The 68,156-nt window shown below is 38.3% G+C and overlaps 4 protein-coding genes across 5 annotated transcripts; 3 read left to right on the forward strand and 1 right to left on the reverse strand.

Moving 5' to 3' along the window:
- Positions 1 to 18,291: 18,291 nt before the first annotated feature.
- calr3a (calreticulin 3a) lies at positions 18,292 to 23,725 on the forward strand. The gene is made up of 9 exons (XM_079808222.1): positions 18,292 to 18,504; positions 19,230 to 19,331; positions 19,459 to 19,662; positions 19,790 to 19,884; positions 20,891 to 21,100; positions 21,231 to 21,344; positions 21,691 to 21,834; positions 23,004 to 23,096; positions 23,228 to 23,725. Exons 1-9 carry the CDS (start codon positions 18,414 to 18,416, stop codon positions 23,429 to 23,431), a joined length of 1,257 nt encoding a protein of 418 aa, XP_079664348.1. The 5' UTR covers positions 18,292 to 18,413; the 3' UTR covers positions 23,432 to 23,725.
- Positions 23,726 to 24,585: 860 nt separating this feature from the next.
- On the forward strand, positions 24,586 to 37,629 carry rad23ab (RAD23 homolog A, nucleotide excision repair protein b). The gene is made up of 10 exons (XM_079808223.1): positions 24,586 to 24,915; positions 26,326 to 26,407; positions 26,560 to 26,639; positions 28,012 to 28,301; positions 28,382 to 28,428; positions 28,498 to 28,625; positions 29,915 to 30,032; positions 33,638 to 33,795; positions 35,809 to 35,958; positions 36,046 to 37,629. The coding sequence occupies exons 1-10, from the start codon at positions 24,847 to 24,849 to the stop codon at positions 36,157 to 36,159; spliced, it is 1,236 nt and encodes a 411-aa protein (XP_079664349.1). The 5' UTR covers positions 24,586 to 24,846; the 3' UTR covers positions 36,160 to 37,629.
- Positions 37,630 to 38,508: 879 nt separating this feature from the next.
- Positions 38,509 to 43,109, forward strand: LOC307120759 (kelch-like protein 23). The gene is made up of 3 exons (XM_079807931.1): positions 38,509 to 39,486; positions 41,468 to 41,876; positions 42,159 to 43,109. Exons 1-3 carry the CDS (start codon positions 38,535 to 38,537, stop codon positions 42,463 to 42,465), a joined length of 1,668 nt encoding a protein of 555 aa, XP_079664057.1. The 5' UTR covers positions 38,509 to 38,534; the 3' UTR covers positions 42,466 to 43,109.
- Positions 42,559 to 58,349, reverse strand: cers4a (ceramide synthase 4a). 2 transcript variants are annotated; one of them, XM_079807933.1, is made up of 11 exons: positions 57,888 to 58,349; positions 57,101 to 57,280; positions 54,413 to 54,530; positions 48,777 to 48,895; positions 48,622 to 48,679; positions 46,967 to 47,017; positions 46,157 to 46,249; positions 45,942 to 46,070; positions 45,064 to 45,170; positions 44,798 to 44,954; positions 42,559 to 44,731 (listed from the first exon to the last, which is right to left on the reverse strand). In XM_079807933.1, exons 1-11 carry the CDS (start codon positions 57,893 to 57,895, stop codon positions 44,537 to 44,539), a joined length of 1,215 nt encoding a protein of 404 aa, XP_079664059.1. In that variant the 5' UTR covers positions 57,896 to 58,349; the 3' UTR covers positions 42,559 to 44,536. The 2 variants fall into 2 exon arrangements, with proteins under 2 accessions (XP_079664059.1, XP_079664058.1); XM_079807932.1 differs by having other exon boundaries at positions 42,578 to 44,954; positions 57,888 to 58,303.
- Between the last annotated feature and the right edge of the window lie 9,807 nt (positions 58,350 to 68,156).

Here is a 68,156-nt window from a genome sequence, read left to right on the forward strand (position 1 = left end):
GATCCTTGTTATGTCTACGTCTCCCGTTCCCCCCCGTGATTTCTCTTGGTATGTTTTTGTGTTATTTTATGTTTTATTATGTGTTTTGCCCCCTCCTGGGTTTTTGTTTTGTATTTATGTTTGTTATTGTTAATAAATCCTCTTTTCACTGCACTTGAGTCCTCGCACCAGTTTTCCTTTATGTTTGACGTGACACTTCCTCGTCTGCTTGAATATCTTCATTCATCCTCATTTCTCTTTATTCTCTGATGTTTTCCAGCTCGTCTGCCTGTTCCTGTCATCAGCAGGAACTCTTCTCAATGTTCTTCATCATCATCATCATCATCATCCTCATATTGTTCATTGGTGTGTTCAGTGGTGAATGTGAGTCATGTGACTCTCTCCTGGTACAAAGGAAACAGTTCATTGTCCAACATCAGTGTGTCTGATCTCAGCATCAGTCTCTCTCTACCTCTGGAGGTGGAATATCAGGATAAAAACACCTACAGCTGTGTGCTGAACAATCCCATCAGCCACCAGACTCAACATCTGGACATCACTCAACTCTGCCACACATGTTCAGGTACGGCAGCACGGCTGATATTAGTTGATGTCAGCGCTGATATTAGCGTTTATTGACTGAGCTGATCTCAGTTTGATGTTTTTATTCCTCAGGCCCTGTCCACTGTTGTGGTCCCACTGAAGCTGTGATCCGATTGGTCCTCGCTGCTCTGGTGGGCGTGGCTACTGTCATGATTGTGGTTTATGACATCAGATCCAGAAGAGCTGAACGAGATCAAGCTCATATTCACACATCAGGTACATGATTGATGATGTCATTTCTCACAGACTGATTTGCATATATTAATATCTGTGAGATTTATTAATTTATGGCTTCATATGTTCATCTTTTTCAGGAAGTGCTTGAATCTAAAGCAGAACGCTGAACTTTAAAGATTCTTCAAGTGTATTTTTGTCATAATAAATACAGATGATTATTTGAGCTTCTGCTCTCTTGTCAAATTTTTGAATCTTATTTGTAAGTTTATATTTCTCTGATACAACAATGATATAAAATAATAAAGAGTCCCACAGATCTGACTTTAATACTGCTGACGGATCTAAAGGTTTTCAACAACAACAACCTGTGTTTTATTTGAAGAAAGCAACCATACATTGGTGTTGTTTTATTTTCTGTGTTTTATATGAATTTCATTAGTCATTCATATTCAAATGATTATGATTCTATTTCCTCCACTTATCATTTAATAATGTGATTATTATTGTTAGTTTGATGTGTTATATGACTTATTTCCCTCATTTGCTTGCTCTTGTTGTTGAATCTTATGATTGTGTGTTTGAAGGGATGTTTGTCTTCACGAGTAGGAGATCACAGAATGTCTCAAGGTTTTTATCGTCACAGGACGATGTTGTGAAGCAGTAATTCTCCATTGTTTTTCTCTTGGTATAATAACACTTGTTGGAAATGTACTGGTCAGATGAAGCCAGAGCATTGAGTGGTGTAACATCTGGACGGACTCTGAGCATTGAAACATATGCAACTAAGATTATTCAACAAACTCTGCTCTTTTATGATCATCACTTCGTCTCCTGCTTTCTCAGTCCAACTCTCCGGCTGATAGACTTATATCTTCTGGCAAGGATATTTGATATTTCTGATATTTCTGACGTGGAGATCCATCAGAACTAACATTTTGGCTCGATCTAACATGCTGTTCATTTGCCAAATGTATTTTCTTGCCTTTATCAATAAAGTTTTCTCGCTCTGAGGTTCAAGAGTCTCTCCATGTTTTATTATTTATGTCGAGCGCCTCCTGGAGGAACAATTCATATATATTTAAACAATTTCAGCAGTGGCCACATATAAAGTGGCATAATCCACAATAATAAACAAACAACATCTTTAACCTGAGAAAATACTGATTTGGGACTAATTATAATATACTTTGAGATCACAGTGAAATACATAAACTCAACATATCGCTGCTCCATTTCCTCCATCAGGCGATGATAAAGTCTTTAAAGGTCCCATGGCCTGGCATTTTTCTATTATTTTATAGTGTTTTCTGAGGTGTACTTATATCATTAGTATGATTTTTACATCATAAAATGTCATAATTTAGAAATAAAAGGCATTTTTTCTATACTGCTGTTTGCCCTGTGGCTGAATGTCCTGCTTCAAGAGGCGTGTCTGCTGTGAGACTTCAGTAAAAACGCCCACTGTTGTGATTGGCTGACATCTTTGCATTTTAAATGAGCGGAGGGGGCGTGGTTTAACGAGGCACGAGCAGGCACGAGTCTGCCAGAGAGACGGATGGACCTGTGTTCACTTCTCATCAGTTCTCTCAGCATGTCTCAGTTCAGGGTGAACTGTTGTAGTTACTAGCATATACTTCAGGTTATTAGTTTATTTCTAGTCGGAGGGGCTGTCACTCATGTCAGAAAGTTAGTAACTTTAGTAAATTATGGATCAGCGCTGACTCGAGACGCGAACCGTTTAGAACGATTCAGTCCGATTTGGTGAACTGGTTCGGTTCACTAAAAAGAACCGATTCAAAAGAATGATTCGTTCGCGAACCGGACATCACGGAGACGAAGCGATTGCTAACAAAGTTATTTATAGAGTTAAGAGAGCGCTGTCTGTCAGCGCGAGTTTATTGTGTTTGTATCTGAGAGTTCTGAATAAACACGAGTCCCAGTCACACCGAGTCCTCTTCATCATTATTCTACCAATTTTGTAACACATGCAATGTACCATTACAGCGAGATGAACGAGTTAGTAAGTGTTGAGTATTGCATTATTTCTAGATATCTTCCAATCATATGAATAGCGTCATTGACGCGCATTGAGTAACGTTACACAGCGCAAACAAAGACACAACAGCTGTAATCGTATGTAATCCAGTTTATTGTGGGGTTAGCTGGCTAGCCTAGCCGGATACCCTCATGCTTACCCCCCTTCTGCTTAATCTCACGCCGCGTTTGGTGCCTCCGCTGTGCGCCAGATGCAGTACTGGGGGTCGGGGATGTTGGAGGCCGAGCTTCGGCGTGTGTGAAGTTTATCTCTAAAGATGTGACTGCTGATGTTAAACCGAAAAGACTGTATGCACATTTTAGAACAGATAGACGCGACAAGGACGTACAAAAACACTGACTCACAAGATAGAAAACACGAAAACACCGTTCTGTCGGGAGAGAGAGAAGCCGCTGCGTGTCCACAAATAATAAATAATAAGCTACACATAAGAAATCAATGATCACAGATCAGAAGGAACTGAAAAAAGACTTCTGTTTTCATTTGTACATCCAAACACTGAGAAACTGCCAGTGTTCACTCGTTCACAAGTAACGTTAATGATCTCGAGTGTTTGCATGGGCGTGCCAGATTCTCTGGGCGGGGGAAAGGGAGGTAACCGTTCCTGCTTGGACGTCAAACCAGGAGGCTTCAGGATTGGCTAGTCGGGCCTGTCATTTTCTCAAAGGCAGAGAAAGACAGCCAGAACTCGGTTTTACACCGATCAACATTTCTATCCACTTGGGGACAATATTCAGGCTAGGGGAACTCATATTAATGTTGAAATACCTCATAAAATGAAAATTTCATGCCATGGGACCTTTAAATCTCTAGTGTGATTTGTCTCTGTGGTCTCATCTGTGGAGCAACAGCTCCTCCTACTGGCTCAGCCTGAATTGACATGTTATCAGGAGTTATTTGCTCAGGATCTTCTGTCTCTGACTCCACTAGTTCTGTCTGATCTGTTCAGCTGGAGTGTCATTTGCTTTCTCACTAAAGAATTTCTTCACAAACCTGGTATTCCTTTTATATTGTGAACACAGAATTTCTCTTTGGACACAGTAGTTTATGGATCTTGGCTGAATGGAGTTGTTGGTGTTTTCTTGTCCTGCCAGATCTTGGTCCTCCACCTCAAGTTGTGAATCTCTGACCCTTCGGTGGTGATCGGTGTAAAGTTTTCATCAGCATCATGATCTCTTGTCTCCTGGTCATTGTGCGGTGTGGTAAAGTATGGCAGCTTCCCAATGATTTTCCTGATGGAAAGCAACTCCTCAGGTCTTTTTCCAGTAGTATTGTGGTCAGTAAATCTGTACATGGACTCTTTCCAGTCTAGCCCCTCCCCCTGAGATATTCATATGCCTTTTAATACGCATCACCTCATCGTTTGTCTGCGCCCATGTTGGTGTTGTCTTCACATGTAGAAAGGTATCTTACCTTCTTATTTTGCTGTGGAAGTTATTGAGCTTGTAAAAGTTTAGCTCTTGTGTTCTTCTGAATATCTCGCGCTGCCATTGCCCGATGTCATTTCTGATATCACTTCATAATCTGTCTCTCTTTTAAATGCCTATTCCCAGAGTGGTAGGCTACAATGACTGGCTGTTTTAAAATATAACTAATATTGAAACAAAATAACCCAGGCAGTCTCATCTGTGAGACGTTTAGGCCTCTATACTGACCGCTGGCTCATAGCTTGCAGATTTGCTCAGTGGCCTACCAGATGCTGCAACGAGACGCGACATGATGAGAGATGATCATCGTCAACTTGCACTGTATTCTGCTTTATTATTGCACTCTGGAGAGGAAACAATGCTGGTAGGCTACTATAGGCTACTTAATTTAAACTTTAGTGTGTGTGTGTGTGTGTGTGTCTGCGTGTACGTGTGTGTATGCGTGTGTGCATGTGTGTGTGTGTTTCGCGACACAGATGAACCTTTATTGTTATCTCTATCAGACTATCATGTCTATTTTATGTGCCAAAAGAAACATCAGGCAGGAAAAAAATTATTTAAATAAATAAATATCCTAATGTAATAGGCGTAGGCCTATAGCAGCCTATGTTTTGGCAAAAAAAAAAAAAACATATTTTATTTTAAAAAAATAACAAAATAAAACCGGCATAGGCTACATGTGCATCGTAAGGCTATCAATCATCCCCAAAACTGAAATTAGACAATGAAATATGCCATCCCTCTCTTTGTACAAACATAGGCTACGCGACTAGGCCAAATTACTGCCTGATGAAAATGCTCGTTCTTTTTCAGATGTAGTTAACAATATTTAACAATGTATATATTTTTTTTAATTTGATAGGTTCTACCGCTACCCGCCCAAATTTGATTAAAATATTGTTTTTTGTCACACCATCCGCCCGAGGAGTCCACGGCTGTAACCGCCAACCGCCATCTCTAGGCCATAGCAGTGCTCGAGTTGAAACAAGTCTTATGGGGGATCCCCATCCTGAAAATAGTTGTTCTGAGGGGTAAATCCTGCAACAGGGCCGTACACAGGATTTAAATACCAAGGTCCCAAAACCTAGGGCGGTTCGGGCATGTCAGTGAGCATCAAAGGTCAGTTTCTGCATCTTGTTTCTTTCCTGAATTAATCAATGTTTTTGGACTAATCAGTTCAATTAATGGTTCAATTCTCACTCATAAAACACTTTTCACCACCTACTGGCTTAACCCTTAATAGGGCACTCATTGAAATACTTGGAAATTCAAAATTTCAACCCTGGAGTGTTATTGTAGGTTATTACAAGACTTTTGAACTTTTGTGACTTAAAAAAAAAAAAAATGTTATGTTGAAAATCATGGTCAATGAAGTTACCATATATCGTTCCTCGCCGGTCTATGGTCATAAAAGTGTATTCATATAAAATATAAATAAATACATAAAACATGTATAAACTTCATAAAATATTTATTTAGGAAAAAAATTTATTTTATTTAGGAACATTTCTTCTTTTTCATGTCAAAGTCAACTACTTCTTCAATGAACTAAGGTCATTTTTTTTTCTCCAAAAAGTGGATATATACATGATATAAGACAATATATACATATATATATATATATATATAATCATAATTAACTTGATAAAGCAGTTGCGATCAGCATAGAGGCACAGGTGGACCTTACAGACTCTGCAGACCACGTTTGAACTCAATATGTTCCCCTTCCTGCTGCAGTACTTGCAGGTCTGGTGGTTGATGTAGAGTAACAGTGCACAGTAACAGTGAGGTGCAGATCTACTGAAAACAAAGAATATTGACATATAAATTGTAAATATATAATAATGAGTGAAAAATAGCACTAAGTACAGGTGGTACCACTTATTTTAGCAGTAATAAGACTCACAGTAAAAATAAACCAATATATGCCATAATAATATAAACTGGGTTAGAAGTAATACTTGTAATAATAATAAATAAAAATATAGCTGCAAGCAGCCATTATCGGGGTCAAGCTCAAAGAAGAGACAAGACATGTCTTGGCTGGGAGTGTCAGACCAACTGCAAAAATGAGCCATTAAAGACATATTAAAGTGATTTTAGGCAAAATAGCTGTAAAATGATAAATACAGTCAATAATAATGATTTAATGATTTATCACTTTCAACCAATAGCTGGCACAGTTACAAAATTGATGTGGGGTGGTCAGAATAAGGGAACAATGACACATGTTCCGCAAGACCCATTCAGCTCAGTGAAAAACCGTGTGCATTCGCTCTCGCTTCCTGTTTATACCCGCGCCGCGAGATGCAAATCTCGCACGCCAATGTTCATTGGCCAGTTCTATATAGCTCGAAGCTGATAGGGGCTCCCAGAAGTGATCCCAATTCGTCGGTACGTCCGACGTATGTCTCCGGTTCAGAAAATAGCCAAACCAGTTCAAAAAATAGTCATTTTTCGTATCTCCGGACCAGTAGGTGGTGCTGCACCAAAACATTCCATGTTGCCTCAGGTCATGCTTGTGATGACATGTACCAAGTTTTGTTTGAATATGATAAAGCGTTGCGGAGATGTAGCCTTAAGTGTATTTTTGCAAACCGCTACATAAAATTTGTTCGCAAGTTTATCGAAAACGATTTAACAAATCAACTTGAATTGAATGATCTGGTTCAATTTTCTAGCAAATCGGACAAACCGTCTAGGACGAGTTCGCAAAAGTAGGTTTTTCGGAAAATTCTAAATGGCTGGAAAATTTTCATGATGGAAAATTACATCGAATCGTCTTGAGCCGAGGAATCAGAGGAAAATAGAATTTTGTTTCTAACCCTTAGGGTTCAAAAGTTATTAGCCCAAACATGAGTGCAACTTTGGACAGGTGGTGGCGCTAGAAGGATTGAGTTAGAGACTCCAAATTCGCTATAGTAACAGTTGGGACTATCCTCTATCGTTCTGCCAAATTTTATAACTTTCCCGTAAGCGGTTCTATGGGCTGCCATAGACTCAAGAGCCGAAGAAGAAGAAGAAGATTCGCACTTTCGGTGCTTGGCCCCTAATGACCAAAATTACACATATTTCACTATTTATGGCTTGATCATTTCGATAAATGGCTTAAGTTTCCCACTGGATCGCTGTATAATGTTATGCAAACCTGTGGCAACTTTAAATGCACTATTGAGTACTAGTGTCCTATATGTTATAATGCATTAAGTGAAAAATAGCGCTATAAATACTGGTGGTACCCCTTATTTTAGCAGCAATGAAGCTCACAGTAAAAACAAACACCCATATATGCCATTTAAGTCAATTAAAAACTGTTATAAGGTCATAAAACTGACCAAAATTACACATTTCATTATGTATGGCTTGGTTATTTCAATAAATGGTTTACGTTTCCCACTGGATCACTGTATAATGTTATGCAACCATGTTGCAACATTCAATGCACTATAAAAATACTATTGTCCTACGTTATAGAGCATTATTTGTAAAAAAACAAAAAAAACTAAAACCTAAGTATGGCTTACTAGACGTATTGAGTGTATGTCTAAAAATGGACATTCTGTCACTTGCGCTAGTCTTACCTGAACAAATACCTAATACAAATATGATCACACCATTTTTCATGCCACAAAGTTCACTAATTTCTAGAAATCCTACGCAAACAACATCTATCTCAACATTTAACACAACTATTCAACCATATAATGTGTGAGTTTCATTAACATACCATTGTTCGTTTCGATGCTATTTCCGTATTTATGGGAGTAGGTAGGAGCGTAAATCCGTCATTCACAAATTCTGAAATGACGCTGAGGTTTGAACTGCCCCGGGCAACTCCTGATTGGTCAGATGCAATGGTGTCACTATCTGTGATGTAGACTGATATCCGTTGATTGGCTGGGAGAAATCCATGTGCTTATACGAGCTCACGGAGAGGCATGTAAACGCTATTGTGAATCAGTGTTGCCAACTTAGCGACTTTGTCGCTATATTTAGCGATTTTTCAGACCCCTTTGGCGACTTATTTTCAAAAAAGCGACTAGCGACAAATCTAGCGACTTTTTGGACAAACGTCAGCTACTTTATTTTGCAAAAGTCGCCAGTGCTGTTCTGCGAGCGCGAGGTCTTGCTTTCTCCCTGCCGTCACACCTCTGTGGCTGAGAGGAACAGCGCGTGCCGTTGAACACACACAGCAGCTGACAGACGGGAATGAGCTACACATGAGCACACAGGGGTGCCACGGACCAATCACTTATCTGCTTCCTTTGTTTTATATTTAAAGAATTTAGTTTGACCCGTTATGATTTCCATTCTTCTCTTGTGCTTATCACTTATATTACTCACTCTCACAGAGCTTTAGTTCATCCAGTTTCAGACATCTCTCAGATTGTTAAAAAAAAATTTTTTAATTCACTATATCATAGCCTACTCGTTCTACTGTATGAAAAAAAGATATAGGAAATGAGAACATATTTATTAGACAGTTGGCTGTATTGTATTCATTTAAAATACAGTATGTGAGCACGGATTAAGAGAAAACACATTAGACAGGCAGAACGCAAGGACGACGCGGTGACGTCACGGATATGCTAATTGACGCATGACGTCATCTAGCGACATTTAGCGACTTTTTGGTCTGGCTTTAGCTACTTTCCTTGGAAAATAGTTGGCAACACTGTTGTGAATATGCGATTAAGTTACCAAATATGGTTCTTCGCCCGATAAAGGGTTTTAAAGGGGTGGTAAACCACGATTTCACTATTCTAACTTTAACTAGCGTGTAATGTTGCTGCTTTAGCATAAACAACATCTGCAAAGTTACAACGTTCAAAGTTTAAAGCAAAGGGAGATATTTGCTTTTAAAGAAATCCATTTCTAAGAACTACAGCAAACGGCCAGTAGGCGACTACACACATTCCTCCAGGGTTGGTGACATCACCAGCCCCAATATTTACATAAACCCCTCCTCCGAGAATATTAAATAGGGGGGGCGAGGGCGCCATTTTGTATCGCGGCGCTGTTGTGGTATAGTTAGGCTGGAGTGTTGTTGCCGCGATGCCGAGGAAACGCTGTTATTTTCATCCGGATTGCAGGTCTGGGGTACTTGCTTTGTTCAGCCTTCATAGGGACAGGGGTGCGTTGCAGAGCGTTTAACATACAGCATGTTATATGCACGTGTGTATGAGACAGAAGGGAACAGGCGCGTGCGGGGCTCCCGCAGCACATCTCACGGAGGAAAACTTTCACAATGTTCGCGAGTTCAATCCAGGATATGCACAACGGCTTGACCTGAAAGCTGGATTTACAAACAGAAGCTGTTTACGGGCCACAACCTGTAAGTCTGATTTATTTTTCATCGATGTGTTTTCCTATAATAGGTTGTAGCAAGGAAGTAAACAGATGACAACGCTGTTCTGCAAACCAGTCTGTTAAATGCTCATTCATACTTAACGTTATCCGACGAACACCTATCGTTACAAACACTAACGTTAAAATCTCAACAGCGAACTTGGCATTAGTGTAAATGATTCTTTGATTAGAGCTTTTGTATTGTTTATCTACAGGCATGCTAAACATGGTTCTGTGTGTGATTTGGGTACTATAGTAAAGCCAGTGTTTAGTGTTTTGGGTTAATAGTTCTTGCGACAGATATTTGGCTATAATCGTTCTAAAAATACAAAAGTTAAAGTGCCATTCATTAGCGATCACTATAGATCCGCAGTCTTTACTCATTAGGACCGAACAGGTTCTGCTCGATCATCTTCACTAAAATGTTCTGGGTCTGATTCGGGCTCAGATTGGTATGGTTTTATTGACGCCATCGTTTCTAATACTGACCAAAGCACAGTCTACCGGTGAAGGTAAGGGGCGTGAAGTTTCCGACAAACGTGCACTAGGCGGTTAGCGAATCACAACACACTGGGCCAGCTAACCAATCTGAGCCCATTGCGTATTTTTGAGGGACTGGCTTCATACAACCCGGAAAGCATCAGACCGTTTTACAAGGAGGGACAGAGCAGTGTAGAATAAATGTCAAATATATGAAAAATAATGATTTTTTTTTAAAAACGAAGCATGAACACATGTTACAGTGCACCCCACAAACACAGTCAAGCCTTCAAAAGAATGTGTTTTACCACCCCTTTAATGATGCAAGTTGCACAAACACAGACAAGCAGAGTGACACAAACGGTGAAAAGTACAAGTTTGGGTGCTCGAGCCCCTGCCCTTTTTCAAAATGAATCAAAAGTGCCCCTCTCAGACAAATATCAATGATAATATCGTGGTCAATAAAACTAAATAAATGTGATTATTATAACATGACAATGCATACAATAGTAACGAACGGCTCAAAAGTCGGACAATTTCTGTTGAGGCGTTGCCATAACGCGTTGCTATCCGGTTGCTATGGGTCGCGTGCGTTTTGATTGACAGCTGATTTTCCTCTGTTCGGAAATGGCTCTCGAGCCAAATATGGTCCTTTCAGAGAGTGTGTGGCCTTACGGGAAAAAAGTAAACCAATATTTTTTTTTTTCATCCATAATCAGAGCTAATGTGTTGATTTAATTACAAAGCTATATATTAGCTATATATTTTAAAGTATTACACAATTCACCAATGCCCGTTTGTCATGTATATACAACAACCAATCGTGATCTGGCAAAGCAAGTTCAAATTTCAGTGGGCGATGTGAAGCGGTAATTTTCTTTTCTTATTCATAAATCGGTTGAAAATTACATGGACAGACGAACTAACGTTTGTGGAACGATTTCCTGCGGTTTGTCTCATTTTATAAATTGCATCACTGACAAAATGGATTTTAACAGACAACAAACAAATCTGCACAAAACCACAGCAGCAAAAGTCGCATTGATGGTAAGTAGTGTTGAATTCACTTGTATTTATGTAGCCTATATTGATACATCGTTTACTATTTCATGAAACTATCAAAGTTAACAAAACCCAAGTGCCACCGGATATATATATATATTATATATATATATGTGTGTGTGTGTGTGTGTGTATGTATATGTATATATATATGTATATGTATATATATGTATATATATATATATATATATATATATATGTATATATATATGTATGTATGTATGTATGTGTATATATATATATATATATATATATATATATATATATATATATATATATATATATATATATATATATATGTGTGTGTGTATATATATATACAGCCCCTGACGAACTCTCTGCACGGCCCTGCTGGTTCTGATAGAAAGGTGTCAGAATACACAGAGCATCTCAGTTTGTTGTGTATGGGGCGGCACAGCCGCTGACCAGTCAGGGTGCCCATGCTGACCCCTGACCCCTGACCCCGCCCAAAGCACCAACAGTGGCACATGAGCATCAGAACTGGACCACGGAGCAATGGAAGAAGGTGGCCTGGTCTGATGAATCATGTGGATGGCCGGGTGTGTGTGCGTGGCTTACCTGATGAACACATGGCACCAGGTGCACTATGGGAAGAAGGCGTGGCGGCAGAGGCAGTGATGCTTTGGGCAATGTTCTGCTGGGAAACCTTGGGTCCTCCATCCATGTGGATGTTCCTTTGACACGTCCCACCTACCGAAGCATTGTTGAGACCATGTCCAGCCTTTCATAGAAACGGTATTTCCCTGTGGCTGTGGCTCTTTCAGCAGATAATGCGCCGCCACAAAGCACAAATGCTTCAGGAGTGGTTTGAGGTGTTGACTTGTCCAAATTCCCCAGATCTCAATCCAATCGAGCATCTGTGGGATGTGCTGAACAAACAAGTCTGATCCATGGAGGACCCACCTCACAACTTACAGGACTTTAAGGATCTGCTGCTAACATCTTGGTGCCAGATACCACAGCACACCTTCAGGGGTCTAGTGGAGTCCATGCCTCGATGGGTCAGGGGTTAAATTGAGCTTATCGTTTCTGTAATTAGCAAATTATAATTTTTTTTTGTCGGTTGAAGCGCACCTGTCCAAAAAAGAGGGGACGGCCGGTTGCTTTCTGTAAACATTGATTTGAGTTCTCTATTTAGTTCTGTTTGGCTGTTTTTTTACCCATTTATTTATGTTTATTTATTTACATAATACTTTTATGCAACAGTTCGCTGGAATATTTATAAAATGTTAGAATATTAACAATGAAAGATGAGTAGGCCTAAATATGTGCAATTTCAAAAAGGTTTTGAAGATGACCCCATCAAAGTCAGTAAGAAGCTTTCTCTTCCGACTCGAGTGAGGGGTTATCAGAGCTATTCATTCAGCAAACGCTGTCGTGCACTCTTTAGTGCTCTTTAGATGCAGGGGCGTTTACATTAAAGAGAAATGACAAGCAGCCTAAAAATACAGAGTCACATGAATAATTGTCAGTAATTAATGCGCAACATTTAAGGACCCCCCCCCCCCTAAGTGAATGTGACCAGTCCTACTTCGAGCCAGGGGAGTGAGGTTTACACACACAGCTCTTACTGGCCCATGTCCGTCACATGAATAACTGCTTTATGAAATGAACTAATAATAATAATCTATGATCTTTATATCAGAAGAGTCTGCGCTTCACAGGCTTTTTCTTCTCTTGTTAAAGACGTTGAATGTTTTTCAAAGTCTTGTTATGGTTATATAGCAAACACAGTATAGAGTTAAACTATGAGGATTGTTGTGTAAGCTCATCATGCTTGAACATTCAGGAAACATTGATCCAGGCCTCGACACTTCTCAGTTTCTTCAGAAGAAATGACCAACTCACGTTTAACTTTCAAAAAGAGCCATTTTACTCAGATTTGACAAAATACCAAAGTCTGCGATCAAAAAAATGAGATCTTGTTATAAACTTGAGTATTTCACTCAAAATACTTTATCTCTCTGGTAACCAAATGCAGATTTCTCTCATTTTGTTGTAATGCAGGCAAACATTATAAATGTTCTTCACTGGTTTGGGGGTCAAACTGGTCAAAAACAAATTTTGTTTTGCTTCCGGCGCCCATGCTATAGATGATATGAACTAAAGGAATAACTGATGATTTCTACAACATAACTCAATCAACACTGAACGACGACACTACACTCTTCTAGAGCTGCTCTACAGCCCAAACTAACTTCATAATCAAATATCATTTTAATAAATGTAATATAATACATCATTTTCTGTTATCACTGTTTTCCTGTTAGCTGCTTTGAAACTCTGACTCGACAATTGTGCAGAATTTTCTTTAAGGGTAAAGCGTCTCTTATAAGTTGTTTCTCTATATACTGCAGCATTTATTGCATGTCGAGTGAGTTCATTTAATATATATCAAAGCCTGTTTAATGGCTGATTTCAAATGTGCCTGTTTGTTTTGTCAATCTTTCCGAAGCTTTGTAATGATGCTGTATGCTTTCTGAAACATGTTTGTACGTTTGAGGGTGTCACTTTCCTCTTAAAATGGCATCACATGGTAAAACTGGAAAAATGTTTATGTTAATATTTTAAGTCATAATTAAAGCACTTCTAAAACACTTTGGTCCCTGTAATGTTTTACGCTTTTTTGTGTAATGTATTGGAGATCCGGTCCTCTTAAATCTCCTTAGTCTTGGTAATGAACCATATCGTCAGGTGTGTGTGGGCATGTCCCATTTAACACACACGTCCTTATAATGTTGGATTGTGCAGTTGTGTATTGTGTCTAAAGATCAGTCCTCTTAAAAGATTAGTTCACTTTTAAATAAACTTTTGCTGTTAATTTACTCACCCCCATGTCATCCAATATGTTCATGTCTTTCTTTCTTCAGTCGAAAAGAAATGAAGGTTTTTGATGAAAACATTCCAGGATATTTCTCCATATAATGGACTTAAATGGGCTCCAAACGGTTCAAGGTCCAAATGACAGTTTCAGTGCAGCTTCAAAGGGCTTTAAACGATACCAGACGATGAATAAGGGTCTTATCTAGCAAAACGATCAGTTTCTGTGAGCAACCCGAGCAGTATTTATGCTATTATTTTGCCTCTTATCAGACGAACGTGATCGTCTCTGAGCTCCGCCATAACTTCCACTAAGTGAGGTCAAATACGAGCGTGGTCATAGATATATCGATCGTAGATGCCTCATTCTACTGATCAGTGCAAGCGCTAATGAGGCATCTACGTATACATCTATGACCACGATCGTATTTGACCTCACTTAGCGGAAGTTATGGCGGAGCTCAGAGATGATCACGTTCGTCTGATAAGAGGTAAAATATCCTGGAATGTTTTCATCAAAAACCTTCATTTCTTTTCAACTGAAGAAAGAAAGACATGGACATCTTGGATGACATGGGGGTGAGTAAATTATCAGCAAAAGTTTATTTAAAAGTGAACTAACATTAACTAACATTAAAAAGACTTCAGTAAGTTGAAGTATCTACTCAAGCTTTTTACTCAAGTAAAAGTGTAAAAGTACTGGTTTCAAAACTACTTAAAGTATAAAAGTAAAAGTAATGTAAGGGGAAAAAATGCCATTAAAGGGACAGTTCACCTAAAAATGAAAATTCTGTCATCATTTACTCACCCTCAAGTTATTCCAAACCTGTATGAGTTCTTTGTTCAGAAGATATATTGAAGAATGTCTCCCCCTGGAGCAACCTGGGTAAAGTGCCTTGCTCAAGGTGGTGATCGCTGGGATCGAACCAGCAACCGTTTGTGTGTCAGTTCCATGATTTAACCCACTGGACCACCATCTCACCACAACTCATAAAATTAAACATATCTGTTACGCTTTCTAGTTTACATTTACATTTATGCATTTGGCAGACGCTTTTATCCAAAGCGACTTACAGTGCCCTTATTACATGGACAATCCCCCTGGAGCAACATGGAGTAAAGTGCCTTGCTCAAGGACACACTGGTGGTGACCTGGGATCGAACCAGCAACCTTCTGCGTCTCAATTCCATGGTTTAACCCACTGGACCACCATCTCACATACTACACATACTACACATACTCACATACTACTCACATTCTAGTTGCAGATATACTGCAAGAAAAATATGCAGTACCTTGTTAAGTTCTTGACAGATTATATGCAGCATTCATGTTTATTTTCATGACAAGAATCTCACGATACTTAATTTTTTTATTGATGCTCAAAACAATACACAAGTTATAACAAATAACCAGTGTTAGGGGTAACGTATTACAAGTAACTTGAGTTACGTAATCAGATTACATTTTTAACGCATTACTTTTCAAATTTACAACAAAATATCTGAGTTACTTTTCATATTTATTTGACTGACAGCTCTTCTGTCCCATGCTGAGAAAATCATCGAGAGTAAGAAAAAAGATTCAGTATTCCTCAAAATGAATCAAATCAGTCAAATGCAAAATCAGAGTACTATGCAAACCTCCAATAATTAAGTGTTTATGCATTTAATCTACCTTTATTGATTTTAGTTTTTTATTGTTAAAACTTTTCTCCTGCGTCCTATTCTTCCATTATCCAGAACGGCAGCACAGCGCCTTCTACTGTTCATGCGTGAATTAGCATTTTTACCTCAACCTGAGGCTTATTTCCATTTGTTATGAAGACAACAACATTTGCACACAAATAGATTTTTTGTAATAACCCCTACCCCCCAAAAAAACAAGCCTAGCTCAGGTGAGAAAAAGTATCGCAAAAGTAGCATAACGCATTACTTTTCTTAAAAAGTAACTAAGTAACTCAATTTGTTACTTTTTAAGGGAGTAACAGAATATTGTAATGCATTACTTTTCAAAGTAACTTTCCCCAACACTGCAAATAACAACAGAATACAAACAACAACAAAAAACCAAAACAACTGGGAGGAATAATATAAATTAAACATACTGATAAATTATGAGAATGACATGACATTGAAAAAGAATTGCTAACAGATGATGTTTTTATGGCTTTTTTGTTCTCAGATCATTTAATTGAAAAGATGTGTTTTTCAAGTTATTTCACCAAAATCAGAAAGAGAGGTTTAGCATTTAGATATTTAGATTTATGAATGTGGAATTTAGTAACAAGATCAGATTAATTACAAAAAATATTGACCTTTTTTAGATTTTTAGATCATAATCAACAAAGCACATACCTCATCCTTCACACACATTCTTTACACATTTCATTCCTAATACATCTTGCCAAAACATTTCAGTTAAGGGACAATGCCAAAATAGATGAACTATAGTTTCCTGTCACAGAGAGAGCAACTGGAGGGAATATGCTTTTTGAACTTTTTTAGGTAGTGACTTTCAGGGTAACACTTATGAATACTTTTAAAATAAATCTCTTTTACTTTATTGGTTAAAAAAATTGCATTCACACTTTTTTCCAACAGATATTACAAACTGTATTATTCCAGTAAGTTGTCACCAGTGGCAATGTAACAACGTCCTGCTGAAATAGTGAACGGACTGATCTATTATTATTTTTATAGTTCACAATTTGCCAACCGGAGTATTGACCAAACTCAGAGAGACTGGAAGTAGAGATTGAGTACCTCTCAATTAAGAAAGAGCACCTGATGGGATTGAACCCATAACTATTGAAAATTCCTTGGGAGAAACAGGAAACAGAAATTGATCTATAGATTCCTTATATGAAACGATACTAATCATGTACAAACAGCATGGCAATAACAGAACATTTTTTGTATTACAAAATACAGACCAGGCGCTTGAAAAGAAAAATATATCAGAAAAATCATAACTAATGAAAAAGAAAAAAAAAACCATTAACCCTTGTGCGTCAATTTAAAAAGTTACACATAGGCCCATATAGAGGACAAAAATGTCCATGTCGAAAAATTGAATATTGGGAGCACAGACTTAAGTTTGGTCTCATTTTAAAGAAGATTATTGTTGAAGTAAAAAAAAATTGTATTGTCTTCCGTGTGTGCCTCCATGCGCGAGAATATGACGTTTTATTTTTGGGGTATTAATTAATTAATTTACCTCTAAAAGTACCATATTTATTTATGTAAAATATGCTTATTTTTATGTTATATTTAATGTTTCTTTAACTTCAGTAAACAAAACAAAAAAACATATCAGCAAGTCCAGAGAGCCAAAAATGTAAAATGTGGTGACTTTGGTGACATCTGGTGACCAATGATGTAATTCATTCTTTTTTAAAGCTACAATATCTAAAAATTAAATTGCCTAGTTATTGGCTCATTTAATTCCTTTGTTTGTGTATGTGTGAGTGACATAAAATAAAAAAATAAAACTCACTCTGTTATAGGCTCATTCAATGGCTTTCAATGTAATGCTTTTGTGGATGTGTGTGTGTGTGTGTGTGTTTGCCACATTGTGAATGTTGTATAGGCTCACTCCTTCATTTGTGTGTATGATCTGCATTGTGTTGGATTTATTGATTTTTATTGGACAAATAAAAAAAAAATATGCTCGGAATTAGTTTTTTCCATTCATTCCTATGGGTGCCCATTTTTGTCCACAAAGCACTTAACATTGTAGAAACGAGTCCATTTTTTTGTGTGTTCAGTTGGCAAACTTAGGAAAAGTATAGCCAAGTCTTGTACTGCTCAGATAAAGTATTTTAAAAAAATGCCCTCATTTGTCCAAAATATGGCTTGGGTTTCAATGGGGACATTTTTGTCCAAAAGGTATTTTATGTACCTAGTGCAAAATATATTTTTAAAGGAACTGGGGGTGAAATATTAACTAGTGCAAATTGTATGCAGTTAGCATTACCACAGGCAAAGTTATCAAAAAATCTGAACTGAAAAAGCCCAAAATGTCCATAAGGAAGCACAAGGGTTAAAGGGGATGGGTTTGTTTGTAGATCATATTCTTCTATAATGGAAAAAAGACTGATTGCATTTTTCTTTTTCATAACTTTTAGGGCTTTTGTATAAGAGTTCAACTCATTATGAAATGAATACAATCTTGGTTTCGCCTTCAAGAACTTGCATTTGTGTTTTATTTCTACACACTTCCTCCGCGTTCGCCTCACGTACTTCTCAGAAGCCCCGCCCACATCGCTGACTCTTCACTCGTGGTCTCCTCTGATTGGCCGCGCTCCGGCCAATGAGCCTCAGCCATCTGTGCAGGAACCACCGAGCCATATTTCCCTGAGCATTAGCTCGAGCAGCATCCACTATTATATCAGGATCTTCTTCATCTAATATATAGATCCTCTATCGGCGCGGAGATGCGGGTCGCGGCTGCAGTGTGCGTTATATCTGCTCTGGCGTTCACTCTACACGCAGATGTCTATTTTAAAGAACAATTTCTGGATGGAGGTAACGTTACAGTTCTCTTCTTTGATCGCGCATGACACCCGACACAGTCGCTATTTCACTGAGGCGAAAGTGCTAGAAATAATGTCTTTTTTTTAATGATGTTTACTTTCACGGAAAGCCAGGTGTCTCATTTCATTTACTGTGTTTGCATACTAAACTGTGTTATACAACTTACCTGTCGTGAGGAGAATGCATGATTTGTCAAAATGATTGGCCACGAATCAACCCTCATGAAAAAATACTATATAGTAAAATTACTCTAGTAAATACTATAGTGTTTTTGAACCGTACTATAGTAAATATACTACAGTGAATCAACAAAGTGTAGTAAATACTATAATATACCACAATTTATCGGTAGTATCTTTACTATAGTATGGTTTAAAAACCCTAGTATTTACTAGAGTCATTTTATTTTACTATAATATACTATAGTATTTTTTTCATGTGGGAAAGTGGTAAAGTTTTGGTTTCAGTTGACTTTTTAGACTTACTTACATGTTGTTGTCATCTTAAAAGCACATTTAAGACACTAGAGTTACTTCTCTAATCTTTTTACTTACAATTATTTGCATAATTTAAATGCACCCATATTATTTCCAGCCTGGAAATATTGTTGTCATGGCTGATTATAAACAAAACGTGTGTGTGTGTGTGTGTGTGTGTGTGTGTGTGTGTGTGTGTTGCAATTTAAGCAAACGGCTGATTAAACTTTGTCTCTCCAGATGGTTGGAAAAGCCGATGGGTTGAATCCAAACACAAATCCGACTATGGCCAGTGGAAACTGACCTCAGGGAAATTCTACGGTGATGCTGAGCTTGATAAAGGTTAGAGGTCACGTCTTCTTGCACCGGAGCTTGATTGCTCATGCAAATGTCGTCATCTGAAAAGAAAATGCAAATGGTTAATGTGAGATGACTTGTAACGCAATGTTGTTATTTTTCCCCCTTCAAGGTTTGCAGACGAGTCAAGATGCCCGGTTTTACGCTCTATCCAGTCGCTTTGACTCGTTTAGTAATGAGGGTAAACCGGTAGTGATCCAGTTCACGGTGAAACACGAGCAGAAGATCGACTGCGGCGGGGGGTACGTGAAAATCTTCCCCGCCGACCTGGACCAGACCGATATGAACGGCGACTCGCAGTACTACATCATGTTCGGTAAGTCATGGTTGGTGTAGATGACGTTTCGTTGGTTTTCTAGGTGTATTTTTCAACAAAACAATGATGCCGTGTACTTTCACTTTCGCTATTTTTGTGCCGTTTACACTCTCGATCTTCCTCGTAGGACCCGACATCTGTGGCTATAGCACCAAGAAAGTTCACGTCATTTTCAACTACAAAGGCCAAAACCACCTCGTCAAGAAGGACATCAAATGCAAAGTATGTTTTATTGAGACAACATAGACGTGAAAATTTACTATCCAAGCTTACAATATGGACCTAATGTTGGTTTCATTTTAAAGGGTTAGTGCACCTAAAAATGAAAACCATCCCATAATTTACTCGCGCGTATACGACTTTCTCCTTTCAGCCAAACACAGGGTTATAAAAAAATAGCTTCCATGGCTTTATAATGGGTGTGAATGGTACCCCATAAAAGTGCGTCCATCCATCATAAAAGTAATCCATACGGCTAATAAAGACCTTCTGAAGTGAAGCCATGCATTTTTTTTAAAGAAATATATCCATATTTATAACTTCATAAACCATAATCACTGGCTTCTGGTAACGTCCGTACACGAGTCTAGTTCGGGCGGAAGTGTGACCTCTGACCCGACGCATCGGTGAACTGGGGATGGAGGGTAAACTAACCCTTTAAAGATATTTTGCTGAAAATATTAAAGCGTAAAAGTGATCAGAGTTTACGTTTACTGTAGAGAAAATGTACTAAACAAGTTTTATTTCATACAAAATGTATATTTTACAAAATAATTTCAACTCTGAAAGTCAAAGCCATAAGTCTAACCAAGATGTGTTCCAAATTTGAAGTTGATATCACAAAAATTGAGGTTTCGTTTAGGCACTGTACCAAAAATAGCCATTGGGTTAAAAAAAATCAACGTACATTTCTGTCACAATATCACAAAACCGTTGCCAAATATGGAACCTGGAGTCTCAGACCTTTCCAAAAAAACTTTCTGAAAGATTTTGATTATAAAATAGCGCAGTATAATATGAAACATGACTCTGCCCACCAGTAGGAGGAGCCTGTCAAGCAGTTTTAAAGTACCGTTTTTATGGTAGCACAATGTCAGGTTTTCACATGATGACTATTTAAGCTTTCGAATGATACCTAATTGATATGTGGTAGGGAAAAAGACAGTTAACAGGTTAAAAAGTTTCAAAATGACCGTTATAATTTAGTTCTTCTGTTTGCGCCCACTAGGACGATGAACTCACACACCTCTACACGCTGATCCTGAGGCCGGACCAGACGTACGAAGTGAAAATCGACAACGAGAAGGTGGAGTCGGGCTCCCTGGAGGAAGACTGGGACTTCCTTCCTCCCAAAAAGATCAAGGATCCAGAGGCCAAGAAGCCTGAGGATTGGGACGACCGGGCGAAAATCGACGATCCTGAAGACACAAAACCCGAGGCACGTTTCCAATCGATGGTGCACGTTAACCACCACAGCCCGACCTGCAGAAATCAGTGTAATATTTCAAATGGTTGTTCTTAGACATGAATCCAATGGTACATTTAAACTTTAAATCCCTTCGGTTCAGGACTGGGACAAACCTGAGAACATTCCCGACCCTGATGCCAAGAAACCAGACGATTGGGATGAAGACATGGACGGAGAATGGGAACCTGCGATGATCCCGAACCCGGAGTACAAGGTACAAAACCACAGTCCTCGCGTAGAAGATCCGTAAGCTCAACCGAACGAGCCACAAAATGGTTGAATGGTCTAGTTTAATGATTTTAGACACTTGGGAGACTAGTTAAAACCACTTTAACTAGGCGGCCAGGAGAAGTTTCAGGGTTCAATCCCAAGTAGGTTTGACATATTTAGGAGTTTTTGAGAGCGGTTTATGCTCTTGATCAGCATCACATGGACTGTTTCTGCAATTACTATATTTTGTTACGGGTAACTAGCGAACTTGAACATCTCTTGATCTTCTCGATTGTTCATAATGCAGGACCCAGTTTTTCCAACCGTCTAACTAAGATCTGTTTATGTAGGGCGAGTGGAAACCCAAACAGATCGACAACCCCAACTACAAAGGCACCTGGATTCACCCCGAAATCGACAACCCTGAGTACACGGCAGACGGCGCCATTTACAAATTCGACAACATCGGCATTCTGGGACTGGATCTTTGGCAGGTACGGTTTATATTGGTGTGCTGTTGAATTAGGGCTGGGCGATATGGCTGAAAACTGTATCACGATATAAGTTATATATCGGTCGATATCGATATTTTTATGACCTATTTATAATGAGGACCAGGAGAAAAATATTACATTGAAACATTTTTATTTTAAACTTAACCTTCCTCTGATTATAATCCCCTCCGTTATAAACAAGGCTTAAGGTGGTAAAATCTTAAACTGCCATACTGGCGAACTGACTTGTTTTCCTGTTTTATCAACAATTTCTTCACTCGCTGCAGCACTCGTTTTCCACTTGTCACTCCAACACGAGACAATGATATGGCGCAACCAAACTTGATACTGTTACATGATTGGCTGTTAGTGTGTCACTCCCTACGCTGTTTGGTTACCAGAGTGTGTGCCTTTTGTTCATGCAACCAAACTTGCTTCGCAACCTCTGGTTTCTTCCGACAAAGAAAAAAAAATGATCGAACGTTTTATCGAACGCATTTTTTATTGATGTGTATCACGATACTTATCGTTATATCGCCCAGCCCCATGTTGAATCAACATTGTAATTGAAGTTAAGTTGTCGGTTTTAAACCGATTAGATTTGGTTCGTTGGTGACATTTGACAACTATTTCTTTTAGGTGACTTTTGCGATCAAAATGGCTGATTTTGTGGTATTCTCTCAATTTTGTGGAAAAGTGTTTTTTTTTTTTTTTTTTTTTAATTCGGATACCACATTTACCATATAAGGTCTGACGTTAGAGGTACAATATCATACCAGTGTTGTTTTAGTATCATACTATTATAGTTTTATTAATAATGAGTTTTTTTTTCTGCAAATATGCAGAAAGCTTGTTTGTATCTTGCCGAGGAAAACAAAGCATTTTACAACCAATCACGCGAGTATAGCATTGAGTTCTTCTTTGTGGCTTTGTGTTCTTTACTCATGCATGTTTTGTCACACTAACATGTCAATAACTTTATATAGTGCTACTTTTTTTTTGCGATAATTATGCAGGATCCCAAGTACCACATGAGTTCTTTTTCGTCAATAAATGTATATAGTACTGGGATTTTTGCAATGATTTTGTGGTTAAATGCTGAATAATGGTGCTAATTTTGCGTTGTATTTAGCAAAAATCACTGTTTAATTAGTTGACCTTTCTTACAGGTCAAATCTGGAACCATCTTTGATAACTTTCTGATCACCGATGATGTTGAGGAGGCTGAGAAATTTGGTACAGAAACATGGGGCGCAACTAAGGTAATAAAGTATTATTAAAATGCATTTATAAATATCTGTGATCCATTATTCTATATATTTCCACAGCAATGTGTTATTTAGCCATAAATTCTGATGATGTGCATCTTACCGCTGTTGTTTTTACATATCAGGGGCCAGAAAAGAAAATGAAGGACCAGCAGGAAGAGGAAGAACGGAATAAGCGTGAAGATGAGGAAAAGAGCAAGAAGGGTGATAATGAGGAAGATGATGAGGACGAAGATGAGGATGAGCCAGAGGAGGAAGAGCACACAGAAGAACCTCCTGAGGAGGAAGAGGAGGGTGAGGACGATACACCCACTAAAGACGAGTTGTGAAGAAAGCTCTCTTCCTGAATGAGCAGATCTGATGCGTTTCTGTTGTCTTTTTCTTTGTATGTGGTGTGAATTCTTGCCCCGCCCCCTTCTAGTCACATGTCGCATCCCTAAACTCAGATTTCTTTTGGTTTTGCTGCTAGAAGCCCCACCCCAACATGTTCACAGTACGACCTGTTAAACTTTAGATTAATTGATGTTTGGGTTTTCTGTTCCGTCTCGAGTCGTGCAAGGGGGAAATTCTGATGTATCATTTGTTGGATTTGCACTTTTTTAAATAAATGATTTATTTTTAAATGCTTGTCTGGATCATTTGTCATTTCCCAGGACTTGGATATTAAATTGTCCTCATATTTGGTTGAAAATGTTTATTTATTAAATGCAAGTAATTACATTTTATTTCTCAAAAGAAACAAAACTACACTTGTATATTAGAAATTGGGAGTTTTTTCAAAATTGACATGACTTTTTTTATTGTTGAGGATTTAAGTAAATGGTTAACTTTCCTGACGACATAATGACAATGTCCCATTAAAATTTCGAATTTTTGATCGTCATGATTTTGTCTTTTATCCCATAATTAGGGCTGTCATGATTATGACTTGTCATTGTGCCATAATGTTTATAATCTTGTAATTATCACTTGTTATAATTTAGACTTTCTAATCTTAGTGTCATCATAATTTTGACTTTGTCATTGTTAACATGTTCTTTTAAATGTGTCGGAAATGGGTTCATATTGAAAAAGCAAACAAAACACTATCTTGAATTACATTAAACGATGTGTACACATGAGAAAATACAAATACTATAGTGTTTCTGAACCATACTATAGTAAATTGACGTAATGTAGTAAATATTATAATTCGCTGTAGTATATTTACAAAAACACTAGTATATTATAGCAAAATTGTTTTTGAACCATATAGTAAATATACAACAGTAAATTATAGTATTTACAACGTTTTACGTCAAATTACCATAGTATGGTTCAAAAACACTATAGTAGAGTAATTTAAATAGTGTTTTTCAATATTATAAACTAGAATATTTTTCATGTGGGCTGACTATACTTGAGTGAATACAGATTTTCTGTAAAATGACGTTTTTAAAAACAGAAAAATATAATTTGTGTTTTCCTCGTCGTCTCCAACGTCCCTGTTTGTCACTGACCTCGTGGTGAAGATAGTTCTAAGGAAAGCTCTAGAAACCCAATTGTTGGGGGGTTTATCGGGTACTTTTCTAAATGACTAAAGACTCTTTGGGGTCACTGTACGTCCACGTGTCTTGTCCTATTCAGCAAGTAGATGGCGTCTTCCCGTAACACAGCCGCTCATCCCTGCCGAAGATATAGCTGAGTCACATCTCCACACGCGCTCATTCAGGACACTTCCGACGGGGTCTCGCGCTCGAACACAATGCTGACGATCACTCTGAAGACGCTCCAGCAGCAGACGTTTAAAGTGCAGATAGACGAGGAGCTGACGGTGAGTGTGCGTGCCTGTGCCCGTGTAAACATGCCAGTGCGCGGGCATGAGTCGCTGGGAAACGCCGCGGCCTCCGGCGGCTGATACATGTGGAACGCGCGCGCGGACAGTCCCTGTCATTGTAGAATAATACACTATAATAGGTGACGTCACTGAGCCGCACAATCTAACGGCTGTTAATTTGAAAAATAACGGTCGCGTTGTTCACTTCAACGGTCTGTTTACACACTCGTCTATGGCAAGCAGTTTTAACACCTATTCGTTTTACTACCATTTTATGTTGCTTGTTTTAATTACTAGTCTAATAGTGCCTAGTGTCTTTTTGTATTTCATTGGTAACTAGTAATTAGATACTAAAACTCTAGTAGTTATATCCTAATGCTTATATTAGGCTACTTGTACTTGTTCCTTTGCGACTTACTCCCACTATAGTGACAAGTAACTGTTAAATTGTCACACGAATTGTTATTTTTTCCCCATTGGGCTCACTATTAATACCTCTTCTACATTTACTATTAAATAAAATACTTATGTGTATGTATTATGCCAGTAGTGACTAGTATATATTCCAGCTTTACTAGTCCTTATTTATCAGATACTAGTATTTATTTAGTAAACACTATATGTATCGTAACTATGACTAGTTTTTTGTTTGTTTGTTTTTTTTTGCCATAAGTGATAACTAGTAAGAATGGCTATTTATACTTTATATTCAATACGTTTACTAGAAATAACACAAGTGTCTAATGAATAATAGCCATATGGATGCTAGTTTGATTTGAGGTATAATTGTTAAAACAGCTTGCCATGCTTCTTGTTTTCCTAGAATGACTAGGTGTATTGATTAGGTAGATGAACTGCATTATGATATCAAATAATATTTAAAACATATTTTATGCAGTCAGATGAATGTGTCTCGGTCATTTAAATGTCTAATGTTTATAATTGTTCTACTTTGCAATGAGTGTTTGAATGAATTTGTGGTGAAAATAATCAGCTCTTGAACACATCATTCTGACTGTGAGCAAAGCAGATAACGTGAAATGATTCATAATTCAGCATGACCCCATATAGCCTGTCTTATGATCGTATGAATCCATTACTTTGGTTCTCTTTAAGATAGTTTGGGAAGCACATGATCATTCATTGCCTGCTTTCACAATCATACAGTTCATGAGTCATATATTGTCCTTTAAAGCACAATATTAAATTGTATTTAAAGAGATTATATCATCCCCATATACGAAATATATTGCAAGCATGATACTGCAATATTTTCATATCGCAGTAAAAGTAACAACTTTGAAATACCTGAATAATATCTAAAACAAATCCAAATATGTCCTAGAGTATTTCGATTATATTATTAACATGCATGTATCTGATGAAATGATGTCCTTGTAAATACAGGTAAAGGCTCTTAAAGAAAAGATAGAGGAAGAAAAGGGGCAAGATGCTTTTCCAGCTGTGGGTCAAAAACTAATCTATGCAGGTCTGTTTCTTAAATTCCTCTGTCTTTGGAAAATTTTAATTCTGCCATTGCTATTAAATATACCATATTTGGTTTCCCCATGAATATTCTTGTTTGTTTGGATCCCTTTTATAAGACGCTCTTTAATTTATGGTTTTCTCCATAAAACGCAGGGAAAATTCTGAATGACGATATACCTCTAAAAGAATACAAAATAGATGAGAAGAACTTTGTCGTGGTGATGGTTACAAAGGTAAGGCTGTTTTATTTCTCTCAACATCAGGTCGTTTTCAACATGTATAAATGCTTCACTTCCATTAAAAACCTGATCAGAATTCTTCCTTTAACCACATATTTTTCCTTTTGAAGTTTGGGATATTGAATATAAAACGCTAGATGGAAAAGGGCTCTCAAGTTTTGAACTGAGTTCAGAGTGAGATTTTGGCGACGGCAACAGGGGTTTGGGTGGGGACGAGGTTCTGATCTGAAAAATGACACTAATTTGTATAAATAAATAATAATATACATTTTTTTTATTTAATTCAACATTTCTGTGTGTGTGTGTGTGTGTGTGTATGCATAGTATTAATTCTTGCATTTCTCTATTTCAAAGATGTAAGGGAAGAGGTAAATTAATAATCCATAATAATTTGAAATATGTTTTTTTTTTCAGAATTTACTGTGTTGTAAATATAATTTATTCTGAAGCAATAGTCTCACCAGTGTTCAATCAGCTTTGAGATATTTAAATCTGCATAGCTTTGATATTTTTACCTTTTATGAAGGGCATTTCCCCATAATCTTATTAAATATAGGCTATGCTTCAGCTTTCATTTTATATTCTTAAATTTGATCTATAAATTAAATTAGAATAAGACACTGTAGGGCTGTTGCCAATCAAATTAAATCATTTACACTGAAAAATGTTATGAGATTGTTTTAAATATTTTTGACTATACAATTAAGAAATGTTGGAAAGAAAACATTAAACTAAACCACCAGTAGGTGGCAGAATGTAAACGTTGTTGTTGCAGGAATATCTAAATCTTACCCGGATACAGCAATGCTAATTTCTGATTGGCTGTTCGGTAGCTTTATTTTTTATTTGATTGGCTGGTGCGTGGCAGGGCCTTCTGAACTCTATGTGGAACTCACTTGATTCCAGCGCAACTTTGTGGGCATTATCCTGGAAATTTCTCTGCGTGAGAAATACAAGGTGTGGCGTGTGAGCGTGTGAACGGGTTGAAATGCGTGTGTCTCACGCCCAATGCGTGAGACTTGAGAGCCCTGGATATGTCAAGACTTGCATACAATCTTAAAAAACGTATGCACATACATTTTTGTGCGCAAACCAGACGCGTTTTTGTCTTAACTTTTAGAAGCAAAAAATTAGAAACTTAGCCACAGTAGATTTGCCGCAACTTCCGTTTTTATTATTGATACTTTCTTTTTTTTTTTAAGTTTCTCAGGCAATGGTGATTTTGTTCTCTCAAATACATGGGATGGAAATTTTATTCGCAGATGTTTTATGCCATATTCCAATATTTCGTAAAAAATGAAATGTGCAACTTTGAACGGAAACATAGCTAGTAGTTCTCTGTGCAGTCCTGTTTCTCTTTCTACAGGCCAAATCTGCAACACCGCCACAAGCTCCGGCTCCTGTTAGCACGTCCCTCGCCGAAACCCCCGCCCATCTGCCCACGACTCCTGCTGCCTCCACAGTGCCTGAATCAACCCCTGCTCCCGCTCCTGTAGAACCAGCGGAGCCGCCCGCGCTGCCCATCACAGCGCCCCCTGCTGCCCCGGAGGCTGCCGCCGAAACGCCCGAGCCGGTTAGCGCGACTTCCGCCCCGATCTCAGAAGAGGAGAACCAGACAGCCCAAGAAGAGCAGGCCATCGCCCAATCAGAGGCCAGGTATGGCCACGGCCACAAAAAAAGCGCTTTTTTTAATTGCTGAAAGAGTGAAAATCTCTGAATTTGTCTATTTTGTATAGCATTATAGATGAGTTGGGTCTTTTAGAAGCCGCTGCATCCATACTAGGTAAGTTGTGCTTTTATTTTGTTATAAAGGAGACAAGAACGTGAGACTAACATCTGTTGTTTTTTTTAGTTACGGGTCAAGCATATGAGAATTTGGTGACGGAAATCATGTCAATGGGTTATGAGAGGGAACAGGTTATCGCCGCCTTACGAGCAAGTTACAACAATCCGGACAGAGCCGTGGAGTACCTGCTTATGGTAAGAGTTATTAATGTTTTATTCCCTGAAAAATGCTTTAAAATGGCTTGTTTTGCTTAAAGGCAACATGAAATGACATTTCGTTATTTCGTAATGTGACATTTATGAGTGAAACAGGATATTCTGCAAGAAAATAAATGCAACTTTTCAATAGCAGGTCTATTTGGTTAGTAAAGTAGCTTATTTAATATATAATATACTTTATACTTTTTTCTTGAAACGTCCATGCAAATCAATTAGATCACCAAAAACTGTGTGTGTGTGTGTGTGTGCGTGTATGTATATATATAATGGCATAAATAACAAAAAGAGTAATGATAATTATGATTAACACTAAAATATAATGTTGAATAGATCAATTATTTACATGATTTAAAATGTATTTAAATGCATAATAAATTCTTAATATTTACATTAACACATCCCAAAAAATAGATAATACAAGTAAATTAATAAATTTGCAACCATTTAGATCACCTGCATAAACACACGCAAATAATGAATGGCATAAATAACAAAATTTATTATTTGTGTAATGTTAATTAGATAAATTCTTTGAAATTATTTGTAAAAATATCAATGAGCTTGTGCGGTTCCTTGCAAGTTCCAAAAAAGTAACAAAATATGTTTAATTTTATTCTTTTGTAATTGTTATCAAAATACCAGGAGAGTTTTATACAGGTAGAGATCCATCCGTGTTGGATACAGATCCGGGTCACTAGAAACCCGAGTATGTAATAACCATTGCAGAAACTATCATGTATTTAAGCTAGGGCTGTCAAAAGATTAATCGCGATTAATCGCATCCAAAATAAAGTTTGTGTTTACATAATATATGTGTGTGTACTCTGTTAATTATTATTTGTATATAAATACACACACAAGCATGTATATATTTAAGAAAAAAATATTATTTTTATATATAAAACATTTATATTTATATATATATTATAGATTATATAAATGTATATACAAGCAAATATTTCTTAAACATATACATGCTTGTGTGTGTATTTATATATAAATAATAATTAACAGAGTACACACACATATATTATGTAAACACAAACTTTTATTTTGGATGCGATTAATCGCGATTAATCTTTTGACAGCCCTATTTTAAGGGTATTATAATGTGTAATAATTTTGATTAATAAAATAGCTCGAAACATTGAAAAGTAATTTTGGGATCAATACATTTGATGTAGCGCCTTGTTTGACTTCACATGTCAATGTAATTCTTTGTGAAACCACACAAATTCACGAGTTGCTAATGTCTGTTCCTCAAGGGTATTCCCACAGAATCCGAGCAGCCGCCACAGGAAGTAGATCGGCCCACTGCCGTCTCCAACCCCACCCCTCCCGCACCACAGCGACCTCAGCCTCCGCCCGCCGCCCCAGTAGCCGGTGAGTGGCCATTCGTTCAGGACTCATGGAAATAGACGCTGGTTTGCCCTGCAGCTGCCGCGTTCTTGCTAATTCGTTAAAATGACTCTTGAGTCTTGACTATTTCCGCTCATGGACGTCACTTGGACGTTCTTGTGTTTTTTAAATCAGACGTTAAATCAAGTTGAAGTGTTTTTTTTTTTATTAACCGTCATATTGTGTTGCACATCTGATTTTGAAACAGTTTGAAACACTGGTTAAACTATTTACTTTTTTTTACGATTTACGATTTGGTGACTTGTTCTCATTTAGGGTCATGAATGTGCGTGAAAATTTTGAGACGTTAGATGTGTTTTGGAAAGGCGGTACACATTTTTTTGTGTTGGACCCCATTGGTTTCCATGCAATACGGCAAAAGTCAACACTTTGAAAAACAGCAAAGAAACATGGTAAAAAATAGAAAACCTTTATTATAGACTAAAATATGAAATACGTGAGAACCTTTAACCCTCTGGTGCTCTTCGGTCATTTCTGACTGGAAAATATTCTGTTTTGAATTTTTAAAATCACTGATATTGACACATCCACTCGCACACTTACACACACACACACACACACACACACACACACACACACACACACACACACACACACACACACACGTTGGTGCAACAGCATTATGAGGACTCTCCATAGGCGTAATGGTTTTTATACTGTATAAACTGTATATTCTATCCCCCTACACTGCCCCTGCCCCTAAACCTAACCCTCACAGGAGACATTCTGCATTTTTACATTTTTAATAAAACATTGTTTAATATGTTTTTAAAGCGATTTGATTTACGGGGACATTTGAAATGTCCTCATAAACCACCTTGATGTTGTAATACCAGTGTAATACCCATGTCATTATACAAATTTGTGTCCTCATAAATCACATAAACAAGCACACACACACACACACACACACACACACACACACACACACACACACACACACACACACACACACACACACACACACACACACACACACACACACACACACACACACACACACACACACACACACACGAAAAACTGAACCTATGAACCACATTTAGAATTTTTTTTATTTTTTTTAGCTTCATCAGAATGATATGAAACTAAGTGATTTTTCTAGCATTATGTATGTAAACACACAAAAAAATGGGGGGTATGATTTGAGCATGCTAAGTGGTCGTAAAAAAAAATTGTTCCCCTTGTGCTCTTCGGTCAAAAATGACCACCATAGGAAATGAATGGGAAATCTACAAAAACACAAATTCACAGAAAAAAAATCTATATTTCTAACAAAAAAAAAAATCTAAAACTTTATAATAAATAGTCTTTGAGATTTTTTAAACATATATTCAAATCCAACAAAAAAATCATTAAATGTGTTCAAAACAGAACTGGGGAATTCTCAAGCCTCTCCATAGAGACCTCTAGTGGTTACACCCATGGTTGCATGATTTCTCAAATAATTCCAAAAGAGGGGCTAATCTGCCTTCAAAAAATATTTTGAAGGCCTAGTCTCTATTTTAACCTGAAATACTGCAATAATTAAAATTTTTTTAAATATGATTTTCAATGGCAAAAATAGACCATAATTATGGCATAAATATTAAAAAAATACCATCAAATCATCTCAAAATACAAAATGAAAAAGAAAAAAATATTATTGAAGAAAAATAAATTGCATTGGTTTTACTGGGGTGGAGGAAGTTTAATTTTTAGGTGTCCGGTCACTTATGACAGTGAAGACAACCAATGCAACCCCTAAACGAAGAGCACCAGAGGGTTAAAGAAATTTAAGACTTAAAGTTCACTTGAATTTGCTGTTTCACAGTCAAAACATTTTTTTAAATGATTCGTTTTCTGAATGGATCTCAATTGCTAGCTGCAGCACTGAAAATAAGTATAAGAAGCAAGCATAACAAAAAGCCAAAGTCCGTTTACAAGAAGTACAAATAGCGATAAATTCTATTTACACTAAGTACAAATAATGTTAGGTACTATTTATGCTTGTAGTTATTAAAACTGTAGTCTCTAAAACGAGTAAGAACAAAAATATGTGGGTTGACCCCAACACAAACGGAAGGATTTTGTTCTTTGGTATCTGACAAACTACAGTCGTTTTAGTAGCAATTTAGTAACAATAACCCCGGCTACAATTGCGGTTTTATGTGTTTACATGACTGATTTTTGCTGAATTGTAACGCAAACATGTACCCCCATATTATCAACACATACAGCATTAATAATAAGTAAACGTTGCAGTGTAAACACACATTGACATTATTTTTACTTCTCCGTTTGGAGGCACATACATTAGTGTTTCGGAAAACTGTAAACATGAATAAGTTGGCAAAACTCAAAAAAATTGAGGCAGTTGAATCAAAACTTTAAAGGTAAGAAATTCAAAGTTTATGTAAGCACAACTAGCAGATTTTTATTTTGTGTAAGCTAACTCAAAACTCACTTAAAATGATCATGTAATATCAACTTAAATATTTTAGTAGTGGAAACTTGGCTAGCTTTAACTAGCTAGTTGAATAAATGCTAACTTACTAATTGGGAACACAATGCTTTAATAGCATTACGTATTGCAATTGTCAACATATATCTGTTCTCAAATTAGGCTCATGCTCCACTCGTCACCATGATGGTAATCCCCCAAAACCCCCAACATAACCGAAACTTCTAAATTATCACAGCTAAACATTAAACACTTGTAAAAATGAAACTAGCAAAGCATTCTTGTAAATAGAAATCCCAGCCCAGTTTCAGTTCAATTTAAAGGGATAGTTCACCCAAAAACGAAAATGTGATGTTTTTCTGCTTACCCCTGAGGCATCCAAGATGTAGGTGTCTTTGTTTCTTCAGTAGAACACAAATGAAGATTTTTAACTCAACCGTTGCTGTGTGTCACTCATATAATGCTTGTCAATGGGGTCTAATTCTACTAGAGTAAAAAAAACATGGACAGACAACTTCAAATTAAACCCGCGGCTCGTGACGACACATTGATGTCTTAAGACACGAAACCATCGGTTTCTGAGAGAAACCCAACGGTATTTATGTAAAGATATCACCTCATATCAGACGAACGCTTTAGCTCTCTTCAGACTTCCATCACTTCCCGTGTGTGAGGTCAAAATTACAGCCAGGTCATAGATATATATACATAGATTCCTCATTAGTACCCTAACCCTAACCCTAACCCTAACCCTAACCCTACATCTTGGATGCCTTAGGGGTAAGCAGAAAAACATAACATTTTCGTTTTTGGGTGAACTATCCCTTTAAATTTGTCTAAATTAAAAGAAATAAGTTCACAATACTCAAAACAATGAAACAATTGAGATTATGTAAAATGTGTGTGTTTTGTGAACTCAAAAGAAAATTTTACATACTCATAAAACTTGATTGAACTCACTTGTTTATTTTAAGTTGACCCTACTCAAACCAATTGATCATTTTGAGCATTAGGGTTTTACAGTGTACAAAACTAGAAAATGCGTTTTCTTTTCACTTTTCCTTGATTTTGGTCCACCGTGGTCTCGGGCCAGACTCCTGTACAGCCCTTTCTATACTGTGAGCAGGTGCGGAGTCTGGAGCCGCGCCGGTGTCGGCAAACCCGCTGGAGTTCCTGAGGAACCAGCCGCAGTTCCAGCAGATGCGGCAGATCATCCAGCAGAACCCGGCGCTCCTGCCGGCACTGCTGCAGCAGCTGGGCCGAGACAACCCGCAACTCCTGCAGGTGGGCGGAGCTTAGCGGAGACCCCAGCCAATAGAGTGCAGCGGTCACGATTTACGTTGTGCGTGCAGTTTACGCTGTAGAACGAAATGTCAACTTACGTTTGCCACTTACCTTATTTTACTCCTCTTTATAAAAACCCATAGGAAAATCTCAAAGGGAATCATTGGGGAATCAGTTTTTCCGAGTTTTGATGTTATTTCCAGAAGTATTTTTTCCTTTAATTTTTCCCATAGTGTTTTTAAAAAAGTCTTTGTTGAAGAGCCATGAACTTTGCCATTACAACAGTGTTCATTTCAACCTTTTTTCACTGACGAAAACGAGACGATAACTTAATAAAAACTAGTGTTGGATGACAAAAACTATAACGAAAATCAACTGTCATTTTCGTCAACAAATAAAAACGATGCGAAAATGAAAGAGTCCCGGTGTATTTCCAGCTGGTTTATAATTAAAAGTCACGCATTATATATTCGTTTTTGCTTACACAATAAACTGTATTTCATTTCATTCCCATTTAATTCATAGTCAGGAGGAAAGACCAGTATTTGACACATTAAATAAAGTATCAGGGTTATAATAGTTCACTAAAACCATTAAAAAAAAATCTTTGTTACTTGAAATTAAATAAATGTTAACTGAAATAAAAAAAAAAAAATAAACAAACTTATTTGAAGCTTTAGCTTAATCTGATATGGCCTACTGACTAAAACAGAAATTCAAAGTTATAAAAACTATTTTAATGTTTTTAAAAACAAACAAAAAAGTGAATTAAGCACTTTCGTGTATTTTTAATGTCAAAAACAAAATGATGTCAAAATGTCAGTTCAAGTGACAGTCGGTTATGTAATACTTAAATGCTTAATGTATTACAATTTAACTAAACTCATTAGATTTAGTCGACTAAAATCGTATGATATTTAGTCGACTAAAACTAAAAACAATTCAAGTGACTAAAATATGACTAAAACTAAATGGCATTTTAGTCAAAAGACTATGACTAAAACTAAATCAAAATATGCTGTCAAAATTAACACTGCATTACAAACTTTTATTTGAAGCAAAATTTATTTGAAAATCGGACAAAAAGACTGTAAGGGAAAGAACTACAATCCCATGAAGCATTGCAAATGACATTCAATAAAACAAATATGCATGTTGTTGATTATATCTACATAAACAGTATATTTTACATTTATGGTACATATATCATGGTTCTTCAGTGGCAGAGTGGGCAGAGCTTAAGTATTTTTTTGTACAGCATCATGGGTAATGTAGTTTTTCACCACTAATTCCACTGTTAAACATGACTTATTTGAACATTACTTACTTTATATTACTTATTTTAACCCTCTTCGGTCACTTTGACAAAAAATGTTTAAATGTTTATTTAAAAAAAAATTGGGGGTGACTTGTGGCACTTGCTATGTGAACATAAAATAAAAAAAGACATGATTCAAAAAAGTTAAATGATCCTTAAAAAAAGATTTACCGTCATGAAATTGAATGAAAATACAGAGAATTTCACAGAGAATTAGGGTAACAATCTACAAAAATGTATGGATTCATTAATTGTATTATATTATAAAAATTTGTGGGGGAAAATTATCATAATTGTTGCATAAATATTACTTGGTACTATAAAATTATACCCATAGCCTCATGGGTAGCACACTAACATATAGCGCAGTTGCACTTTGGCCATCCCGAGTTCGAGTCCAGGTTTGTGGACCTTTCCCGATCCCGTCCCCCTCTCTCCCTACAACTTCACTTCCGGTCAACTAACTGTCCTGTCATAATAAAGGCAAAATTGACAAAAGAAATCCCTCAAAATACAAAAATATGAAATAAAAATGTAATTGAACGAAAAATATATAGCATTGATTTTACTGAAAAAGTTAACTTTGAAGTATATGAGTGTGACCCAGAGGGAAAAATAAGTTGAAAGGTTTATAAGTTATTGCTAAAAATGAGTTTTTGTCACTAAATTAGCATTTGTCATACGTGTGCTTGCAGCAAATCACGCAGCATCAGGAGCGGTTCGTGCAGATGTTGAACGAGCCGCACGCAGTCGAGGCCGGAGCCACCGGAGCAGCTGAAGCCCCCACCGCCCCTCCGCCCAACTACATCCAGGTCACGCCGCAGGAGAAGGAAGCCATCGAGAGGGTGCGCTAACAACCACTTAGCTTGAAGATATAATATCGTTCTGCATGCTAGAAAAAAATAGGCTTAAAACTGCGTATTGTTTTGTAGTTAAAAGCCCTGGGGTTTCCTGAGGGACTCGTCATCCAAGCCTACTTCGCCTGTGAGAAGAACGAGAACCTCGCCGCGAACTTCCTGCTCCAGCAGAACTTTGACGATGAGTGAACATTACCGACGACACATGGAGGACGACGGGGAGAATGCAAGCGTGCGTTGTGTGTGAATGTGTGCGTTGAAGCGAATAGGAAGTCGACTGATCATCCATGATGTTTGTCATGGAGTTTAAACTGAAGCCATGATGTGAGGTTATATATCAGCACAGCGTTTTATTTCGATAGATATAGCCGATCCTCAACGGTGAGGTGTCTGTTGTCTGTCTGGTTTCTGCTGCTATCACTGCTGTGTGCGTCGAACGAGTTAAAACCCTGCCAAAAAACTCTCTCAAGCTTCATTTCCGCCATCAAAATCATATTTTTTAATCGCAGTATTAATAATGAGGCGATTCGGTCAGGGTGGATGCAGAATTTAGTTTGTGGTTGAGGGATAGACGAACATTTGTTGAGTTTCTCCACTGGCGTGGAAGGCGTATTTTCGAGTCAAATTAAATGTGGCGTCTACTCTAACTTAAGGCATTTTACATCATTTTTAATGTTAAATTTTCAGCGTTCATGCAGTGGATGCCACCAAATACTTTATAAAATTTTCCTCCGTGAATTTTAGAAATAAACCCACTGTATTGGGGTGTTGGTGTTTTTTAATCCCATGTTCAAAAGACAGCATTGATGGTTGAGCATTGATCCAGTCGGCTACTTAACTAGATTTTACTTCCGTTATGTTTACAGTCTAAAGTTCCCACTTAAAACCAGTTCGGTATGCAGTAGAAACTCTTGCAGTGGTTTTGAACGGAGCCCGAAATGCTGCAACAATCGTAGGTATTTTATGTAGTAAAGCAACTGAATGTGATCGAGTGTCTCAGCGCGTCTCTAAAACCTCATGAAAATATGCATACATGTAATTTAAATATTTGTACATATTTGAGTGAAGGAGGAAAAAAGGAGTGTTGTGTTGGTCTCTGTTGTACACTTAAGACAGTGCCAAACGAAATTAGAAACTGAAAATGGATGAAATTACAGTGCAGTGCTTTAAGTGGATGCAGAATGCATATATTTTTATATAAATGATGTGTCCTGCTCCTATAGGTTTGCTTTGTATAGAGTTAAAAGTGCTGGAAGGGTGTTATTTTTTAATTGAGTTGGTTGAAAAAATCTATTGGTGTTCCAACAGGTACAGACACGGCGTCCTGTTTACACTATGTGATGCAGTTTTGAGTTTTAATTTCAGCATTTTATATTCTTTTTTTGTGAAGAAAGTAAACATGGAAGGGTTTGGTCTTAAGCACAAAATGGTTTGCTGAGTGGTTTATGAATGTATTGTTTTAGTGGTGTGTGAAATAAATTGCTTTTAAAAAGCTTCATTGGAGTCTCCAACTGGATACTGCTCATTTATATCCAATAATCAAACTGCCCATATCTCAATGTATTATGATACTTTGGTAAAGAGCGATTCCTATAAAGTGTTTACGTCACACTTGAAACAATACTATGGTATTACCGTGAAACATTGATAATCCCATATAAAAAAAGTAATGCAGTTCCAGTCTATGTTGTGTATGTCTATCATAGGTTCTTGACACCATCTATCGGCTGGGTTTATGGCTTGCTCCTCGTTAGTATAGTGGTAAGTATCCCCGCCTGTCACGCGGGAGACCGGGGTTCGATTCCCCGACGGGGAGATGGCAAACTTTTGACAACCCATTTCATTTTTAACGGGTAAGGAACATCACAGTTTTCAACACTGAATTATTCTCACACTCAGTTGTTGTGCAGTTATACTTGAAGTTAAATGTATGAACTTTAAATTACATTATTCTTGTATTCAAACATTGCAATGCAATCGAATGACTAAATGTATGTGTCCAAAATGTAGGGTACAATTGTGCAGTTGTTTAAATGACTTGTCTGTTTTTAAGAGTATAGAAGTCTTACAAAATGGTGACATGATCTCATCACAAAATGCTAAACGTTTAATGCATATTTATTGAAACCCTCCTGTGTATTCCCTACAGGCATTCATCTCTTGAGCCACGTAGATATGTAAAACAAAAACGTTAAAATTCATCAACATTTCCCAAAGTAAAACACTCAAATGGGTTAAAGCGGTTCTGTTGTCCAACATCCACCCCTCGTGGTTTGTTGTGGTATTGACTTAAATCTTACATATGTACACATTTTAAACCTTGAAGGCTGTTGTCAGCATCGCAGTGTATAATAACAATTCTCAAAAAAGATGTCTTCTAATATAATCACAAAAGCATTTTTTGTGCTTTTTTGAAATCGGCATCACCAGCACTCTACCCGAGATATATTTAGCTTTGCTTGCTGACCCCATTCCCATGGAGAGTATGTGACAGGCTAAGGCTATAAATGTCACATGATTCGCTTCAGCAGAGAGGCGAGTGGTGGGAGGGAGAGTGCACAATCATGGCTTGTGGAAAGCAAGAAGTAGGTACCAATGTCCAGAGCCCAGAAACTGAGAACGATTTCGCTGAGGAGAATCGGCATGCTGTCATTGTCGCTCCTGATGTAGTGCTCCAGGTGGAGGGAGAGTCGTTCTTTGTGAACCGAAAGCATTTGGCCCAGCTGAGTCCCTACTTCCGAGCCTTGTTCTTCGGCGGCGGTCGGGAGAGCACCAGGAAGCACATTGAGATTAAGGGAGTTGGACTGCAGCAGTTTCACACACTAATGGAGTTCACAAAGAATTTCAAGCTGAACCTGGACAGACAGAATGTCCTTGATATTCTGGAGGCCGCCGACTTCCTTCAGTTGGACAGGGCTCGGCTACTCTGCTGTAAGTTCTTGGAAAGGCAATTGCATCTTAGTAACTGCTTGGGAATGATGGCCTATGCTTGGCAGCTTGGCTGTCTGGACCTCTACGCCACAGCAAGGGAAGTAGTCTTGACCCATCTTCCTGCCATAGCCTCCGAGCAGGACTTAATGTTCCTTTCAAAGGAAAGCATTGCCGATCTCCTCGCTAGCGACAAATTGAGCATTCCCAGGGAAGACCTGGCCCTTGACGTGGCACTTCGCTGGGCAACATTTGACCCAAGTCGGGAGGAAGACTTCATGGAACTAGTGGGCCTGGTTAGGCCCGAGTGCTTAAGTCTTCCCTACATTACTGATCTTCTGACCAAGATGAACAGTTCAGACCCACGTGCTAAGCTCATTTGTAGACTGAACAATAACTTGCCCAGCAGTTGGACTATAGGAAGATCTATCCCTAGAACTCGTTCAAGGGAAACTTTGTTTGTTCTCGGTGGGCCGCATGAGCAAGAAGCGCAGTTGCTGTATCAGTTCCACCCCTACAGTGGAAGGTGGCAATCCCATCCACCCCTGCAAAAGAAGTGCCTCACACAGTACTCTGTGGCTGCAGTAGGTAACAACCTCATCTGGCACTATACAGTTTAACCAGCCACAAGTTGTTAGTATAATGACCATGGAACATAGTTGATCAGGTGTTGCATGCCAATATAAGCTTTTTATGTCAGGAGTGCCCAATCCTGTTCCTGTAGATCTACCCAATTAAAAGTTCTACACTTGTGCAAGAGTAAAGAATAGCATATATCCACAATATTTACAGTTATCATGCAGTTATACTTTAAGTTAAACATGTGAACTTTCTTTGTTCTTGGTGGACCACATTGGAAAGAAATGCAGTTGTTCAATCAGTTTCACCACTATAGTGAAGTGAAGTGACGTGAAGGCCCATATGTAGACCCATACTCAGAATTTGGTCCTCTGCATTTAACCCATCCAAGTTAGTGAACAATAGGCCTTTATCACACTTCCTATTTCCGGTAAGTGAAGCAGTGCACCTCTACTTCCGGTCCCATCGCGACTCAATCAAAACGCGGGTGTAGCTGCAGCGATCCCGTGCTCTAATACTAAATAGTGACATCCTTACCTCAGATTTGACAATTTCCTGACACTAAAAGAATAGAGGAGAGCATGGGTGAGACTGATATGGTGGGATGAAGTTGTATGTTTGTGTGTTGTAGGCCTATGCATTTCCAAACTGCGGATGTTTATGTCTCATATCGTCAGCCTGCTGAAATGTTCCCATCCCAATGTGCATTCTGAATAATAAATACATTTCTAACCTGCCGCAGTCCAGTGATTGTCTTCTCATTAACAGTGTTTCTCTTACTAATCATATTTCATACCTGTTGTTACATGTTTTAATTAATTTGACTGATAAACACCCTTACGAAAGTTAACCATGGTTTTATTATAGTAAGAATGTAGTAACCATGTTTTTTTTTTCGTGGATTGACTACCATTTGTATTAGTTTTACTAAAAAATACCATGATAAACTACAATAACCATGTTTTATTTTATTTGTAATAAAAACCATGGTTCATTTTCTTGTAATAAATAGATGAATGAATGCGCGGTAACCGTCTTAAAGAAAGTAAACAATGTTAAGCATTTAATTAATCTTAAACAGTAATACGTTAACAGCGTGACTGAATTTTGGCATAAATGCGTGAATTACATATACTGTAGGCTACAGTGAAATGATTGTCACTGAAAAGTGACAGAACAATGACTAAAATATTAATACAAATCAATATGTTCATTCAGATCTTATTCGTCAGGTCTCACACACACTTAATCGCGGACACTATTTAGACGAGCACTGACACCGTGTGGTGAAATAATCACGTATGTTTACGACCCTCGGCTTATGTCGGATTAAAAAACGACAAGTTCAACAGAGTTTGGAAAATCCTGTACACAGTAATGATCAGTTTATCTCTTCTCCTGTCTCGGAAAATGTCCGGATTTTTAAATCATCCTCCAGATGCTTATTTTAATGGTCGTTTGTTCAGCTAGGTGTTCACAGCACATTGAAAACATGCATAACCGGAAGAATCAGCACACTGCTTCGACGCGCACTTCCGGTATTCAATTCCTCTGTGATAAAGGCCTATAGGAGCAGTGAGAACACACACACACCCGGAACAATGGGCAGGCACTCACTTCAGAATTTGGGGGTTAGGTGCCTTGCCGGTATTGAGAATCGAACCCACAACCTTTGTGTTCAACTCTCAAACCATTAGGCCACAACTGCCCCCAGTGAAAGATGGCAATCCCATCCACCCCTGCATAAGAAGTGTCTTTACCTTCTGAACCTTATCAGGTTCCTTCAGGCAGAGTTCAGCTCCAACCCTGCTCTAATACACCTGTTTTGTAACTATCGAGTGTTCCTGATCTTAATGAGCTGTTTTAGGTTTGATTTGGGTTGGAGCTGAACTTTGCATGAAGGTAGCTCTCCAGGCACAGAATAGGGATTTTATTTTACATTCTTTGTCTTACTGTCCATACCATCTAAAATGTTATTTCTTGCTCTTAGGGGACAACATAATAGTGACTGGAGGCTACTTCCGGGATGTGTTGTGGTACAACGTGGACTGGGTGAGCATTTACCAGTGTGGTAATGAGCAGTGGCTGGATGGCCCGGCGATGCAGAAGTCCAGACACAGCCACTGCTCAGCGGCTCTGGAGCTCAAGCTCTTTGTATTTGGCGGTAGCATGGACGAGGGACCTGTGGCCGACGTTGAGAGGCTGGTTCTGGGAGCGGAAGAATGGGACGCCGTCAGTCCCATGGTGCGGGCTGTGGAAAGGGCGGCCATTGTCACTTTGGGGACTTGTATTTACGTGGCCTGTGGTCTGGATGAGAATGGAGACGTTTACAGTGGGATACAAAGGTACAAGCCAGAGGTTGATCAATGGGACGTAGTGTCCTATTCTCCGTTCCCACGGTGAGTAAACTAAATTGTGTCCAACTAGTTTTAAGGAAGAGTTGAGCAACTCTGACCCTCAAGGACCACTGCCCTGCAGAGTTGAGCTCAATTCAAAGTGTTCACGATTACTTGAAAATTACAGGCAGGTGTTTTTGATTAGGATTGAAGCTAAACTCTGCAGGACAGTGGACCTTGAGGGCCAGAGCTGCCCACTCCTGTTTTAAGGCCACCTCAACCAGTCCTGTATCAGCTCTGTACACTTGTGATATCTCATTGGATACACATGTACTTCTTTTTCAGCTACGACCTTCTTGCAACCGAGCTCAATGGTGCCCTCTATCTGCTGGGAGGACAGACTCTGCGCTTAGACATCGACACAGACGAGTGGACCATTCTTCAAGAGGACTGTCTGGACAACAAATTCTTCACAGGCTGTGCCCCAGTGAATGGGCAGATTTACATACTGAGCGAGAGGAAGATAAACAAAACCTACCCAAACATGATCCTACTGGACCCTTACATTGACACTTGCTTAGAAATTGAAGATAAAATACCCTGCCCTGTACCCATAAGAGGTTGTATCCCAATGCATGCGAATCCCTTCTAAAGCCATAATGTTAACATATTTCTTTCAGCCAAATGGCATAAATTAAACCAATAAAGAAACATTGATTTGAGCAAAGTTGGGGATACTTAATTATATGATGATCATTACTCTTAACATTTTTATTGTTATTCAAAAGGTCAAAGAAAATAGTGGAGTGAGAAACAAGTATGCAATAATAACACAGTATCGAAGATGGTGGTTCATATTTCATGATATATCCCTCTTCTGTCATTGTTACAAGTTAAATAACATCTGCAGTATGTTAGCACTAACAAAATCAGAGCACATTAAAATCCTAATAACCAAAAACAACATGTATCCATACAAAAACAATCACAGGTCATTTGATTGAAATAAAAGAGTAGGACATACGCACAGCTTTCGAACAAAAGGCTCGGATCATGGCTATGGTGCAAATAAACAACTTAGGCTAGGTGTGTGAATGTATTCTAAACATGAATACATTTCCAGCCCTAAGCAGAACAACAAAAACACTTTGCCTTTAGCCCTTGGAGCAGATACAATACTAAGGAAATCAAGGGGCTCACATAGGAGGCCTCAAATCCCACTACCCACTTATAAGATTTTGACGCACAAATCATCGCATTTCTTGTTTGGTAAGGCAATGCACAATAAAATCTTACAAAACAACAAGCCCCAGTAGTTCCTTGCAACAGTAGCAAAATCACAGACAATTGGACATTTCACCAATAGATGGCGCTCTAAGTCTTTTCTAGTGGTCCATTTAAAGAAACAAGAGCCACTGCAGAAAGCTCACACGTTCACACAACTTAGACTGAGATATCTATGTTTTGTTCCATTAAAAGTACTTAAAAAGAAAGAACCTAAATATTGTGGGTATCCGGAGAGCTAACTTTAGCACATTAGCAACCTAATTTACAGGTTTTCTCACCTTTTAGAGACTTTGCGAGACTTTTATTTCTCATAACAATAAATTCAGATCTCTGAACAATTTGTTTATTGTTCACATCAGATAAGAATTTCTTATTGATTTAAGCAAATTGCATTTTGCATTACATGTGTGCAAAAGAGTTAAATACAATCGTCTACAATTTGCACAATGACTAAAAGTTGATTCTCAGGGAAAATTTCAAACTTTTCACAACTTAAAAACATTCTTCCATCATGTGAGCCATCATATGCAAAACGATCCATTCAGTGATCAGACATGTATAATATGTATATAGTATGTGTGTGTTGCAATGGAGTCAGCCCAATCACCACCATTTTTGAACGTGGAGAAACATCATAACCCTGAACAGCAGCCGCTACATCAGTATTTATTAGTATATATTTGTACTAACTCATTTGTATTTATACAGTACATTTATTTTTGTAGAAATGTGTTACATGTCAACTGAAAATTCTTGAGTGTGTGTGTAAAAATGAACAAACTGTGAATTTAAAGCTTACGTATAACACATTTCTATAAAAACAAAAATAAAGTGTAAAAAATAAAATGTACTGTGTAAAAGCTCTTCAGAGCATTCAGAGACAAAACTGACGTTGTATAGAATAGAAAGCCGTTAGTGTCAACAGAAAAGAATATTACAAACATTTCCATGGTGGAAAAACCTCTAATCATTTTGACCAGTGTGGCTCACATGATGACAAAAACACTTTTTATTTTGGTGGCCAATTTACTGACACAATAACGAGGTTTTGAAGCATGAATGAAATGTTTCCGGAGATTAACTACATTTTGCAGAGATGCAATAGAGTTCTGATATTCCAGCAATGTGACAATTAAACATACAGTTTAGAGAATGTTAAGAAAAATGTGCCAAAGCGATTGAGAAAGACTGTAAACAACAGTTCAATTGTTTATGAATCCTTTTATGCACCCAACCTATAACCTATTTCAAATATACTCTAATGGTAATAGGAAAAGTAGTAGTATTTGTTCTACGCGATCAGTGCATTAGGTTCTCCATATCCCACAACCAAAACATTATCAATCAAAGTTAAACCTCGACAAAGATAAGCCATTGATTTCTCAATAGTAAGTGGTCTCTTCATTTTTTCCCGAGCTGTACATAAAATAGCTTTACTATCTGGCTTTTGGCGTTCTGCTATTCATTTTTCTTCTCTGATTGGTTAAATTGTTCAAAACACAGTTATTGGCCAATGACGCCAATTTTGAGTTAAGCGCACCCTTTTTCTGCTCCCAGCTGTACTCTTCTTCCCCAACGTCACCGTCTTCATCAGCCTCACTCTCTTCATCACTCCGTTCATCGCGTTCCACCTTAAAAACACTTTTTTTAATGACTATTCTGTAACACTTGTGAAAACAGGGATTTTTGATACTCACCTTGCCTAAAAAGACAAATTTGTGAACCATTCGAAGAATCAGCCAAGCCCAGAAAATGTGCAGAGCTTGAAGAACCAGCAATAGGCCGTTTAAGAAATAATAACCGGGGTACGGAAGGAAGACGTCCAATGAATCCACCACAGCTGTATAGATGACTCTGGAAATGAAGTTTATAAATCTTCAAAGCAATGCTTAAGTCATCTTATATTTGAGAAGAATGTGTTTGAATGAAATGTGCTTCATACATGATCAGGTGAAGTTATTACCTGCAGGGGAAAACCACGAGACGGGTTACCAGGAAAACCGCGGCGAAAACAACAAACAGGGCATCGCAGGTCTTCCTCCACTCAGCGTAATTGAACATCTTGGCAGACTGCAAACCAACAATTGATGAGCGTTGATTGCGAGCGATAAACTGGCAGAAGTAAAGGTCATTTATGTGATTCATTGTGTTACTATTAAGGAAAAAACTCTCATTTTCAAAAAGGGGAATTTGTGTATCTACAGTGTATTTCCTGGTATTTATTTACCCCTGAAGCAAAAAGAGCTTGAAACAACTTCTAAAATAAATAAGATAAGATAAGATCAAACTAGTAGAATCCTGAAAATTGTGGACATTTGAATGAACACAAGTCTGAATTAATCTGGACCACTATTATGTATCACTATTCACCAAAGTCCCTTTAAGTCTTAAGTCACATCTAGGATGACTTGAGGGTGAGTAAATCATGGTAAATCATCAACCCTTTAAGACAAGTCCTTTCACCTGGCGGCCATCTTTGAAACACTTTAAATGTGGAGACATCAAATTCTCCAAAACTGTTCGCCAAGCTTACGATTAAATATTCATATTTGCAATCACCAATGCAATCTAACAACGGTCTCATAAATTGTGTTTCTAGACGCTGAAATCACGCAACTGGAGCTTCTAACAGCAGCTGCAGTGACTTTACTAATCAGCGATTGGCTCTTTCACTTAGAAGGCGGGGCTTATTCACCATATTTGGCGTTGCACTTCTTCCCATTCATAAGTAATCAGAGTGCACCGTCTTCCTATATATGAAGTCTTTGCCTTACACTATTGCATTCGTGTGAATCCTGAGACTGAGACTCACAGAGCAGCCAATCAAACGCAGAGATTTACCTCCAGCAGGAAGTCAGAGGAGTCGTGGACGAGCATCACCAGGGTTCCTACGCGCACGTAATTCGCACAGTACGAGAACGCGATGAGGAAAATGGTGGCGATGTGGTGAACGATTTGCTCTTTGAAGTCCTAAACAATTGTAAAAAAAACCCACATAAGCACAATTTATTGATTATGAGATCCTTCAGAGTTGATGTTGAACGAGTCAAACTTACTTTGCGCTTTATGTCCACCGATACGCAGAGCAGAAGCGAAAGGTAGAAGGACAACTCCATGATGTAATACCAGTACTGAGCTTCTGCTACGGCCTACAGATGAAATCAGAAATAATATGACAATATGATCAGGGAAAGCACAACTATGAATTTCATCCCTCTTAACTTAATATCTGAAGAATATCTATCTATCTATCTATCTATCTATCTATCTATCTATCTATCTATCTATCTATCTTTCTATCTTTCTATCTATCTATCTATCTATCTATCTATCTATCTATCTATCTATCTATCTATCTATCTATCTATCTATCTATCTTTCTATCTATCGGTCCGTCCATCCATCCATCCATCCATCCATCCATCCATCCATCCATCCATCCATCCATCCATCCATCCATCCATCCATCCATCTGTCTATCCATCCATCCATCTATCTATCTATCTGGCCTTTTAAATCTACTTTGAACATAAATCTATTTCAGAATTAAAACCTTCAAACTACAAGTTTTAAAACTACTTAGTTGCAATTATCTAGTAAACTGAACATTCAACGGAAGCATTTTATCCCTAATTTCTGAAAACAAAAAGGTTTTATTTTAATTTCAGGAGATTATGATTGATGATTCAATAGATTTCTGGCTCCTGTAAGATGAATCGTGGCTGTTGATGGTATTGTAGGGTGCGGCGCTGACTAGTTCCTCAGATTTCTGCCAGATCTCCTTCAAAGCGGCTCAACAGAGTGAATAAAGTTCCTGGGATTGTTCACAGGAAGTGAGCGTGTGTGGAGAGAAGTTTGTTACGGACCTGTCTTGGGTATCCGCGCCAGCATTCCCGATGATCCCAAAACCATGGAGTCTGAAGAACATAATTTGACAATAATTTGAATTTGTTTGTTATAAATGGCAAAAGTTTTGGTTGCTTTTTTTTACTTTGAAGTAACATGCGCCAATTTATTCTTCATAAAAGGACCACCATTTTTTGTGTACTAAGTGTATTAGAGATTATCAAGAAAAAAACATATAAAAATGTATTTATTAGTATTTAATTTGAATGATATTTTTAAGATATAGACATTTATGATAGTATAATAGTATAAATCAGGTGAATTATACTATATCAACAAACCCCTCAGTAAAATCCTTCAGAATATAGAAGGAAATAAAAGTGTTACATTTGGTGTATGGAAGTGCTACTGAAGTGGAGAATAAACTCATTTTGAGAGAACGGCCTTTATGGATATGTATTGTAACTGACGCAAATATTGAGGTAAAATAATCACTTAAATGTGTATTTTGGATGTTTTCTTTCCACTAATCTGAAAGAAGACAAGTTATGCAAAGAAAATAGTGCTTGTAGTGCCTTAATTGAAAGAAAATGTTTTCATAATTACAAACAATTACCCAAATATTTTCACAAATGGGGGGGGAAACTTTCTAAAAAGAACTTCTTGAAAGTTCAGAACAATTTTTTCAAATGAAATACTAAAAATAAAAATACAATTCTGAAATTGTCATGCACACTTGAGAACATCTCGATATTTCATTATATTAGCAGAGCCCGTCTACGGAGAGCCTGCCCACTCCCTATTAAGCCCTGTTGTACAGAATTTTGGTTGTAGTACCACCAGAGTTCCACTGGGGGCGATCGCCATGAGTGCAAAATGAATGGAAGTCAATGGGGCTTGACGGCTAAATTTGTCTCTTTCACCCGATTGCCGTTGAGAAATCTCAGAAATGATTGTAGATTTTGCAAGTTCAACATGGGTTTTAGGTCGAAAGTTGAATGAACGAGTACTTATGTCCTTTTGATTTCTTACAGGTTGAGTTGTTGTTGTCCATAACACGCTAGCATTCTGCTAATGAACGCTGATTGGTCAGTGAAGGACTGATTACGTCCAGAGATCCCGCTTGATGGCATCGTGTCATCTGAAGCGGGACCAGAAACAAACAAAACAAAAACTCTTCTAGCACGTGTATTTACCTGTGTCAGCTGTGTTGTCGATGCCTCGAGAGAAAAGAAAGTGCAGAGCGCGAAAGCACCAGAGCGACTGAAGGATTGCCGTTAAGCAGTATCTCTGGTCGTACATGTGTATGACGTCATTGACACTTTAAAAGACTTTTTAAAGCAAATAAGTGACTCTAAAAAATCTAACACCCAGCAATGTGTAATTTATTTGCATTTCCTTTCGAATACAACATTCAAATTACTAGATAAAAAATTATATCCTGAGAAAAGTGGATTTTTATTGGTATAGCGCCATAGACCTCCATTCATTCTGCACTCGTCCTGTGAGCGCCCTCATATGGAATCAGAGAGGAACTGCAACCAGTTCAGAAGCCGGAAGTTCAGTGAGAGTGAAACTTCTCGCCATATTAGACATTCTCTGATATTAGCTTGCAACGTTGATCATGGGTCGATTCTGAGGAAAGAACTCAGAAGCATTGGAGAAGCATACTCACATTAATCAGGGAGATGAGCCCAGCTGAGAACGCAGTGAGATAAAAGACAAACCTCCACCTGGGAAACCACACAGAAAAGGCAGCGTTGATCAAATGCAAATGATGATGTGGTCTATTTTGAGCACTTTTTAAAGGCAGAAGACATGTGACCGTACGAAGCTTCGCAGAACTTCCTGGTGTTGCTGGGTCTGTCCTGGTTCCGGCGCTGACGCAGCCAGGTCTGGATCTGGCGCTGAGTGAGTCCGCAGTGCTTCTCCAGAACCACTAAATCATTCTGAACAAAAATACACACACATTAAAACCAAAAGAGCCCTTCACGAAACCTTGGCTATTTTTTACCCTGAAATATATTTTGAAATTGAATACATTATTTCACTGAGACTCATATTATCACATATATATATATATGTTTACAATCAACCAATCAGCTGTTCAATTTAAGAACACAATTAGATAAGACCAATTTAGCTCAACCAATGACCAAGCAATGCTTCATTTTCTTCAGTCTGTGATGTCAAAGGTTGCATTAGCAATCAAAGAGAAAACACTTTAGCAAAACATGCTGAAACCAAGCAGATGACTAACACAAGCAAACATTGACTAACATAGTAGGAAATAAAATAATATGGTAGTCAATGGTTGCTCTATCTGCTTGGTTACATACATTCTTCACTCTATCTTCTTTTGTGTTCAGCAGAACAAAGAAACTCATACAGGTTTGGAACAACTTGAGGGTGAGTAAATGATGACAGAATTTTTTATTTTTGGGTGAACTATCCCTTTAATGACTCTTGAATTGTGAAATTTTTCACATTGAATTGATTTGAATTTGATCTGAAAATGAATTTTTTGTAATATATATATATATATTAGGATGCAACAATACAGTTTGTCCACGGTTCAATACATACCTCGGTTTTTAACCACGGTTTTCAGTTCGGTTCAGATGGCTTGTTACATACATTTTTTGCTATTCTATTCTTAAGCGACAGGAACAGCAAGAGGTTAAGGAGAAAAAAGACTATTTCTTTATTGCAATACTCTTTCTTTATTTTACTTAAAAGAATTGAAAAACTTTACTTAAATCCTTGCACACATTCGTAGTGTATTGTATAATATAGAATAAATATATATATAAAGATTTACACTGGCAGCTCAGAGCAGTACAGCAGCATTTAAGTATGAAATTGAATGAATAAATGTAAAAATAAAACACTAGACTTCACTATAAAATATACATTGATTCTTATTAAAGCTACTGTATTAAAGTTTTTCAGTCAAGAGCAGTGAGTGATTATCTCTTTGTCTTTTGTTGTTGTATTAACATTAAAGGGATAGTTAACTCAAAAATGAAAATTCTGTCATCGAGAAATGAATACAGGTTTGGAACAATATTAGAGTGAATTAGAGGTGAACTGTCCCTTTAAGACCTGCGTGCATCTAATACAGACACACGCCGATTTTACTTTCACTTTAGACATAACCGACTGTGTTTATGTTAACCTTGTGTGTATTTGACCGTATTAGCGCAGTAAGACTACTTAGTCCAGTAATCACGTGTTTGACAGGCGTTTAGTGCACGCACTCGGAAAAGTGAGTGTTAAAACCGCGCATAAGCACGCGAATGAAATGTTTAACCGGCAAGAATTTAAAACGCATGCAAATAATGAACTTTCATGATTGTGAATAACTATAGTGTCCCGTGAGTATAACTCTACCACTAACGTGTGATGTGAATGTATGTCGCGTTGTTCAGTATTGGGATGAAGGCAAATGATAGAATGCGTAGAAAAATAATTAATTAAATGCAAAACGCAATTCACAAGCACGTATTGAACCGTGAATGCCGTACCGAACAGTTCCATATTATATTGAGAATTGTGGCATCCCTAATATATATATACAGGGGCGTAGCCGTCTTTTCATAAGTGAGGGGGACAGAAATGTCAGGTATAATACCAGTTTTTTTCTGACCTCTGTCTAATTGACAGATTTAATTGATCTATTGCTTTTAATTCAGTAAGATATCAAATACACTGCTGAACAATAACCACTAATATGTATAATATTTCCCCCTATATTTTATGCCAATTTTATGATTGGTTTATGCACTACAAACACTTGTGCATTAAAGGGTTAGTTCACCCAAAAATTAAAATTCTGTCATTAATTCCTCACCCTCATGTCGTTCGACACCCGTCAGACCTCTGTTCATCTTCGGAACACAAATGAAGATATTTTAGTGTAAAGCTGATGCTGAGAAAGGCTTCAGATAGGCCTCCATTGGCATTCAGTACATTTACACTCACAAGACCCAGAAAAGGCTCTTAAAACGTCGTTACAAAGTCCATCTCACCACAGTGACTCTACAATAATTTTACGATGCGACGACAATAGTTTTTGTGCGAAAAAAAAATCAAAATAACACCTTTATCCAACTTGTTCTTGTCTTCCGTGTGTGCCTCCACGACGCATGCGTGAGAATATGACGCATATCCGGCGTTCGGACATATGACCCAGAAGCGATTTGTTTACAAGCAGAGGAAGACGCGCGTGTCTAAGCTGTTGAATTCTACATTGATCGTGCTTTAGGTCTCGGCGTAGTGCTCAAAATGGGGTTAAAGTGTGCATTTCATGTTTTTTTGCGCACAAAAACTATTGTCATAGCTTCATACAATTATTGTAGAGCCACTGTGGTGAGATGGACTTTGTAACGACGTTTTAAGTGCCTTTTATGGGTCTTGTGAGTGTAAATTTACTGAATGCCAATGGAGGCCTGTCTGAAGCCTTTCTCAGCCATCAGCTTTCAACTAAAATATCTTCATTTGTGTTCTGAAGATGAACGGAGGTCTGACGGGTGTCGAACGACATGAGGGTGAGTAATTAATGACAGAATTTTCATTTTTTGGGTGAACTAACCCTTTAAGTACCCATGGATTTTATGCAATGTTAAAAAAATATCACTGAACAAGGCAGTGTAGTTAAAAAATTACAATTGTTTAAAGTTTTTGAAAGAAGACTTCTGCTCAACAAGGCTGCATTTATTTAAGAAAAAATGCAGTAAAAAAAAATACAGTGAAATATTATGCCAATTTAAAGCAGCTGTTATCTATGTGAATATATAAATAAATTAAGTAATTTATTCCTGTGATCAAAGCTGAATTTTCAGCATCATTACTCCAGTCTTCAGTGTCACATGATCCTTCAGAAATCATTCTAATATGCTGATTTGCTGCTCAAGAAACATTTATGATTATTATCAATGATGAAAACAGTTGTGCTGCTTAATTCACTGCTGAAAACACTGCTGCTTAATTTTTGTGGAAACCATGATAGTATTCAAACTTTTGTGGTAAGATTAAAAAAGAGAGAAATTCATACTTTTATTAATTAAACATGCATTAAATTGATCACAAGTGATATTTATAATATAAATAAAGATTTATATTTAATAAGTGCTTTATTTAATGCAAATAAATGCAGTTCATTTAACTTTCTATTCATCAAAGAATCCTGAAAAATAAAATGCATCATGGTTTCCACAACATTTTTAAGCAGCACAACTGTTTTCAACATTTATAACAATCATAAATGTTTCTTGAGCAGCAAATCCTCATTTTAGAATGATTTCTGAAGGATCATATGACACTGAAGACTGGTGTAATGATGCTGAAAATTCAGCTTTGATCACAGGAATAAATTACACGTTTACTAGCTCAGTTACATAGTAAACAGCTGTTTTATATAATAAATGCAGCCTTGGTGAGCAGAAGATACTAAACATTAAAAAGGATGTCAGTTAGCACTGCATTATTCATATACTTTATTGTCAATAAATACCTTGAGATGGATTGAGAAACACACATGAACCATATAATGTCGAAATCATATGTGTTTGTCGTCGCGTTTCATCAGTCATAATTCTCTTTATTTAGCTGCTGGTTCAGCGCTGTGAATGCCTTTGGAACGTGATTACTTCTACGAATCCGTTTTGGACTTTCTGTGAGAGGGCGCCCTCCGGCTTCGAGTATGAATTGGAGTGTTGCACGAGAGTGTTAGCACTCCATGGTGTTCAGAGCGCCTTGTTTTGGGATACGAATAAAATTACAGGTCATGATTTATTCACATTGGCTTCTACGTAAACAAACTTGCCTGTGTAACAGACGTAGGCCAGTAAGAGCGGTACGACTAGACGCCGGTTCGAATCCCCCACGGAGCGGGTCGACTTGGACCGGTGAGACTCGGTAAAGTGCGGGGGACGAATTTACGTTTTATTAAAGGTGCATCTACGCCCATGTATATATATATATATACATTATTTGATACAAGAGGTATATAATAGAATAATATATAATCAAATAATTATCTAAGATTAATATAATACCATTATTTTACATTAGTAATCATCTTATTACAGGTTTTATAATCATTAACAATGACTAAAAAGTTATTTATTAAAAACTGTTATAAATTAATAATATTTTATAAATGTTTAATATTATTTTTGGGCTGGGCAAATTAACGCGTTAACGCGGGCGATACATTTTTTCAACGCATTAAAAATATTTAACGCAAATAACGCAGCGTTCGTTTTTATATCCATTTTATATCGATTTTGTTGCATGATCACGCTCCTATTCATGTAAATGCTTCCAAGCGCGACTAGACACAAGAGAATGCGCTGTATGTCAATGTCCTGTCTGGTTGTGTGTGTGTGTGTGTGTGTGTCTCATGTCAGCTAAGTTAATCGAGGAACACTCTGACACACACACACACACTCGACGCAAAGACAGAATCGCGTCAGTCTCCTGCTCACATCGAGTTCTCTTTTGCTCTTGAACAAGCAATAACAGCAACACAGAATTTTGAGTATTCTCATATTAGTAGTCTTAAATGAGTTAAATAACGTCTTAAATGAACTTAAAGAGTTGTGAGGAGATGAGATGCGCGGGACAGCGCGTGAGATCCGCGTCATGTTCGGCTGTGGCTGTTCTTAAAGTGACAGGAGCACTGATGATGCCTGTCATTAATGTTCATCACAGAACAACGGGAACAGAGAAAATTGTAGCTTTAATGATGATTCATCTATATTTCACTTATTATTTATGCAGTTAAGAAAGATTTTTGACAACTATTACATTTCTTTATATGTCTATCAGGGAAGGCCACAGGTAAAAATAACTTTTATTATAATGGGGTTATGTAAAGATTGTTTTAAGTTCACTTAAATTAAAAGTTGTGTTCTTTAAAGCCTAATAAATGTTGAAATTGGGAGCTTTCAGTTATACTGTAATGTAACGTCATTAAAGTTTCATAGACACTTTAGTATCAGTGATACTGGCCTTCATTCATAAAAAGATGCCATTATAACACATATTTAAAATATGCTGTCTTTAAATTGTTTATACATTAATTTGGAGAGTAACAGAAATTATTACAATATCAAAATATTAAAAACGTAAAATATTAAAAACTTGCGATTAATCGCGATTAATTACAGAAAATAATCGGATTAATTAGTAAAAAATATTTAATCGATTCCCAGCACTATATTATATATAATATGTTGCCTTCTAAAATACATTGTTTTGGCCAAACACTATATGTATAATTCGGGGAGAAGACATTTATATTTTTTAAATACTGAAAAATATCGATAATTATGATAAAAATTAAAAATGGCATTTTTTTTGTCACCTATGCAGGCTGTAATCGTGACATCAGATCCTCTGGTGTGGATCTACAGTATTAAATAGCTCATTCTTGGCAGGTGCACATGTGACTCACTCACCTGTGACGGCTGCTTCTTCTTCTGCAGGTAAAACGCCTCCAGCTTTGGGACAGGTGTGACTTGAACCTGAACCCTGTCACGGACTCCCAACCATCGGCTGAGCGGCAGCGCCACAACCCTACGAGACACACACACAATGGCTTTTGTTAAGAGTGACGAGGGCAAACGTGACTAAACGCGCTGGCACTCGACTGACACCTTCACCCGTCTCGCCTTGACGCTTCGGTCCAAAGCGGTTACACTTTTGACAGCTGATGCAGAAACAGCTGTCGGTTTAACCTGGAGACAGTCGCGCCCTTTCTACAGGTCCAAGCTTGAGCCGCTCATCCAGACATACTGGCAAACCAACTTGACAACTCTAGAAGTGTGAATGTAACTGTCAAGAGCGAGTCCAGGTCATACTTCACCTCATAACTGAAGGAAATCAATCAGAAATTGACTTTTGCATATTTTGTCTGCGGCAACCTCCCGCGGTCTCTCTCTTGAATCCAACACGGAAGTGACTTAAACTCAATTCATCGACTGGCCGCTAGAGACCGGCTCCAGAAGGGAGTCAGATCTGTATCTCTCTCATGTTAAAATGCCCAACTTTACAGCAGAAAAACAAGCCTGGGACAAAAAGTGGTTTTGGTCTATTCAGCAAATTTTGCCCTTCATGACAACTGTAAGGGGGGTGAATTTTTTATATCTCATCCGTTTAAATTATATGAAGCCGTAAAGTCCTGCATAATTAAGGGCGTGGCCACTTGAGTGACAGGTGGATTGCTGCTATGGTTGAGCTAGGTGGGCGTGGTTTCAGCAAAAAGGCACTTCAGCTCCACCCACTTCCCGCCTCTTTGCCCATTTTCAGTTATCCGGTGCGGTGACGCACTGCCAAGATGACGATGGCCGGCTTCTACGAAATCAATAATTATTTGAGATTTATTCTATATTAATAACGTAGCTTCGTTGTGTTATTTCAAAAACAACAAAAAAAGCTGTCCCTATACGGTCAAAATAATCGATTCATGTTAGCAAGGAATTATGTAATATTTACATTTACGCGATTATAATTATAATTTGACGACGGCTGGCTCGGCTGACTTTAGGAAACCCACGGGTGACGTCACGGACTCTGTGTCCATATTTTTTTTGCTTACAGAGGTGATACACTCACCTAAAGGATTATTAGGAACACACACTGATACTGTGTTTGACCCCCTTTCGCCTTCAGAACTGCCTTAATTCTACGTGGCATTGACTCAACAAGGTGCTGAAAGCATTCTTTAGAAATGTTGGCTCATATTGATAGGAGAGCATCTTGCAGTTGATGGAGATTTGTGGGATGCACATCCAGGGCACGAAGCTCCCGTTCCACCACATCCCAAAGATGCTCTATTGGGTTGAGATCTGGTGACTGTGGGGGCCATTTTAGTCCAGTGAACTCATTGTCATGCTCAAGAAACCAATTTGAAATGATTGGAGCTTTGTGACGGTGCATTATCCTGCTGGAAGTAGCCATCAGAGGATGGGGACATGGTGCTCATAAAGGGATGGACATGGTCAGAAACAATGCTCAGGTAGGCCGTGGCATTTAAACGATGCCCAATTGGCACTAAGGGGCCTAAAGTGTGCCAAGAAAACATCCCCCACACCATTACACCACCACCACCAGCCTGCACAGTGGAAACAAGGCATGATGGATCCATGTTCTCATTCTGTTTACGCCAAATTCTGACTCTACCATCTGAATGTCTCAACAGAAATCCAGACTCATCAGACCAGGCAACATTTTTCCAGTCTTCAACTGTCCAATTTTGGTGAGCTGGTGCAAATTGTCGCCTCTTTTTCCTATTTGTAGTGGAGATGAGTGGTACCCGGTGGGGTCTTCTGCTGTTGTAGCCCATCCGCCTCAAGGTTGTGTGTGTTGTGGCTTCACAAATGCTTTGCTGCAGACCTCGGTTGTAACGAGTGGTTATTTCAGTCAAAGTTGCTCTGACATTCAGTGTGGAGTTCAGGAGATTATCTTGACCAGGACCACACCCCTAAATGCATTGAAGCAACTGCCATGTGATTGGTTGATTAGATAATTACATTAATGAGAAATTGAACAGGTGTTCCTAATAATCCTTTAGGTGAGTGTATATATTAAATTGTTAAAACAAATTCTTGCAGTATATAATTTCTTACACTTTTCATATGATTTTAATTTGAAACTGAATATTTATCTTTGAGATTTACCCATAAAAAGTAAAACCAGAATAAACTGACTTTTCTAAAAAACCAGGCGCGTTAAGTTTCCAGAAAAATTCGACACTATCCAGTCGTAAACAGTGTAAAAATAGCAGCCTACACTGCATGAGTGGAAATATTGACATCAAAACCCTGTGAAAACACTACCCCACTTTCATTCTGTCAGAACTGACACACTGATATCCTTATTAAACGACAAAATGTTGAATAAAACATCTTTGCTAAAGTTAGAGACCATCCTAATATCGCACTGTTGAGAAACCCCACAGGAGAAACCAAACCATGCATTAGTTACTCAATACACTAGTGTTTACAGTAAAGTATACGCCAATGCCGGGAACACACGCTACCCTCCATCCTGAAGGACAATCATTTGTGCCTTTTTAGACAATGTTCTGCATTAATGTAGTAATAAATTCAAACATAATTCGATGAAAACACAATATTGATATCGACCTTTCAAAAACAAAACGCAGGGCGATGAAACCCAAGGCCAAGGGCAGGGAGATGAGCAGGTCACGGGGTAAGGGATGCCGACTTCCGTCCGACGTCCCCTCTGCGATATCTTTCCATGTGACGCCCGGAGGAAGCCAGAAGTCCTGCCGCCAAATCCAATGGTTTACAAGTTCCTCTAGCCTATTCACAGAATAAAGAGAAAGTCATAAAAGGCGGCTAACTTAATACAGCAGATAAAACAACTACTGATGATGACGCAGATAATTCAGCCAAGAGTAGCTGGAACAATATCATTCAACTCTATATAATAAATAATAATGACAGAATTGTTATTTTTGGATGAACTAGTGCTTTAAAATAATTTTGAGCGGTTGCTATGTGATGAATACACCACTCTGACAGCTGAGTTTAGATAAAATAGATCATATTAAGAGAAACTTATTTTATACACTTTATTTTAGGCCCGCGAGGGGGTTAAACGGCCCCCGTGACGTCATGACTCCACAGCGATTATCCGATCTTCAAGCCGAATATTTACTAAATCACAAAATATGACACATAGTAATCGTAAAAAAAATTAATCAAATCAGCTAATCTAAAAAAAGACTTAGAAAAATGATTTGAGATGTATTACTAGATATTAGCGTAGCTTCGTTGTGTTATTTAAAAAACTAAAACAACAACAAAAGCTGTCCTTATACGCCCAAAATAATCGATTCATGTTCGCAAGGAATGACGTAATATTTATTTACGCGATTATAATTATAAATTAAAAAGGCATTACTACCTGTCCATGTTCAAGGATGAGAGGCGATGGTAGATATCGATTAAAAGCAGCACACTATGCCTCTTCAAAGCGTCTTTACTATATTTTATTCCCGTTCTTCGACAGCGTCCAGCATCATGAAAATAAAAACAATCCCTCGCGCAAATTCTCCCGGCGAATATTCATTCGTAGGAATGCGCGCGACCCTGTCGACGACATCAACTCTCATCCACCACATCGACCTCTGTTTTTGAGTCTTTCAGGAGCTTCCAAGAATAAAACTGGCCCTGCACTCTTCAAATTATCCCAGAGTCGCGAGAACTGATGAAAACGCCAGAGAAACGGGAGATTCCAGCCGCATCTTCTCCGTGTTTCTCTCCATCAGGGAGGAAACATCATCATCATGCTGTAAGGTGCTTTCTTTCCACAAACACCAGTACAGACGCCCCCTGCCGACCATTAGACGAACATCCAATGGTATCTGTCCATCTTTGTAACGTGTGTTGACTGTGAGAATTTTCTTAAGATGGTTCAAAAGTCTCAATGGCACAGATTATTTTCCCATTTCCTGTTTCTGCCAAGAAAACGACTGACAGGTGTTTAGAAGCCCTGCCAACTTACAGAGGAATGTCCTGTCCGTCTCGCTTCTTACAATCTACTGTCTGTTTTCATATCAGTGGGGATTTCAAAAGGAGGAAAACAACGTTATGTTTATTAATTGTTGAAACATATCTTAACTATTTCAGCATATTGTCAACAGCACACACATCTGTTCCATCTAATGACAGTCCTGTGAAATGCATTGCATTTGCTTTGTTTGGCTTTAAATGTGTATGTTTTCCCAGACTGCAGAGCATTAAAATATGGCTAAAAGCCAATGTAAGCATCAAAAATATTGAGGACGGCTTTAATGTATTCACTGAATGAGTTTCCATGATGCCAGCCGTATTAGGCTTCATAATGCAAATCACTGCACATTCTCTCTGCTTTTCTAAACTGATTAAATATCTTCAATTTACTTTATCAATACAATATAAATATGAACCAGCCAAAACTCTCCAGCAACTGCCTAGCAACAAGCCAAAACACTCTAGCAACAAGCCGAAACACTCTAGCAACTGCATAGCAACAAGCCGAAACACTCTAGCAACTGCCTAACAACAAGCCAAAACACTCTAGAAACAGCCTAGCAACTGCCTGGCAACCAGTCAAACACTCTAGCAACTTCATAGCAACAAGCCAAAACACTCTAGCAACAGCCTGGCAACCAGTCAAACACTCTAGCAACTGCATAGCAACAAGCTAAAACACTCTAGCAACTGTGGATAACAACCCAAAACACTCTAGCAACTGCCTGGTAACCAGCCAAACACTCTAGCAACTGCCTAGCAAAAAGCCAAAACACTCTAGCAACTGCCTGGTAACCAGTCAAACACTCTAGCAACTGCCTAGCAACAAGCCAAAACACTCTAGTAACTGCATAGCAACCAGCCAAAACACTCTAGCAACTGCCTAGCAACAAGCCAAAACACTCTAGCAACTGCCTAGCAACAAGCCAAAACACTCTAGTAACTGCATAGCAACTAGCCAAAACACTCTAGCAACTGCCTAGCAACAAGCCAAAACACTCTAGCAACTGCCAAGCAAAGAGCCAAAACACTCTACCAACTGCCTAGCAACAAGCCAAAACACTCTAGCAACAACCTAGCAACCAGCCAAAACATCATAGAAACCATCTAGAACAACTTTTCTAGCAACCAGCCAAAACCCTAGCAACCAGTCAAAACACTCTAGAAACTGCATAGCAACCAGTCAAAACACTCTAGCAACTGCCTAACAACCAGTCAAAAAACTCTAGCAACAACCTAGCAACCAGCCAAAACATCCTAGAAACCATCTAGAACAACTTTTCTAGCAACCAGCCAAAACATTAGCAACCAATCAAAACACTCTAGAAACTTCCTGGTAACCAGTCAAACACTCTAGCAACTGCCTAGCAATAAGCCAAAACACTCTAGTAACTGCATAGCAACCAGCCAAAACACTCTAGTAACTGCATAGCAACAAGCCAAAACACCCTGGCAACAACCTAGGAACAAGCCAAAACACTCTTAGCAATTGCCTAGCAACCACTCAAAACACAACAATTGAATTGAACACCCTAGCAACTGCACAGATATACAACACAGTCTCAAAGCCCCCTCAGGTGAGTATATTCTTGCAGAGCATACGTTGCAGTTCTGCGTACGGTGGAAACAATGTATTACCCTTAAAAAAACTAAACATTTGGCCACTTAGATTAATGGTAGGAAGCACAAGGGCCTTTTGTTTTTTCCCTTCTGCCCATTCCACCTCAGTTCAGCTCACGTGTCTGAGCCATAAATGAGAAAAAGCGTGTGAAAGAAGTCACGGGTACTATAAAGTAGGGAACTGGCCGAGTGCCAGGATGTGTTTGTGGGCAAACCTCTAATAATGCCAGCGATCCGACGGCCGAGGCCAAACCGCTCGGCTCTGAAGGCCAGCAACAACAGCACAAGGGCAGCAGGGAATCCTACTAATTCTGCAGTGTGTAGTGTGTAGAGTATCCAGTTTTCTACATGGAAGATTATTTCCCACAACGCAATGCTTGCATGACATTTGACAAATGAAAGAATGTTGTTTCAGAATGTTCAGAGATCTTTCAAAGGTAACATTCTCGTAATGTTTGTCAGAGGATAAAATGGAATGTTCCCTTAAATAAATAAGTAAAAAATAGAGTGCACTCATTCAATCCCATAATGCACCGCAATAACAAGTATACAACCAATGTACGCTCAACGGCTAGAGAATACCCATAATGCACTGTGAGAATCGTCTAAAGATGGCGCCCGCAGCTGAATCATCCATACATCCTTTATTTTTTCGGTAACACTTTACAATAAGGTTGTATTAATTATTAACATTAGTTAATGCATTAGTTAACATGAACTAACCATGAACAACACCTCTGTTCAGCATTAGTTCATCTTTGTTAACGTTAGTTCATAAAAATCCAGCTGTTCATGGTTTGTTCATGTTAGTTCACAGTGCATTTACTAATGTTAGCAAGATTTTAATAATGCATTAGTAAATGTTGAAATTAACAGTAACAAAGATAGATAAATGGTTTATAAGTGCAGTTCAGTATTAGTTCATGTTAACTAATGAACCTTATAGTAAAGTGTTACCATTTTTTCAAACCACTGGTCCATCGTGGCTACAGCGTAATATTGAAACACTCTAGCAACAACCTAGAGACCAGTCAGAACACACTAGAAACAATCTAGAACAACATAGCTAGCAAGCAGCCAAAACACTCTGCCTAACAACCAGTCAAAACACTCTAGAAACTGCTTAGCAACCAGCCAAAACACTCAAGCAACTGCCTAACAACCAGTCAAAACACTCTAGCAACAACCTAGCAACCAGCCAAAACATCCTAGAAACCATTTAGAACAACTTTTCTAGCAACCAGCCAAAACAACCAGTCAAAACACTCTAGAAACTGCCTAGCAACCAGTCAAAACACTCAAGCAAATGCCTAACAAGTCAAAACACTCTAGCAACAACCTAGCAACCAGCCAAAAAATCCTAGAAACCATCTAGAACAACTTTTCTAGCAACTAGCCAAAACACTAGCAACCAGTCAAAACACTCTAGAAACTGCCTAACAACCAGTCAAAACACTCTAGCAACAACCTAGAAACCAGCCTAAACATCATAGAAACCATCTAGAACAACTTTTCTAGCAACCAGCCAAAACACTAGCAACAAGTCAAAACACTCTAGCAACAACCTAGCAACCAGCCAAAACATCCTAGAAACCATCTAGAACAACTTTTCTAGCAACCAGCCAAAACAACCAGTCAAAACACTCTAGCAACTGCCTAGCAACCAGTCAAAACACTCAAGAAAATGTCTAACAACAAGTCAAAACACTCTAGCAACAACCTAGCAACCAGTCAAAACACTCTAGAAACTGCCTAGTAACTGGCCAAAACACTCAAGCAACAACCTAGCAACCAGTCAAAACACTCTAGCAACTGCCTAACAACCAGTCAAAACACTGTAGAAACTGCCTAACAACCAGTCAAAACACTCTAGCAACAACCTAGCAACCAGCCTAAACATCATAGAAACCATCTAGAACAACTTTTCTAGCAACCAGCCAAAACACTAGCAACCAGTCAAAACACTCTAGCAACAACCTAGCAACCAGCCAAAACATCATAGAAACCATCTAGAACAACTTTTCTAGCAACCAGCCAAAACACTAGCAACCAGTCAAAACACTCTAGAAACTGCCTAGCAACCAGCCAAAACACTCAAGCCAAACACTCAAGCAACTGCCTAACAACCAGTCAAAACACTCTAGCAACAACCTAGTAATAACCTAGCAACCAGCCAAAAAAAAACGCAGGTATCATACAGGAATACATTCCTTTTTAATTGATTACTACAATGTTTATTTAAGGTTTATACATAGTTTCCGTGACATATTCAAGATAAATCTTTTCATTACTACTCCAAGTGGACTATATTAGTGGAGTAATGTAGGGAATAGTAGACGGGGCAAATTAGACATATTTATCTGGTTTATACTTTGCAGTAGAAATGGGAGGTCAAATCGAGAGCACAGCATTATGGGATGCAAGTATACAGAAAAATATACAGCAGGAATAGTATGAGTGAGCAAAGCCACGGCTGAATCTGTAATGGCTGCACGTCTGCTGTAGCTTCAGCAGAGGGCGCAATGCCACATTTGTCAAGTCACGTTTCTCTGTTGGCCGATGCAATCACAGCATGAGGGGTTTCTAAAGAACTTGCTGTTTGGCTGTTTAGTTTATGATATTGGTGTATTACACAAAAACAAGCAATCTTTCGGTGGGGAGCCATGTGTTTCTGTAATGGCATGCAAAAGCAATGTCTCTGAATGTGAGATTTATTTGCTCAGTGAAAAACAAACGAGGAGACCTAAGGAGGCTAAATCAATTTCATATTTTGGTCTTTTCTACATCATAATGAATTTAGACACAATCTAAACTGATATGACCCAGTCCGTCTTGAAAAAAAGGTCTTTCAGACTGCTCCACCCGCTCACTTTCCATGCTGAGCCAATATTTCCATGTCTTATCCTCTCTGAGGAGGCAGCAAATGTCTTGTGGAGGTGTTGAAGCGAAACAGGGACAGGGAGGTGAAGTTCATGGTCCTTCTGTCCCAAAAATATACACATATAGAAATAATCTAATGTTCAGTGACAGTCAGTTAACACAGACATAAGTAGCTAAAAACGTTAAAGCAGCTTAGAAACACCCAGAACAACCTTGCAACTGCCTAGCAACCAGCCAGGGGACCCTAGAAACCGTCTAGAACAACATAGCAACCAGCCAAAGCACTTTAGCATTTGCCTAGCAACCAGTCAAAACAACCTATAAACCACCTAGAAAACCTAGCAAGCAACCAGCCAAAACACTCAAGCAACTGCCTAGCAACCAGTCAAAAAACTCTAGAAACTGCCTAGCAACAACCCAGAACATCTTAGAAACCATCTAGAACAACCTAGCAACCAGCCAAAGCACTTTAGCGTTTGCCTAGCAACCAGTCAAAACAACCTATAAACCACCTAGAAAACCTAGCAAGCAACCAGCCAAAACACTCAAGCAACTGCCTAGCAACAAACCAGAACAACTTAGAAACCATCTAGAACAACCTAGCAACCAGCCAAAGCACTTTATCGTTTGTTTAGCAACAACCCAGAACATCTTAGAAACCATCTAGAACGACCGAGCAACCAGCCAAAACACTCTAGCAACTGCCTAGCAACTAATCAAAATACTATAGCAACTGCCTAACAACAAGTCAAAACACTCTAGCAACAACCTAGCAACCAGCCAAAACATCATAGAAACCATCTAGAACAACGTTTCTAACAACGAGTCAAAACACTCTAGAAACTGCCTAGCAACCAGCCAAAACACTCTAGCAACAACCTAGAAACCAGCCTAAACATCATAGAAACCATCTAGAACAACTTTTCTAGCAACCAGCCAAAACACTAGCAACCAGTCAAAACACTCTAAAAACTGCCTAACAATCAGTAAAAACACTCTAGCAACAACCTAGCAACCAGCCTAAACATCATAGAAACCTTCTAGAACAACTTTTCTAGCAACCAGCCAAAACACTAGCAACCAGTCAAAACACTATAGAAACTGCCTAGCAACCATCCAAAACACTCAAGCAACTGCCTAACAACCAGTCAAAATACTCTAGTAAAAGCCTACTAACCAGAGCACCCCAAAAAACACCAAAATACTCAACCGCCAGAAAACATCCCATAAACAAGCCAAAACATCTAAGCCACACCCCTGCAACCCCCTTACAATGTGATAGCAACAAGCCAAAAACATCCCTAACAACTTCCTAGCAACCACTCAGGACACCATCTGGGTTTGAATGGGTAAAGCTGGTTTGTTGGATGGATTTTCTTGTTCAAAATGTATAATGAGTACATCATGAATCCATCTTCCAAAGTGTGTTTTTGTCTTCTTGTATCCTACAGAACGCCTATAATACGTGTTTATATACAGACTATTTTAGAGCGAGCAGGAACCAACCGCTGCGGAGGAGTATCCCAGGACCTGATTGGCTCGTCATAAACAGAGAGAAGAAGCTCCGCCTACAGTATTCTTCTGCAAGACACATGCAGTTCTGTTCACTAACCACTAGAGCCAGAACTTACACAGTGTACCTTTAAGGTGAGTCACTGTATTGGAGGATAATATCTGTTTTCTTTCACCTTTCTCACTCTTTTCAGCGTGTTTATGGGTTTAATTACCAAGTAAACATTACATTGATCCACATGCGTCATATTAACTGTTGCGGCAAAATAAACTTCTGGGGGTCGAACATTTGAAAGTGATTCTCACTCAGCTAATGTTTAGAAGCCCGTCCTGCTTCTAATTTACAACGAATGGTTGTAATTCTATTAAAAAACAAATACTTTGTTATTTGACTCGCTTTGAAATCACAGACAACAGAGATCTACATACCACACAGAAGAAAACAGGTCAAGCGTCACTCAGCGCCAGCGGCCATCTTGTTAACGTCTTCGGGCAGCTATTTTCTATGGGCAAATTAACATTTCAAATTAGCAATACAAGTGAACAACAACGCTATCATGAATTTGTACAAAATGTAATTCTGTCAGCCAGAAAGCCCAGCAATCATAGCAACATGCTAAAACCCCTCTAAACACCCCAGCAACCGCATAGCAACATGTTAAAACCACTCTAAACACCCCATCAACCACATAGCAACATGTTAAAACCACTCTAAACACCCCAGCAACCGCATAGCAATGTGCTAAATCCACTCTTAACACCCCAGCAACCGCATAGCAACATGTTAAACCCACTCTAAACACCCCAGCAACCACATAGCAACGTCCTAAATGCACTCTAAACACCCCAGTATAGCAACGTGCTAAAGTCACTCTAAACACCCCAGCAACCACATAGCAACGTGCTAAATCCACTCTAAACACCCCAGCAACCACATAGCAACATGTTAAAACCACTCTAAACACCCCAGCAACCGCATAGCAATGTGCTAAATCCACTCTAAACACCCCAGCAACCACATAGCAACGTGCTAAATCCACTCTAAACACCCCAGCAACCACATAGCAACATGTTAAAAACACTCTAAACACCCCAGCAACCGCATAGCAACGTGCTAAATCCACTCTAAACACCCCAGCAACCACATAGCAACATGTTAAAACCACTCTAAACACCCCAGCAACCGCATAGCAACGTGTTAAAACCACTCTAAACACCCCAGCAACTGCAAAGCAACATGTTAAAACCACTCTAAACACCCCAGCAACCGCATAGCAACATGTTAAAAACACTCTAAACACCCCAGCAACCGAATAGCAACGTGCTAAATCCACTCTAAACACCCCAGCATAGCAACGTGCTAAATCCACTCTAAACACCCTAGCAACCACATAGCAACGTACTAAATCCACTCTAAACACCCCAGCAACCGCATAGCAACATGTTAAAACCACTCTAAACACCCCAGCAACCGCATAGCAACATGTTAAAACCACTCTAAACACCCCAGCAACCGCATAGCAACATGTTAAAACCACTCTAAACACCCCAGCAACCGCATAGCAACGTACTAAAGCCACTCTAAACACCCCAGCAACCGCATAGCAACATGTTAAAACCACTCTAAACACCCCAGCAACCGCATAGCAACATGTTAAAACCACTCTAAACACCCCAGCAACCGCATAGCAACGTACTAAAGCCACTCTAAACACCCCAGCAACCGCATAGCAACATGTTAAAACCACTCTAAACACCCCAGCAACCGCATAACAACATGTTCAAACCACTCTAAAAACACCCCAGCAACCGCATAGCAATGTGTTAAAACCAATCTAAACACCCCAGCAACCGCATAGCAATGTGCTAAAACCAATCTATACACCCCAGCAACCGTATAGCAACATGTTAAAACCACTCTAAAAACACCCCAGCAACCGCATAGCAACATGTTAAAACCACTCTAAGCACCCTAGCAACCACATAGCAACATGTTAAAACCACTCTAAACACTCCAGCAACCGCATAGCAACATGATAAACCACTCTAAACACCCCAGCAACCGCATAGCAACATGTTAAAACCACTCTAACCACCCTAGAAACCACATAGCGACATATTAAAACCACTTTTAACACTTCAGAAACCGCATAGTAACATGTTAAATAATCTCTAAAAACCTAACAACAGCATAGCAGCATGTTAAAACCACTCTTAACACTTCAGAAAACACATAGCCACATGTTAAAGCATCTTTAAACAACCTAGCAACAGCATAGCAACATGTTAAACCCACTCTTAACACCCTAGCAACCGCATAGCAAAATGTTAAACCCACTCTTAACACCCTAGCAACTATCAGTTAAATGTAACAATAAAATGATACAGAAATCAATTTTTAAATACAACTTTTAAACTGCATCTGAATTTTAGCTGTCCATTTGAAAAAAAAAAAAAATAATAATAATGTAATAAATTGAAAAGGTATTCTGTCATTCAGAACCCCCCAGGACTGTTCAGACATGAAGTACTCAATTCAGACATGAGGTTTTGTCGTAAATGTTTAGTGGTTTGGTCATAGCATTTAACCATCAAAAGACCAGAGAGACGTAACATCATGCCGTTTCCCAAGTCTTTCATTGTCCTCAGATGATCTCAGGTCTTCTCTGCGTGAGATCATCGCTCGTTGTCATTTCATGAATGATTATCATTATCAAAGGCTGTTAATTCTGTTCCAACTGCATCATCTACAAGGACACACCGGCCTGAGGATAATAGCCACCATGTGTGGAAACACATTTGTGTTATGAGGATGATTGCAGTCATGCAGCTGCTTTCTGGCACACAAAGTCTTTTTTGGATTCAGTATATTATTTCATCAATATAATGAATAAAGACACATTTATAGTAGTATTTAGCAGGTAAACAGTGTCAAGACAAAAGGGTTTTATATTTATGGTACCCCATTATTAAAGTGTATAAAGTGCTGAGATTCAGATATGGTAACATGTGTTTCGCTTCCCACACATGCTGTAAGGAGTTGACCAATCACAACAGACCGGGCCATCTGACCAATCAGAGCAGAGTAGGCCAATCACAACAGACTGAGCCATCTGACCAATCAGAGCAGAGTAGGCAAATCACAACAGACTGGGCCATCTGACCAATCAGAGCAGAGTAGGCCAATCACAACAGACTGACAGGCTCTTGGAAAGGCGGAGTTTAGGGAGACTGAATCCTTTATTGACCCGTTTTAGACACTGAGAGAAAAGAGCTGGTGTTGCAATTTATGAGAAATGAGAAAATTAAAGTGTTTTTGACCTTTGATGCATGTAAACCTACTACAAAATGAGTAACCTTTAAGAGAGCATAATAGGGGCCTTTTTTAAATTCGAATTAAATAACATTTAAGTAACAGAAACTTGCAAAAACTGCATTTTTGACAAAATCATAGTTGGAAAATTATAAACGGTAATTTTGACAGGCCATGATATTGGTATCTTATGTAAAATAAATACATGAAATATATATATAATATATATACAGGTATATAAGTTTATATATACATTTAAAACCTTTTTCACTAATTAACATCACTAAATCTTTATATTATTTGCAAATAATTAAAATAAAAATGTTAAAATAAAAA

The sequence above is a fragment of the Gobio gobio genome, assembly GCF_949357685.1.
Source record: "Gobio gobio genome assembly, chromosome: 24".
NCBI classification, from domain to species: domain Eukaryota; kingdom Metazoa; phylum Chordata; class Actinopteri; order Cypriniformes; family Gobionidae; genus Gobio; species Gobio gobio.

Coding starts and splice junctions, on each gene's coding strand:
- LOC307120759 (XM_079807931.1), top strand. CDS start 38,535: ATGGCTTGTGGAAAGCAAGAAGTAGGTACCAATGTCCAGAGCCCAGAA. Junction 39,487..41,467: donor GTACTCTGTGGCTGCAGTAG/GTAACAACCTCA, acceptor TCTTGCTCTTAG/GGGACAACATAATAGTGACT. Junction 41,877..42,158: donor TCCTATTCTCCGTTCCCACG/GTGAGTAAACTA, acceptor CTTCTTTTTCAG/CTACGACCTTCTTGCAACCG.
- rad23ab (XM_079808223.1), top strand. CDS start 24,847: ATGCTGACGATCACTCTGAAGACGCTCCAGCAGCAGACGTTTAAAGTG. Junction 26,640..28,011: donor TCGTGGTGATGGTTACAAAG/GTAAGGCTGTTT, acceptor CTCTTTCTACAG/GCCAAATCTGCAACACCGCC. Junction 30,033..33,637: donor GCCCGCCGCCCCAGTAGCCG/GTGAGTGGCCAT, acceptor TACTGTGAGCAG/GTGCGGAGTCTGGAGCCGCG.
- calr3a (XM_079808222.1), top strand. CDS start 18,414: ATGCGGGTCGCGGCTGCAGTGTGCGTTATATCTGCTCTGGCGTTCACT. Junction 18,505..19,229: donor AGAACAATTTCTGGATGGAG/GTAACGTTACAG, acceptor TTGTCTCTCCAG/ATGGTTGGAAAAGCCGATGG. Junction 23,097..23,227: donor AAACATGGGGCGCAACTAAG/GTAATAAAGTAT, acceptor TTTACATATCAG/GGGCCAGAAAAGAAAATGAA.
- cers4a (XM_079807932.1), bottom strand. Junction 54,531..57,100: donor CTGCGTTTTGTTTTTGAAAG/GTCGATATCAAT, acceptor TGTGTCTCGTAG/GGTTGTGGCGCTGCCGCTCA. Junction 46,071..46,156: donor CGGTGGACATAAAGCGCAAA/GTAAGTTTGACT, acceptor ACAATTGTTTAG/GACTTCAAAGAGCAAATCGT.